A 53,662-nucleotide genomic window follows, 5' to 3' on the forward strand; every position below is an offset into this window, starting at 1 on the left:
GTAGCCTTCACTTACAAAAATTAAATTAAACCAATCTAGTGTTCAGCGAAATAACACAATGTCAAATACAGGTAACCTAGTCAAATAATTAACATTCAATCACATTAACCGTTACTCTCTCGAGGGAATTCCACTAATGGTCCATATGTAGCCAAACGTAGTTGCTGCTCATGTTGGTATCTGTACTGATGGCGCAAAAGCCATGACAGGGAGACATAGTGGAGTGGTAACGTGCGTGCAAGCAGTTGCTCCCAACGCCACTTGGGTACACTGCAGCATCAACCGAGAGGCTCTTGCTACCAAGGGAATGCCTGACAGCTTGAAAGACGTTTTGGACACTACAGTGAAAATGGGTAACTTTGTTAAAGCAAAGCCCCTGAACTCTCGTGTATTTTCTGCACTATGCAATTATATGGGCAGCAACCATGTAACGCCTTTCCCCACATACAGAAGTGCACTGGTTATCAAGGGGCAACGTATTGACACGTTTTTTTTTTAAATTGAGAGACGGAGCTTAAAGTTTTCTTTACTGACCATAATTTTTACTTGTCTGACCGCTTGCATGATGACGAGTTTCTCACACGACTGGCCTATCTTGGTGATGCTTTTTCTCGCCTGAATGATCTGAATCTAGGATTACAGGGACTCTCCGCAACTAGAGTGGGGCAAAAAAGTATTTAGTCAGCCACCAATTGTGCAAGTTCTCTCACTTAAAAAGATGAGAGAGGCCTGTTATTTTCATCATAGGTACACTTCAACTATGACAGACAAAATGAGGAAAAAAAATCCAGAAAATCTCATTTGATTTATTTGCAAATTATGGTGGAAAATAAGTATTTGGTCAATAACAAAAGTTTATCTCAATACTTTGTTATATCCCCTTTGTTGGCAATGACAGAGGTCAAACGTTTTCTGTAAGTCTTCACAAGGTTTTCACACACTGTTGCTGGTATTTAGGCCCATTCCTCCATGCAGATCTCCTCTAGAGCAGTGATGTTTTGGGGCTGTTGCTGGGCAACATGGACTTTCAACTCCCTCCAAAGATTTTCTATGGGGTTGAGATTTGGAGACTGGCTAGGCCACTCCAGGACCTTGAAATGCTTCTTACGAAGCCACTCCTTTGTTGCCCGGGCGGTGTGTTTGGGATCATTGTCATGCTGAAAGACCCAGCCACATTTCATCTTCAATGCCCTTGCTGATGGAAGGAGGTTTTCACTCAAAATGTCACAATACATGGCCCCATTCATTCTTTCCTTTACACGGATCAGTTGTCCTGGTCCCTTTGCAGAAAAACGGCCCCAAAGCATGATGTTTCCACCCCCATGCTTCACAGTAGGTATGGTGTTCTTTGGATGCAACTCAGCATTCTTTGTCCTCCAAACACGACGAGTTGAGTTTTACTAAAAAGTTATATTTTGGTTTCATCTGACCATATGACATTCTCCCAATCTTCTTCTGGATCATCCAAATGCTCTCTAGCAAACTTCAGACGGGCCTGGACATGTACTGGCTTAAGCAGGGGGACACGTCTGGCACTGCAGGATTTGAGTCCCTGGAGGCGTAGTGTGTTACTGATGGTAGGCTTTGTTACTTTGGTCCCAGCTCTCTGCAGTTCATTCACTAGGTCCCCCCGTGTGGTCTGGGATTTTTGCTCACCGTTCTTGTGATCATTTTGACCCCACGGGGTGAGATCTTGCGTGGAGCCCCAGATCGAGGGAGATTATCAGTGGTCTTGCAGATTCAGTCTTCCCAGCCTGGTGCATGTCTACAATTTTGTTTCTGGTGTCCTTTGACAGCTCTTTGGTCTTGGCCATAGCGGAGTTTGGAGTGTGACTTATTGAGGTTGTGGACAGGTGTCTTTATACTGATAACTAGTTCAAACAGGTGCCATTAATACAGGTAATGAGTATTTTTTTTATTTTTTTTATTTTACCTTTACTTAACCAGGTAGGCAAGTTGAGAACAAGTTCTCATTTACAATTGCGACCTGGCCAAGATAAAGCAAAGCAGTTCGACAGATACAACGACACAGAGTTACACATGGAGTAAAACAAACATACAGTCAATAATACAGTATAAACAAGTCTATATACAATGTGAGCAAATGAGGTGAGAAGGGAGGTAAAGGCAAAAAAGGCCATGGTGGCAAAGTAAATACAATATAGCAAGTAAAACACTGGAATGGTAGTTTTGCAATGGAAGAATGTGCAAAGTAGAAATAAAAATAATGGGGTGCAAAGGAGCAAAATAAATAAATAAATAAAAATTAAATACAGTTGGGAAAGAGGTAGTTGTTTGGGCTAAATTATAGTGGAGTGGAGGATAGAGGAGCCTCTTAAAGAAGAAGTTACAGGTCTGTGAGAGCCGGAAATCTTGCTTGTTTGTAGGTGACCAAATACTTATTTTCCACCATCATTTGCAAATAAATTCATAAAAAATCCTACAATGTGATTTTCTGGAATATTTTTTGTCATAGTTGAAGTGTACCTATGATAAAAATGTACATGCCTCTCATCTTTTTAAGTGGGAGAACTTGCACAATTGGTGGCTGACTAAATACCTTTTTGCCCCACTGTATATTCAATGTGCGGGACAAAATTGAAGCTGTGATTAAGAAGTTGGAGCTCTTCTCTGTCTGCATTAACAAGGACAACACACAGGTCTTTCCATCATTTATTAGATTTTTTGTGTGCAAATGAACTCAAGTTTGCAGACAATGCCAAATGTGATATAGTGAAGCACCTGAGTGAGTTGGGTGCGCAATTACGCAGCTACTTTACCCGAAAAAGGATGACCCAAACAACTGGATTCAGTTATCCCTTTCATGCCCTGCCTCCAGTCCACTTACTGATATCTGAACACGAGAGCCTCATCATTATTAATAGTCTGGGTAGCTATTTGATTAGATATTCAGGAGTCTTTTGGCTTAGGGGTAAAAGCTGTTAAGAAGTCTTTTGGAACTAGGCTTGGCGCTCCGGTAACGCTTACCTTGTGGTCATAAGAGATGGTGGCAGAAACATTTATGTACAAAATAAGTTACAAATAACACAAAAAAGACACACACAATAGCACAATTTGTTAGGGGACTGTAAAATGGCAGCCATCTCTTCTGCCACCATTAAGTATTCCAGCGAGTTGGGACACTAAAAACTGTAATATTTTATGTTTCACCTAGTCGTGGCTGAACGACGACATGAATAACGAACAGCAGACAGGTTGACGCTTTTGTGGCAGGACAGAACAGCCGCCTCTGGTAAGATGAGATATGTGTATTTGTAAACAACAGCTGGTGTACAAAATCTAAGGAAGTCTCTAGGTTTTGCAAATACTCAAAAGCTAACTTTAGGTTACAACCGTAACCCCGGTTCTCTGATAGTATGAGTGAGGTGTTTCACCAGACCACCCTCCTTGCATGAGTGAGGAAGAGCTGTTGCTAATTTTGAATTACTCAGACACTGTGTGGGACCAGTGACACACATCCCGATGTCCAGCCAATCATGGCTGGTGTAGTGTAATAAAGGCTTCTGACAAATACGCTGGGGGCATAGCCCACAAGTAAAATACCTCACTCATACTATAGAGAACCGGGGTTACGGTCGTAACCTAAAGTTTTTTTACTTTGAATATAACCACCAGAGGGCATCAGGGGTCACAGGTTCACGTCGATGATGCCGTCTCTTTGACAACCTTTCCAAAAAATGTGTTAATACCTAACAAATGATTTAAATGAACACCCAGTCAAGTTAGAAGTATAAATTAAGTTACTACTGATGCATGGGTTAAAATATTTATTGTATTATGAAAATTGAGATGAAGTTGAAAAGACTTAGACACGTCGCGCCTGCGCAGAACGAGGCGACAAAATGTCAAAACCGTCCGAACGAGATTGGTCGCAATCTAAATTTGAAGACGTGTTGCTCACATCAACGGGAGGAAGGATTTTATCCAGATGCTAGCTAGGCACTAAACTCGCTTATTAATGAACACAGTCAATAGGGAAAGTTTAAGTTGTTTGTCAATCAACCCGATAAGTGACAATTCGTGATGTATAGTTAGCTGTCTATTAAAGAAAAGTAAAAGGGAGCTAGTACGGTTGTTTAGATGGATAGCTATAGCTAGCGAACGGTAGCCGTTGGTCTTCGTGACCTGTCTTTCAAGTAACTAACCAGCTGTTCTACTACTAACTAGTTATTATCTACAGCTAAAGCACCTCAAACTAGCTAGCTATTAGCTAGTAACTTAGTTAACGTTACTATGTAGCTATCCAACTAATAGTTACAACATTGGCTAACTAAATCACTTTCAGCTAACTGGTTTCGCACTGGCTAAACACATTAGCTACTAGCTGGCTAGATAGTCTACGGCCTTGATTCGGCTTGACAGGTGCTAATTTATTGCCACAGTGAAGTCCGGCTAACAACTACGATGTCTCGCAGGCGGATTGACGGCCGCAATGGACCGACTGGGCTATTTGGAGAAATTCAAACCCATATCAATACGGAACCGATGGACAGTGTTTATGACATCACTGGCGAGTTGGGCAGGTGAGCCAATGTTATAATGTCCCCTTTTCAAACTTTCTCATTCCATCAACCCATTCTCTCAGTTCTTGTTATGACTCCAATGCATTCCATTGGCCTTTTGCATCCTAGAGAGCTAACGTTAGTGAGCTAATACTTACTGGCATCCTATCAAGGCTGGATACCATATTTAGCTATAACAACTATAAATCTAACTGTATTTGTTACATGCTTCGTAAACAACAGGTGTAGTATACTAACAGTGAACTGCTTACTTCCGGGCCCTTCCCAACAATGCATAGAGAGAGGGGTGTGTGTGTTATACTAAATTAATAAAATAAGGAATAAATACACAAGGGGTAGCAGTACCATGTGCAGGGGTACGAGGTAATTGAGGTATGTATATATATATATATATATATATATAGGTGTATATCTGTATGTGTGTATATTTTGCTTGCATCTCAGGGCTTGAGGCTACAGACACCCTGGTTCATATTCAGGCTGTATCACAACTGGCCGTGATTGGGAGTCCCATAGGGCGGCGCAAAATGGCCCAGCGTCGTCCGGGTTTGGCTGGTGTAGGTCGTCATTGTAAATAAGAATTTGTTCTTAACTCACTTGCCTAGTTAAATGTAAAAATATACAGTAAGTAGGTATAAAGTGACTAGGCAACAGGATAGATAATGAACAGTAACATCAACATATGTGATGAGTCAAAAGAATTAGTGCAAAAAGGGGCAATGCAGATAGTCTGGGTAACCATTGGTTAGCTATTTAGCAGTCTTATGGCTTGAGGGTAGAAGCTGTTCAGGGTCCTGTTGGTTCCAGACTTGGCGCATCGCTACTGCTTGCCGTGTGGTAGCAGATAGAACAGTCTATGACTTGGGTGGCTGGAGTCTTTTGACAATTTTTTGGGCCTTCCTCTGACACCGCCTGGTATAGAGGTCATGGATGGCAGGGAGCTCGGCCCCAGTGATGCCAAGAAGTTTCTGTACCAAGCAGTGATGCAGCCAGTCAAGATGCTCTCAATGGTGCAGCTGTGTACTTTTTTAAATGTGGAACCTTGATGCTTATCACACTGTAAATGCAATTGTAGTAGGCCTATCTACAAACAGATGTGTGTTAAGGATTTTCTCCCAATATAATTTCTGTTATCAAATTTCAGGAAAATCCGAACTTTACATTTTTTTGTTCCATATTCAAACAGGATGACCTCAGTCCTTTTGTAAGTAGATAGGTCACAAAGATTAGGCTATCCTCACAAAGAGATGTTACTATAAGTGCTGTATGTGTGCCTGTCCCAAACCTAACATGTGTTGCCTACCATAAAGGACCCATTACTAGGTACACCCTAGCCCAAGAATGTACTCTTAAGGAGTGAAGGCAGTCCGACCGTTACTCCTTATGTTCCAAAGACCTTAAGGTATTTTCAGAGGTAGACTGGCTCTGGAAGACAAAACAGCCAAATACTCCATCAAAACATGAATGGATTATTAGTTGCGATACAGTTCTAGAAGCATAAAGCCCTTTACTTTCATATCACATCAAAATATTTCACAAATGCAAAATATACACTTACTGTACACTATTTTAGCCGACTTCATCACAGTTGCAGCCAACAGTATTTTTCAGTTACAACACATTTCTGGCAGCTTTCTTCTGTTACACACGGGTGTTTGAAGCATGCTAGATAGGTAATTAGTACAGGTGGCCTCCTTTGTCTTCCAGTGAACACCTGCCAAATACAGTTACATTTTGTCATTGGTGGGTAAGAATGCCTACTTCACCCAGCCACGTTGGCGGGTGGTCACACTGAGCATTTGGATATGCAAACATTCAATCCAAAGCCCACATGAAGATGGTCGAATTGACAAGAAAGCCTACTAAAGTATGACTACTGTTGTGTTTCTTGGCCAGTTATATCGTTTTGTTCACAAGCTAGGTAGTTTGAGTTTGCTGCAACTGTCTGCTGCTAAGAAGCTATCAGATGTTTTTCTTCACAGACAAGACAGTGCCCAGTTACCGTGGTAACGGACGTCCCTTAAATGGGCAGGTGACATTTTTAAGGGTACATTGTGCTTGATTGACCATGGATCACTCCAAAAACATTTTTATTCATGAACTTTGAGCTGTTCTTATCAGTAAAACTGAATTACTTTAATTGTTCTCTTTGATTTATTTGTATGCTTCTACAATTCTATTTAGGAATACATCATGTACTCCTTGTAAACAAATATCAGCATAGAGACCTGAACTTCTCTACTCCTTCCATGACAGATTGACCAGGTGAATTCAGGTAAAAGCTATGATCCCTTATTGATGTCACTTGTTAAATCCACTTCAATCAGTGTAGAGATGAAGGGGAGGAGACATGTTAAAATAAGGATTTTCAACCCTTGAGACGCTTAAAACATGGATTGTGTATGTGTGCCATTCAATGGGTGAATGGGAAAGACAAACTATTTCAGTGCCTTTAAACGGGGTATGGTAGTAGGTGCCAGGCACACCGGTCTGTGTCAAGAACTGCAACGCTGCTAAGTTTTTCAGGCTCAACAGTTTCCTGTGTATCAATAATGGTCCACCACCTAAAGGACAACTCTGGGCTGCTTTGGAGTCAACATGGGCCAGCATCCTTGTTGAACGCTTACGAGAACTTGCAGAGTCCATGCCCAACCAATTGAGGCTGTTCTTAGGGAAAAAGGGGGAGGGGGCTGCAACTTTATATTAGTAAGGTGTTCCTAATGTTTGGTATACTCAATGCATTATAATAAAAAGTTTTTTGTGGCAGTTCAGGCACTTTGTTGAACTGTTTATTTGTTTTTACTTTTCCATCTAAATTAGTGTTGTCACGATACCAACATTTAATAATGATATACCAGGCGAAGTATCACTTTACTGAGTAGCCTAGCGCCCTGTTCGCCCACCCGCTTGTTCCCATTTTCTAAACGTTATGCTACACAAACTGATTCACGCTTCTATTCAATACAACAAATATTTAATTGAACCTCACTCTGTTCACTGTATAATAGAATGCTACATAGGAAAAATAGCATAATTAAATTGTTGCCAGCAGTAGAGTTAGTCACCAACCCCCTGGAAAACATGAACACAGCATATCTAGCTTTGCTATAGGGTGAGTCAAATGGTCAGAGTGGGGTGTTCTCTCATTATGTGTCTGGAAGTAGCTAGCCAATATGGGCCAGTTAGCTTGGGTGCTTGACTGCAGTTGAGGTCAGAACGTTCGGATCAACCCGACCAGAGCGTCCAGTGTGCTCTCTGAATGTGAAACATTCTGAATTTACAAATGGACAATCTGACAGCACAGTTGCAGTCACCAACGCTCTGAATAACATAATAGCCTAACCAGCTCTGCTAGGGCGAGTAATGTTCAGTGAGCTGTTGTCTCTCACTTAGATGTCTGGAAGTAGCTAGCAAGTTAGCTTGGGTGCTCGACTGCTGCTGTTAGTACATTTGGATGAACCCTTAAAGAGATGGGTGGGGCTAAAGCTTAAGAGGGTGTGAACAATGTTGAATGGGTGTAGACAAAGAAGGGCTCTCCAATAGCAGTTTCAAAACATTCAAAGACCATTTTCTCAAACGTGAGTTTACAAGTTTCACTATCAATGCATAATTACTTTCCACTTTGTTCCTCAACTGTAGTGTATGATGTACAATTTTGTAGCTCTGAGTCTACTTTTATCCCATGTAAAAAACGCAATATCAAAGTTTGCTATGTAAGACTGATTAAATTTTTTTATTTTTTATAATAATAATTGAAGCCGGTCGTTCACATATAAGGTCCCACAGTTGACCGTGCATGTTAGATTGAAAACCAAGCCATGAGGTCGAAGGAATTCACCGTAGAGCTCCAAGACAGGATTGTGTTGGCACAGATGTGGGGAAGGGTACCAAAAAAATGTCTGCAGCATTGAAGGTCCCCAAGAACAGAATGGCCTCCATTCTTAAATGGAAGAAATTTCGGAACAACTAAGACTTCCTAGAGCTTGGCCGCCTGGCCAAACTGAGCAATCGGGGGAGAAGGGCCTTGGTCAGGGAGGTGACCAAGAACCCGATGGTCACTCTGACAGAGTTCCTATGTGGAGATGGGAGAACCTTCCAGTACTCCACCAGTCGGGCCTTTATGGTAGAGAGGCCAGACTGAAGCCACTCCTCAGTAAAAGGCACATGGCCGCCCTCTTGGAGTTTGCCAAATGGCACCTAAAGGACTCTCTGACCATGAGAAACAATATTCTCTGGTCTGATGAAACCAAGATTGAACTCTTTGGCCTGAATGCCAAGCTTCACGTCTGGAGGAAACCTAGCACCATCCCTACGGTGAAGCATGTTGGTTGCAGCATCATGCTGTGGGAGACAAGTCCAGATCAAGAGGAAAGATGAACGGGGCAAAGTACAGAGAGATCCTTGATGAAAACCTTCTCCAGAGCGCTCAGGACCTCAGACTGGGGTGAAGGTTCACCTTCCAACAGGACAACGACCCTAAGCACACAGCCAAGACAACGCAGGAGTGGCTTCAAGACAAGTCTCTGAATGTCCTTGAGTGGCCCAGCCAGAGCCCGGACTTGAACCTGATCGAAAATCTCTGAAAATAGCTGTGCTGTGACGCTCCACATCCAACCTGACAGCGCTTGAGAGCATCTGCAGAGTAGAATGGGAGATACTCCCCAAATACAGGTGTGCCAAGCTTGTAGTGTCATACTCAAGAAGACTCTTGGCTATAATTGCTGCCAAAGGTGCTTCAACAAGATATTGAGTAAAGAGTCTGAATGTTTATGTAAACATGATATTTCAGTTTTGATTTTTAATACATTTGCTAAAATGATAACTGTTTATGCTTTGTCATTATGGGGTATTGTCAATTAATCAATTAGGCTAACGTAACAAAGTGGAAAAGGTCAAGGGGTTTGAATACTTTTCGAATACATTGTACATGCACGTAAGGAGCCACATAAAGATTTGTATTTTTTATACAGTTGAATATTTGAATCCTACATTTGAAGCACATCTCATGAGTAGCAGACCCTTTTCCTTTATTCCTGTGCCAATCAAATTTGCTTAGACCTACTGTCAAGTCACCAGGTTGTTTGTTACTAGGCCTATTTTTTTTAACCTTTATTTATCTAGGCAAGTCAGTTAAGAAATTCTTATTTTCAATGCACGTGAGAATCTCCAGAAAATCGTGGCTGAACAAAAATACGTTATGTGGCTTACTGAAAGATTCAATGGAATGGAGGACTTCAGTCGCTGTTCAAATCTTCATTTTCTTAGGTTTCCCTGAATGCTGTGGAATAACGGGAATGGAAGAATTCCTGGAAAAGGTAATACCACAACTACTGGGCCAGGAGAATTTTACACAGGCTCCCATAACGAACGAGCACATCCAACAGGTGACCCGAGAGGGGACACGATCAGTAAACCAAGGGGCATCATTGCCAAGTTCCTTAACTATAGGAACAAATATAAAGTTCTGACTGGCCATCAAAGCCAAAAAGTCAGGAGTCAGACCTTTTGATGTATGGGGCCATCAGATCTATATCAACGCCGACATGAGCAGAGCCCTCTACATGAAAAAGCTATAAAGAAAAAGCTATGGGGAAAAATAAGTCCTGTTTTCTCTGGTGTACCCCACACAACTATGGGTCAAATGGCAGGGAAGAGACATCAATGAAATCAGCTAAATAAATCGGGTTCCTGGATATAGAATGGTAGAAATAGCAATGAATGAACTGTATAGATTAGGACAGCTTTTTAACAGACGATGTATGACAGATGGGATACTCGACTAAGCCTACTGAAATGAGGTGAAAGATGGACTTTAATGACTATTGGCTATGCAGCTTAATGACAACTCATTAATTGGTAGGCTATAGCCATAATCCATTTGTTTAAGTAATGAACTGACAAGGGAATAGGACATGATTGCTATGATCTGGACAAAAAAATAATGCTCCCCAGCCTATAGGCTACACTACATGGCCAAAAGTATGTGGATTCGGCTATTGCTGCCACACCCGTTGCTGACAGGTGTATAAAATCGAGCACACCATCATGCAATCTCCATAGACAAACATAAGTAGTAGAAGGGCCCATACTGAAGAGCTCTGACTTTCAACGTGACACCATAGGATGCCACCTTTCCAACAAGTCAGTTTGTACAATCTCTGCCCTGCTAGAGCTGCCATACAAGGAACTATTTCTGGGAACTTTGAATTGTCAAGAGGTGTAAAACAAGGTTGGCTATGTCACCATACCTATTATGGCCATTCAATTGTTTGCTTTAAAAATCAGATCTAATGATAACATCAAGGGGCAAAAAATTAAGAGTTTAGAGGCAAGTATCAATGTACGCCGATGCTTAAACTTTTCTCTTGAGTTAAACCTTGAAGGGCCTCATTGAGGACTTGGATAATTTCTCGAGTTTCTCTGGACTAAAACCTGACTATGTTAAGTGTATATTGCAGATTGGCCTCTAAAAGATCAACTTTAAATTCTCATGTGGTCTCCCGATTTTAAATGGGCAGATGGTGAAGTCAATATGCTTGGTGTTCATATCCCTTGAATAGTTCAGCGATCTTGCAACTTTGATCGAATATACTAAACAAAAATATAAACGCAACATGCAACAATTTCAACAATTTTACTGAGGTTATAAGAAAAAGCGGTCAATTGAATTAAATTAGGCCCTAATCTATGGATTTCACATGACTGGGCAGGGGCGCAGCCAGGCCCAGCCAATTAGAATACATTTTTTTCTCACAAAAGGGTTTTATTACAGAGACAAGTACTATTCAGTTTCATCAGCTGTCTGGGTGGCTTGTCTCGGATGATCCCTCGGGTGAAGAAGCTGGATGTGGAGGTCCTGGGCTGGTGTGGTTACACGTGGTCTGCGGTTGTGAGGCCGGTTGGACGTACTGCCAAATTCTCTAAATCGACATTGGAGGCGCCTTATGATAGATAAATTAACATTCAATTCTCTGGGAACAGCTCCGGTGGACATTCCTGCAGTCAGCATGCCAATTGCACGATCCCTCAACTTGAGACATTGGTGGCGTTGTGTGACAAAACTGCACACCTATGTTAACTCATCACGGCTTTGCCACAAAATAAATAAAAAAATTAGTCTAAACGCCTATTCCAATTTTATCTGCCACCCATTGAAAAATCGAATGGCTCAATGATTAGTATAAATCCAAAAATGTATCCATGTCTTACAGTAAAAATATTTGACAGCAATACCGTATAAGGTTTTTGATGTTCCAATACCTTGGCATCGGGTCTGAACTGACATATGAAACAATTCACACAATCAAGCTGTTCTTTTCCATTTAAACTATTATATAAAATACTTAATACAAAGGAGTGCTCATTATATGGGACATTGAACAGTCAGCCTTGTTCAGACTGCCACGAGGAAACAGAATCAATAGAACATTTTATGGTACTGTCCATCGGTGGCTCGCTTTTGAAGTCAAGTCTAGGAATGGTTGTTATATCAGGATTCAGATGGACCTGCAAACTGTATTGTTTTTTAGGGTATATTTGTAGAAATAGTACAAATGGGTAGGTTCAGGACTCTTCTATGAGTTCTATAGTAACATGTAGGAATGTATTGCAAAAGAAAATAGCAAAATTGCATTATACTGGGAAAAATGGGTTAATCTGTGGACATCGGTGGGTTGGAGTTAAGATCAGAATGACTGGTGGATTGGCTGCTGTGGGTTAAAATCCAGCATTTGGAGAAAGAGGAATTTATGTATCATTATTTAATTACAGGTAACGTAGATGTGAGTGACATAATAGCTGTAAGTAAAAGTATTGTAGTCCGAAGTGAGCGTCAATGAATGGCCTAGGGTACATCCCATCCCTGGTGTCTCATCTTACTAGTGTAATGCAGGACGAAGGAAGCAAGGACGTGTGGAAACTAGACTTGAGCTCGGCCACAGAGAAAGAGGAAATAGACTAAAACGGTCTTCTTCCTGTTTGTGTGTGTGTGTACAGGGTGGCAATTTGAGTTTTCCCTAGATTGTGAAATTGTCAATTGTCAATTCAATGTTAATTTACAGTACAAACTAGGTTTGGGCAGTATGCAGATTTTCATATTGTTGTACCGTCCTTCTCTCATCCCGGGATTTACGGTATTACCATTTTAGTACACAAGGGGGTGCCCAAAAACCACAAAGCCCATTGGGCATCTATTACCAGAATGCTAACAAAATGAATAGAGAATTTCCATAAAGGCTGCTAGCTAAATATGCTAGTGAGCACAAATGAAAATAAACTAATTGCAATGACAGGCAGTTATACATATCAGTATTAGCTACCGGATATAATTTTTGGTTAGTTTGGACATATACAAGCAAATGTGAACGAGAGACATTGTGCGAATGAACAAAATTTTGACATGCTTGTGTGAAGGAAGAATAGTACTGGCTCTGGAACAGCATGTGTACCTGTTTTGCTCAGAGAAGAGTGGAGAGGAGCAGACAGGCCGAGAACAGAGAGGATAAAAACGCAAGGAAATCAAGCAGTGGCAGCTGTACAGAACTCATTTTCAAACACTGCAGAAAGCGAACACTATATGATTCCCTGTCACCTTATTAATTCAGCCACTTGCTTAGATAATGCAAGCAGTCATTTTTACTTGCTAATTAATGCAGAATTCTGTGTTTTTTGACGCAGGAGAAAACAGATCTAAAATGCCCCTTGTAATTTCTGCTCGGTATCAACCTTAATTTTGTGCTTTAGTTGCACTTCACGTGGATGAGAATTCACAAACAGTCATTCTATCAGTAGACAGTGCTTTTCATTTAAAATGAAAGATTAACTTAAAGAAACCTTATATAAGTAGGTGTGTCCAAACGTTGGACTGGTACTGTACCTACTGTTGCTGCTAATGACCAAAAAGAGCTTCTGGGTATCAGAACAGCTATTACTCACCTCGAACTGGATGAAGATTTTTTTTTCTATAATGAGTCCGACGTGAAGTATATACTCTTTCTCCAAGACCAAGCCAAAATCCCTATCATTCGATGGAAGAAAAGACAGAGGTACACGTGGAGGCGATCGGAGTGCCTTGTGAGAATTTTTCAGCAAGTGGATAACCCTGCCTCAACCATTTTGTTCTATTGGCCAATGTGCCAATAGATGAGCTCCGTTCGAGACTGTCCTACCAACGGGACATTAATTAATATATTATGTTTCACCGAGTCGTGGCTGAATGACGACATGGATAATATACAGTCGCGGGACAGAAATTCTGCGTCTGGTAAGATGGGTGAAGGGATGTGTGTTTTATTTGTCAATAACAGCTGCTGCACGATATTTAATATTAAGGAAGTCTCTAGGTATTGCTCACCTCATGATAAGCTGTAGACCACCCTATCTACCAGGCTAGTTTTCATCTATATTTTTCGTAGCTGTCTATCACTACATACCGATGCTCGTACTAAGATCTCACTCAATGAGTTGTTTAATGCCATAAGCAAACAAGAAAATGCTCATCCATAAGCGGCGCTCCTAGTGGTCGGGGACTTTAATGCAGTCAAACCTAAATCTGTTTGACCAGAATGTCACATGTGCAACCAGAGTGAAAAAAAAAACTCTAGACCACCTTTACTCCACACACAGAGACTCATACAAATCTCTCCCTCGCCCTCCATTTGGCAAATCTGACCATAAGTCTATCTTCCTGATTCCTACTTCGCTCAATACAGAATATGTCAGATGCGGATGCTATGCTACAGGTCTGTTTTGCTAGCACAGACTGGAATATGTTCTGGAATTCATCCAATGGCATTGAGGAGTATACCACATCAGTCACTGGCTTCATCAATAAGTGCGTTGATGACAACGTCCCGAGCTACAGGCTAGAGCTATGCCCTCAGACGAACCATCAAACAGGCAAAGCGTCAATACAGGACTAAGATTGAATCCTACTAGAACTGCTCTGACGCTCGTCGGATGTGGCAGGGCTTAAAATCGATTACGGAATGCAAAGGGAAACCCAGCCACTAGCTGCTCAGTGACACGAGCCTTCCAAACCTAGTCCTGAACCAAAAAAAAAAACTTAAATGGAAAATCTCCATCTGACATAGCAAAAAATAAATGTAAAAAACAGTACAAGTCTTCTTAAGGAATGTTTTTTTATGCTGGTTTCGAGGCAAGCAACCCTGAAGCATGCATGAGAGCACCAGTTGTCCCAGACGACTGATCACGCTCGCCGTAGCCAATGTGAGTAAGATCTTCAAACAGGTCAACATTCACTAGGCTGCGGGGCCAGACGATTACCAGGATGTGTACTTAAAGCATGCGCGGACCATCTGGCAAGTGACTTCACTGACATTTTCAACCTCTCCCTGACCGAGTCTGCAATACCTACATGTTTCAAGGAGACCACCATAGTCCCTGTGCCCAAGAAAGCGAACGTAACCTGCCTAAATGACTACAGCCCCGTAGCACTCATGTTGGTAGCCATGACTTGCTTTGAAAGGCTGGTCATGTCTCACCAATACCATCATCCCGGAAACCCTAGACCCACTCCAATTCACGTACTGCCCCAACAGATCCACAGGTGATGCAATCTTTATTGCACTCCACACTGCCCTTTCCCACCTGGACAAAAGGAACACCTATATGAGAATGCTATTCATTGACTACAGCTCAGCGTTCAATACCATAGTGCCCACAAAGCTCATCCCTAAGCTAAGCACCCTTGGACTAAACACTTCCCTCCACAACTGGATCCTGGACTTCATGACGGGCCGCCCCCAGGTGGTAAGGGTAAGCAACAATACATTTACCGTGCTGATTCTCAATACGAGGGCCCCTCGGGTGCGTGCTTAGTCCCCTCCTGTACTCCCTGTTCACCCACGACTGCATTGCCAGGCACGACTCCAACACCATCATGTCGTTTGCTGGTGACACAACAGTAGTAGGCCTGATCACCGACAACGATGAGACAGCCTATAGCAGGCCTGGGCATCTCCAGTCCTCGGGGCCTGATTGGGGTCACTCTTTTGCCCCAGCTAACACACCTGCCTCCAATAATCACCTAATCATGATCTTCAGTTAACAATGCATTTAGTTTAAATTAGGTGTGTTTGCTAGGGATGGGGGAAAAGTGTGATGCCAATCAGGCCCCGAGGACTGGAATTTCCCAGGCCTGGCCTATTGGGAGGTCAGCAGCGACGACAACAACCTCTACATCAATGTGAGCAAGACAAAGTAGCTAAAAAAATCTACCAGCCACTCAGATTTTTTTACCAGCTCAAATTTATTTTTTCAGCAGGATTATAGCAAAACACCAAAAAGGCAGATGAGCATGCTTTCTAATGTTTCTTAAGCAATACATGTATTACTAGTAATAAGTAATGTGGTATATTGTTTAATTTCATTTTTTGTGACCATAGTCTTTTAACCAAACTGAGACCATATTCACCTGCCCCTTTACGCACAGGAGATTAAGTAGTAATGCAACTCGAGTTATGTTTGTGCCTTTGAGATTGAGTCTGGCTAGTACTGTAGCATTGTCTTTTCCCTAGCAGTTGAAACGCAAACATTGAAAAACAACCTAACTTGTGAACAAAACAATGTAAAGAGCCAAGAAACACAAGGGCAATGTCTCACTTCAGTAAACTTTCGTTTCAAGTAAATTAGACTAACTTTTATGCCTGTGCTCAGCACTTCTAAAAATGAATCTTTCACTTAGCTCTTCATGTGCGCACATCCCCCAGCTAGGCAGTGTTGCAACGCAAGGTGCGATGGTCTATATAGGATTCGACTATTTGAGCAATTAATTTAACAACTATGAAGCAAATACTTTGAAAACAGCTATTACAGTAGTTATTTCACTGCAAATGCTAAGGTGGCAGGTGAAATTGATTTTGGCATTGGTGGGTAAGATGTCTATCTGCATGTGGCAGGTGTTCATTTCAGTCCCTGATTACCACAACTTGTTATAGTAGGGTGTGGGTATGGAGTGGCCTCATTTGAACCCTTTTCACACTACTAAGCCAAGCTATAGGCTTACTGAGCTGGCCGGGTTATGCATCCACCTAGTTGCTGTAACGGTGCTTGACAAGACTATGTGAGGAAAAAAATATCAAAGCCGGCACTGTACGGTTTGGTTGGCAGTGCACTGTGGTTGTTAACTATAAGTCACTCTGGATAAATAATAATATATGCAGACACATAAACCAAAGCGAAATGTAATGTTTGTCTAAATGTAAATATTAACTGATGTCATATTGTAACAAAGTTGTCTCCTTCAGCGTAGACTAAAATGACCCAGATAGTGTGTGATGAATGACTCAGCCCTCCCTTCGTCCTCTGTGCCAGGGGGAAATTTGCGGTGGTGAAGCGGTGCGTGGAGAGGTCCACAGGGAAGGTGTTTGCCGCCAAGTTCCTTCGGAAGCGGCGGCGGGGCCGAGACTGCCGGGCCGAGGTGGTGCACGAGATGGGTGTGCTGGAGGCGGCCCGCAACAACCCTCGCGTGGTTAACCTGTGCGCTGCCTATGAGACAGACCACGACATCATCCTGCTGTTGGAATAGTGAGTTATGGCCAACTTTTAGATTGCACTCAATGCTATCAGTTCAATCAGTAGCAATTTTAAAGATTTGTTGTTCACACATCCATCCCATACTGCCATCAGCTTCCTCCATTACATCTGTCAAGTCCTTAACCCATCTTTCAAATCCACTACTTATGTATGTTTCAATTTTTTTTTTTTTTATGTAAACTTATCTTTGTACTGTACAGAGGCTATTTAAGAAAGTTTCTCATATCTGAGACAGTATGTGATTATGCCTTGAACTTCATTGGAATCGGTACTCCTTTACACTGAATCCAACAAAACAGAAAGTAGAATGAAGAATGCAGATGGGCTGCAATCCACATTCTGTGCTTAAAGGGACACTTATGGATTTTGCCAATGAGGCCTGTTATCTACTTCCCTAGAGTCCGATGAACTCGTTGATACTATTATTTCTCTGCGTGCAGTTTGAAGAAAGTTACTAATTAGCGCGATACCCATAGACTTCCAGTCATGTGCTAATGTTAGTTAGCATTGGCTCGCAAATCTACCTCTATATTTCTTAATACTGGAGACAGACATAAAAATGATATCTACAAGTTCATCTGACACTGGGGAAGTAGATAAAGGGAAACCCCACCCTTAGCACTCTTGTGTATTCTGAGAGTCAATAGATATGTTTCCACCCTCCCTGTTAGTTTCATTGAGTTTTGAGAAAAGCCTTTCTAATCCTGCCCTGAAAGCAAAGTGCCTTTAGAACTGAAAGGGGAAGGCTATTCCATTGGAAATACCCAATTATCTGTTGCCTGACCTGAAATTATATGAAATAAGCTTATACACTCAGCTGAGTCTCAACCACCTAGGTTTTATGGATGCAATCATGCAACAAAGTTTTATGATAGTTTGTGTTAGACACTGTGACACTCTCTCTCTCTGTGTGACAGTGCGGCGGGGGGTGAGATCTTTGACCACTGTGACTGTGATGAGCTGCTCCCAGAGGGCCAAATCACACGGCTGATCAGACAGACGCTGGAGGGCGTCCACCTCCTCCACCAGACCAGCGTGGTGCACCTGGACCTCAAGGTCTATCCCTCCACACCTCTTAATATATATAAGCAGAAGTGCACTGCGCACATACAAACATATGTACATACACCTAAAATACACCTCTCAACCCTATTTGCTCTCTTATTCATCTTTACATCACCACTTGCATATATTTGCTGCAATTACAATCTCATGCAGGAAGGATTGTGAATGACTGGACCTGCTGTATACAGCTGTATTATGACAGCTGTATTATGACTCTGCACAACTTTGTTACCCTTTTGGACTACTCACCCAATCCCTCCCTCTTTCTTTCAGCCCCAGAACATCCTTCTAACCAGCCTGGCACCGCTGGGGGACATAAAGATTGTGGACTTTGGCCTGGCACGCAAACTGGGCATGGTCGGAGAGCTCCGAGAGATCTTGGGCACGCCCGAGTACGTGGGTAAGGCAACGTCCATGTAACATCCCTCCAACGTTCCTTCAACCAGCTGCAATTAAGTCTGACATTCTACAATAACAATGTTGTGATGTAATCATATGGCCTCTCTCGTTCTCTCTTTTCTCACCTTAGCTCCAGAGATCCTGAACTATGAGCCTATTACAACGGCAACTGACTTGTGGTGAGTCATCAATATTAACACAATGACTGTGGATTTATGTCCGTGCCTGCCTAAGGCACTTGTGTGAAGTATGTATGTTTGCAGGTCAACACGTGTGCACCCTCTGACACATTTGTACTAACTGTATTCTGGGTGTGTTGTGTTCTTCAGGAGTGTGGGAGTGATTGCCTACATGCTGGTGACGGGTGAGTCTCCATTTGCAGGGGATGACAAGCAGGAGACGTACCTGAACGTGTCCCAGGTCAACGTGGACTATAGCCAAGAGGCCTTCTCCAGGGTGTCGGAGCTCGCTGTCGACTTCATCCGCAAGCTGCTGGTCAAAACTCCAGAGTAAGTGGGACTATCACCAGCCAGTAAAGGTTCAGGGAATTCTAATGGTTAAATCACTGCTACTGACAGGAAGCAATGCAAATGCTTTTGTGCTTTTCATTTCTAATAATTGGTTTTGACCTTGGTCCGTCTTCACCCTCTCCACACAGGGACCGGCCCAGTGCAGCCGACTGCATGACCCACCCCTGGCTGTGGCAGCAGCATCAATACCCAAGTACCGAGCCTGTCCTGCCACGAACCCCCCGTGAGAGGAGCAGCGGTACCAAGTGGGCTGCCCCAGCCGAGGACCCAGAGGACAAGGAGAACTTCACCTTGGACTCACCCCACACCCAGGCCAAGAGGTTTCGCTTTGAGGAGGAGACACCTGTCACCACCAACGGTGGAGACGGGGACTTCTGAGGTTGAAAGAGTGACTCAAGCGCACCCCTCCCACAAGCTCCTATTTTGCTTTTATTGGTTTTATGCAGCAAGGAACCTGCCGGCAAGTGTCACCTACCCAAGAGCACTTCTGTTCTGTTCTACTGCTCGCCAGTATCCAAGAGCGCCCAGCCAAACCAAAGATAGCCAGCTTCCTTTGTGATCTAACGTCAATTCGTCACTGTTTCTGTGTAGTTTGTGTTTCTAAATAATGCATTGATTTAAGATTTAGTATTCTATTTTATTGTGAGCTGATTTGGTCATTTCTAGTGTCTTTGTTTTGTCAGGTATATTTTGTCCCTGAATTTAAAGAATGAGGCCAGATATAGCTCAAGGGAAATCTATGCAATACTGTTTCGCCACAAGTAACTTTTAAAGGAGACATTTAAATAGTAAACAAATTATTACTTGACCATTTTTGCCAGGCCAGTAAGTGGTCGTCAGTGTTCTTAGTATTTTGTGCTAAAATCATTCGACAGAACACTGAACTGTGCAGATATGGGCTAAATCAGACTATTTGAGGAAGTGAAAGTAAAGTATGTCCTCACACTATGTCCTTGTTTGCCTGACCCAAGCTGTACATTACCTCCCTACTGTCAAACAAGCTTCAGGCCATGGCTTGCGCACATTATATTCTGTGACATTGTGACATTCCCTTATCTTGCTCTCCAGCACGCCACATCTCAAAGCACAGTATGATGTCATCTTAGACAGGTTGTCTATGCACAGTATCAAGCCCTGGCCTGCATAATTAGTAAGCCAACAAGTCACACTGGTGTCTGTCTATAACATTTACAGTTTACTGTTAACCCCAACTCTTCCTCTGATTTACAATTCCACAGTAATAGAGATTTAAGAGGGTTCTGTAAAAAGGTGACTCATGGACAGTAAACACCACACCCATGCTTACTCAAATGTCTTTCTTCAAATGTTTTCAGTTCCTCTTGAGTCATTTGCTTAGGGGAACTGTGGCTGAAGCATTTAACTATTTATCATCTGGGTATTTAATTTGCATTACATGTTATTTTTGTGTAACTTAAACACAATGTATTTCCTGATATTTACTGAAGTAATTTAATCTGCATTCCTTTAATTGGTATTAAAAAGCTACTGTGGGTTTTTTTTATGGCTAGGAAGCCTTAAGTTTAATGGGAGTCGGGTAGATTTGGGAATCATAACAGATTGTCTGTGAATGAAGGTGAGTTTATTCAGTCTTACTCTGTTCATTCCATTTCCTCATCTCAGGGCAAATTACCATTCACTTTGGTCGTAACTACCGTGTGCCTCTTTATATTTGCTCTTTAAATACGTTTTATATTCTAATCTGATTCTCAATATATTTATATAATGGGATGGTGTTTTGTTTATATTTAGATGTACATGTGTGTGCTTTATTTAACTGGATTCAGATTGGTTTATTAAGAAGATATGGGTTGTATGGGATAGCATTGATGGCACCGCTTAACAAAAAGCTGTTTTGGTAAGGTGACATGAAATTGAAATATGCTTTGGTGGTGAATGTGGGATTTGCATGAAAGGTTTGGAAAAGTGATTAGAGATGGATTTAAGAGAAAAGATGGTTATGAGGATAGGGTATGACATTGAGATGGTTACAGAGGATGAGAAAACATTGATTACGGAAGTGATGTAAAGGTTTCGACTGAGATATGTGTACAGTTTTACCAGCAGAGCACTTCCATGTAGAAAATGAAAGTGCTCTTTTGTTGAGCATGCGTTCCCCATCCATTTGTGAATTTATGAAAGAATAACCCACCCTGAAGAATTTTTGTGAACCCTAACTGCCAGCAGACCTCAGCTGAACATGTCACTTTGTTCAAGGAGGTGCAAAGACTACATATCATTGTTTGTTGTGGTCCTCAAGGTTTCCCAGAGATGTCACTGCCCTGGCACACACAATAGCCTTTGTCTTCGAGAGGGCTGTCTCCAGTCACGGCCATGCTCTCATTGTATGCTGTCATCCTAAAGGAGAACTGGAACACCAATACGTCATTAGTGAGTGGTTCAGTAGTCAGTACTGTCCTCCGTTCAAAGACAGACACTTAAATGAAAACCAGACGTTCGAGGCACTGCTGACACCAATCGGCACAAAGTGGACTTGTACAACTTGATTATATTTGTAAGATCTCCACTGCTGATTTAATTTTGTATGGCTGTCTGAATTTACTTTTACATACAGATACTAGTCAAGTGACCTGTGTGTTCTCTGGGGACAAAGGTGACCAGTTTGCACTCTTCACATTCCTGTGGTGAGATCTTCTCCCACTTTACCAGGGTAATACTGAAGGAAACATCTGAGTCAAACTCATACCAGTTAGAAGCACAAGCAATAACCTTCAGACCGATGTTTATTTCACATTTGATAGATTTGTAGGTATATTCCATTTGTTTTTAGAATGGATCATTTCAAATCCCCATTTGTATCTTCTGATCAACATCAATCTAATATTTAGGTGTCATCAGCAAACAAGAATGCTCATTAAAGATGATAGAAAACCTACATGGTGGATGGAGTCTACCTTTTTTTTCCTACATTTTGTCTTATCTCACTGGGTTCCCTCTCAGATGCGAAGACCACAAGAAACATTTGTGGACAACATCTGCAGAGAATGGTCTTTAAACAGAGAACTACCGGCGGCCATGAACAACAGAACTAAGATATGCCATCATCTGGGGCATTGTGCTGCCAAAAGCAAGTAAGCAATTATCTCCATTGTTCTGCCATCTACTGATGGGGGAAACATTGCCTCCTAGTGCTGATGGCCATGTGTCCCATTTTTTTTATATAGAAGATTAAGATTTAAGATTAAAGTAATATCAAAACAAATAAGGAGTTGATTGCAGTTAATTGGCAATGACATTGACACACATGCACCTATCACTCCCATTGACTTTCAGGATGAGGAACCATCTAACATCAAGTTGTAAAGTCCTGAACTTCCCCTCTTAAGCTCCACTTAAAACTTATCCATTTTCACTTATCCATTGTGGATGCACAAGTTGTAAGGACTTAGCTAGTACAGGTGTTTAATGACCGTATGTTAACTTATCAATTACAACATTGATTATAAAGTATGTGGACACCTTCAAATTAGTGGATTCGGTTATTTCAGCCACACGTTGCTGACAGGTGTGTAACATCGGCAAACATTGGCAGTATAATGGCCTTGAAGAGCTCAATGACGTTCAACGTGACATAGGATGCCACCTTTTTAACAAGTTAGTTTGTCAAATTTCTGCCCTGGTCAACTAAGTGCTGGTATTGTGAAGTGGAAACATCTAGAAGCAACAGCGGCTCAGCCACGAAGTGGTAGGCCACACATGCTCACAGAACGGGACCGCCGAATGCTGAAGTGTGTAAAAAAAAAAAAAGAAGTATGTCCTCGTATGCAACACTCACTCTTGAGATCCAACTGCCACTAGAAGCAACGTCAGCACAATAACTGTTTGTAGGGAGCTTCCGGAAATGTGTTTCCATGGCCGAGCAGCCGAACACAAGCCTAAAATCACCATGTGCAATGCCAAACTTCGGCTGGAGTGGTGTAAAGCTCAAAGCTCTTGATTTGACTCTGGAGCAGTGGAAACGCATTCTGGCGGGATGAATCACGCTTAACCATCTGGCAATACAAAGGACAAATCTGGGTTTCGCGGATGCCAGGAGAACGCTATCTGCCGCAATGCAGAGCCAGCTGTAATGTTTGGTGGAGGAGGAATAATGTTTCAGGCTAGGCCCCTTAGTTCCAGTGAAGGGAAATCTTAATGCTACATACAATGGCATTCTAGACAATTTTGTGGCAACATTTTGAGGAAGGCCCTTTACTGTTTCAGCATGACAATTCCCCCCCCCCCATGCACAAAGATGTCCATGCAGAAGTGGTTTGTCGAGATCGGTGTGGAAGAACTTGACTGGCCTGAATTGGAACGCCGACTGCGAGCCCAACATCAGTGCCCGACCTCACTAATGCTCTTGTGGCTGAATGGAAGCAAGTCCCGGCAGCACTGTTCCAACATCTAGTAGAAAGCCTTACCAGAAGAGTGGAGGCTGCTATGGCAGCAAAGGGGGACCAACTCCATATTAATGCCCATGATTTTGGAATGAGATGTTCTAGCAGGTGTCAACATACTTTTGGTCATGTAGTGTACCTTAAAATGCATTTTGCATCATGATTGCTGTGCCAGACATGCATGCAGCTAGGTATAATCAACCATTTACAAATATAAAAAGTGTTTATGACTGAAATAACCACTATACACACACACATTCCAACAGTATTGTATCTTTTAAGAGTTGTTCATTTGTTTCTAAATAGGCAAATCATACAACAGCAGCTATGGAATAGCATGTCTTGAACAAAAACAGCACTTGAAAAATGGAATGGCTATTAAGTAGAAAAGTACATTAATTGCATTTCAGTAGCCATTGAAACAATCACCAGAAATCCAGCATGGTAGGTAATGCAAAAGCAGCTCTATAAGCTTACCAAGAGATATCACTCTAGTCTATTAGAATACAGTATGAATGCTGAACATCAGCCTGCAAGATTAATTTAAGCTAACCTCCAACTCAAAGTCCATCACCGAACATAAATCAATTTACAAGACGGGACATTCTGACCCAAGCAACATCAGGAAATGTAGTTGTTCCACACAAACACCACCAAGTGTTCCTTGGTGAAACAGAGGCCCACTCCAAGTCACCACAGTATGTCACTTGACATCAAGACAATGTTCAATGGAAGGAGCTGCTGCACTTGAGGAATAGTCAACTGTTGCCCCCGAAATATTGCAAGAAAATAAACTTTACTCAACCACATTGGATCAAAGCTACTTTTTAGATTACAATCAATGTGTTGTATTTCACAAAAAGGCAAAGGTTACAATCAAGGTTAGATAATCTGACAATTGACAGGTCTGGCCCTTGATCTTAAGACATGCTCCGGAACTTTGGCGACTAGTAATTACAGCATTTTTTAAACCTTCCGCTATGGGCTGGATGTTAAAGTGTAGTTCATACATGCATAATCTATGAGCAGAATTACTGTACTACCTAAATTAAACATGAAATCCCTAGTTAGAAAGTGACTTTACTGGAGGTTGTGCGGTGCCATTTCCCTAATTTTTTTCATTAAAGGTTTGATTTTGTGCTACATACTTTTTAAAAGGTGCATTCTGTCAAATGTTCACATGCAAATAGCCCTTATTCAGTACAATATGCAAACTTTGTCTATGGTAAAGGCCAATCTAGTAGAAGTAAGGAAATACATTCCTAGGAGAAATGACTGAGGGGTGTCTAGATAAGGGCAATGCATTCTAATTGGAATCTGCATGCTTGGATTTTAAAGTAAATTATATTTGAGCCCTTAGATCATGAAATATGAGGTCTAGGAAGATAGGGATAGCGATAGATTGACTTCTGCTTGAAAGGAAGAACCAAGAGGGATGAATGAGACCCAACTAGCTTTAGCCCCTTGCATTAAACCAGAAATTTGCAAATCAAATCAAGTTTTGCCAGTATTTTTTTTTTACTTTGCATGCCAATAGACAATCAGGAATGAACAAACGCCTCAGAAATCCTGGATGATCCGGAAGTGGTTCTCGATGGATGCAGGCTCATCCTCAAAGTGCATCTTCTGGCTGAGTCGGGCCCCTAGATCCTCAAGTTTCTTGACAAAGCGCCCATGCTCTCGGCCCACCCAGGCTCGCATGGGGTCACGCACTTCGTACGGTGTCACGTGGGCGTGGACCGCAACCCCGCTGGCCGCCAGTTCCCCCAGCGCCCGCTTGTCAGTCACCCAGGTCTCGCTGCCTCCCGGGTGGCCACCGTCAAGCCAGTACATGTCTGAAAGGCGCTCCACAAATGGCCCCAGCTCCGGGTCAGCCCGTGCCCTCGCCAGCTCGTACACCATCTGGTTGAGCACCACGCAGCCTTTGCTGAAGCCCACCACGGCCAAGGAGAAACCCGGGGCGACTGTGTCGCCACCCCTTTGAAGTGGGAGGGGGTTGGGCAAGCCAGCGCGCTCCATGCCGTTGCTCAGCAGTGCCCTACAAATCAGTTATAATTGAGTCATTTGGCAGATTATCTAAAGCAATTTACAGTAAGTTGATACAACTGCATCAAAAATAAGTGCATTCAGACCCCTTGACCTTTACCCACATTTTTTTTAACGTTACACTTAAAATCCATTTTAGATTTTTTTTAAACAATCCTCAATCTACACACAATACCCCATAATGACAAAGTAAAAACAGGTTTAGAAATGTTTGTTAATTTTTAAAAATCACATTTACATAAGTATTCAGACTCAGTACTTTGTTGAAGCACCTTTGGCAGCAATTACAGCCTCAAGTCTTCTTGGGTATTAAGCTACAAGCATGGCACACCTGTATTTGGGGAGTTTTTCCCATTCTTCTCTGTAGATCCTCAAGCACTGTCTGGTTGGTTGGGGAGCGTCACTGCACAGCTATTTTCAGGTCTCTCCAGAGATGTTCGATGAGGTTCTCGTCCAGGTTCTGGCTGGACCACTCAAGGACATTCATCGACTTGTGCCGAAGCCACTCCTGCGTTGCCTTGGCTGTGTGCTTAGGGTTGTTGTCCTGTTAGAAGGTGAATCTTCGCTCCAGTTTGAGGTCCTGAGTGCTCTGGAGCAGGTTTTCATCAAGGATCTCTGTACTTTATTCCATACATCTTTCCCTCGATCCTGACTAGTCTCCCAGTCCCTGCTGCTGAAAAACATTCCCACAGTATGCTGCTGCCACCATGCTTCACCGTAGGGATGGTACCAGGTTTCCTCCAGATGTGACGCTTGGCATTCAGGCCAAAGAGTTGAATCTAGGTTTCATCAGACTAGAGAATCCTGTTTCTCATGGTCTGAGAGTCTTTATGTGCCTTTTGGCAAACTCCAAGCGGGCTGTCACGTGCATTTTTACTGAGGAATGCATTTTTACAGAGGAGTGCTGCAGAGATGGTTGTCCTTCTGGAAGGTTCTCCCATCCTCACAGTGGATCTCTGTCAGAGTGACCATCGGGTTCTTGGTCACCTTCCTGATCAAGGCCCTTCTCCCCCGATTGCTCAGTTTGGTCGGGTGGCCAGCTCTAGGAAGAGTCTTGGTGGTTCAACATTTCTTCCATTTAAAACTATCCTCCTCCCAATTGAGGACCTTCAATGCTGCAGCAATTTTTTGCTATCTTTCCCCAGACCTGTGCCTCGACACAATCCAGTCTCGGAGCTCTACGGACAATTCCTTTTGACGTCATGGCTTGGTTTTTGCTTTGATGTCAACTTGGGGACCTTATAGACAGGTGTGTGCCTCTCCAAATCATGTCCAATCAATTGAATTTAGCACAGGTGGACTACAATCAAGTTGATGAAACATCTCAAGAATGATCAATAGAAACAGGATGCACCTGAGGCCAATTTTGAGTCTCATAGTAAAGGGTCTGAATACTTAGGTAAATAAGGTATTTAAAAAATCATACAAGTTTGCAAAAATGTCTGAACCTGTTTCCGGCTTTGTCATTATGGGGTACAGTGTGTAGATTGAGGAAAAATAAATCAATTTTAGAATAAGGCTGCAATGTAACAAAATGTGGAAAAAGTCAAGGGGTCTGAACATTTAACAAATGGACTCTAGGTAGGTAGTGAGTGTTAGTGACAAACACAGTGCTAGAATAAAACATTATGAGATGGGATACCTCAGGTGGCGAAATGCTCCGTAGTCAGGTGAGTGCTCGGGCGCTCCAAACAGGTTGCTCTCCACAAAGTTGTGATAGCAGCTGAACTTGTGCAGGTACATGCGGGAGGCTCGAATCACCCACACGTGGCGGTCAGGGAAGCGGCGACCCAGGGTGAGGGCGACGTTCTCCAGGCTCCAGGATAGCCACTGCGCCCCCTCTGGCTGGAGCGACATCTCCTGCTGGAAATTCTAGGGATGAGAGATGGACAGAGGAACAGTGGTGTACAAGATAGACGGGGAGGAGTGAGTTGGGTGGAGGCGGAGAGAAGTGGGGAAAAGGAGAGGGGGTCAGTGAAAATAGACAGATGGGGGTGAGGGTGGGGGAGATGGACAGAAGGGAAGGGGTCGAAGAGGGAGAAAGAAAGATGGGGTGAGTCACCTGGCTCAAAGCAGCTTAAGAAGGGTTAATGTTTTTGTGCATCATGGCAACGAAATAACAACCACATCAATTGGGAGATAAGACCCGTTCTGCAGTGTCCTGCAGTTCGCCTAACAATGACCATGAACTAATTCTGAGAAAAAAAAGGCTACCCTTTCCGTCAAGTCTCAAGTCTAACCTCATGTCTTTGGTCCTTGGGTGAAAGACCAAACTTACTAAACTAGTTTTTAAACTATCCTCCTCCCAATTGAGTTTAACACATCAGGTGAAAGAGTGGTCCCTAATGTGATCATGGTGTGGGGTTGCATACAATGAACACATTCATTAACAATTGCTGAGCATCCCACTCGCAACAACCCGAGAATACTAACATTCCCTCGGAAATACTAAGACACCCTTGGAATCATAACATTTTAGTAGGCTAGCCTGTTGGAACTCTTGGAATGGATGTTATTATTTGTGGGCAGGAGTATGTGAATTCGACACTCCACTTGAAATGTAAACAACCATAGCTCTAACCAATTTAGCTAACAGGATTATAGGCTGGCTATGCAGCGGCCTTTCACCTTTATGCTTGGCATCAATTGGCATACGTGTATAATGTTACCAACCTGCATAATGTCATGACAAATGGCTGAGATGTTCATTTGATGGCGAAATAAGTGATATTAAAATGTACCTGCCTGACAAAACCCACACCTCTCACCTGTATGTCTCCAGGGAAAAACACAACATGTGCACTGCGATCTTCGGCGTCTGAACCGCACCGTCCCTGTGAATCCGAAGTAACGTTACAGAGTAGAAGCAAGTCGTTGACTCGGTCCGGTTGGCATCCCGGAATGTCGACCAGTCTCTGCAGTCGCGGCGGGCTCCCAGGGCGTGTTTCCTGGACTCCAGGCAGACAATGCTCTGGAGGCTCGAATGGCGATGAACCTGCTGCAGCGCTCATTGCTTTGGCTGCACAATGAAAGCCCGTTGCAACTCCACGAGCGGTTATCATGGGGGCTAAAACCGGATTAATGTAGTTTAGACGCAAATGCATGGCCAGTTAATGTACAGCATCCGAGGCAGACATACGACAATGAACGTGCAAAACGATGCAACATCGACAACATAGTCATAAACAACTTTCTACCTTATGTCGTTGTAGTTCCTCCTCAACATCGTTGTTTATCCTGGACGTTGATAATTTTGTCAACATGGGTGACGCTAAAGCGAGTACTGTTGTTGTCTTTGCATGTTGGTCCTCCACGTGTCGCTGTTTGCCAAGGACGTCAGCACGGGAACCAGCCCTCATCCGGTTCCTGTTAGCAAAATACGAATAGCGCATGATCACAGCAAAGACCGTACAATATAAAGATGGGCAGAAACTGCTTCTCCAATAGAAAACCCCGATCACGCTTGTTGTAGGCGAAGGTCACGGTGTCTTTTGCTTGCTAAACTCATGCGTTGAAAAACGTCATCGGGTCTAACGGTCGTCTCGCGCCAAACAGCGCATGTGCAGACCGTGAAATCAAAGGCAGACCTTCAAAAAGTTGTTTTGGATGAAAACGTGTCAGTTGGTCACTTGTATGAGGTTGGCGGCCCGACTCAAGGTTGTGCTTTTAGATTTTGAGAAAATTGACAACTAAGGAAGAATTTGTCACTTCTCTAAATGACCCTGGCCTGTTTTGCATGCCTTCCCGGAAGTCTCGCGATGTTGTCTCTCGATTTATAAACTCAATGGTTGAAGTTTGAATTTACCACTGAGTTACTAAACCCAGAGGTGCAACATCGCGAGAGGCTTCCGGGAACGCTTGAGAAGCAGACCAGGCCGGGGAAGTCAATTACAGAAGTGACTAATTATTCCTTAGTTGTTAATTTTCACAAAATCTAAAGGCACAACCTAGATTCGAGCCAATGTTTTAAGGAAGGAGCTAACCTCGTGAAAGTAACAAACTGCCACGTTTTCAGTTATATAAAACATAACTTTTGTATCGAAGTTGTGCCTTTGATTTGACAGCCTGCACCAGCGCAATATGGCGCGACAGTTAGCCCAGATGATGTGTTTCTGCGCATGCTTTTAGTTTAGCCGACGTTGCCATTACAGCGTTTACAAGTGTGATCAGGTTTTTCTATGGTTTCCACATCTCTCGTGCGGGCCTGATAAATAGCCATAATGTAATACTTGCGTTCTAATAACCTAGTGACGACCGATTTCTATTGGAGAGGCAGTTTCTGAATCACAGATTATGCAACGTGTATACATTTTTCGCTTTACAGTAGACACTTGATTGACTGTGTTGGCATTTTTCGTGGTTATTAGAACGCAAGTATTACATTATAGCTTCATATCAGGCCCGCACGAGAGATGTTTAGCATGTCATGTTTTATATGTTAATGAATGCATTTAGGAACTGCGCTTGCTTTCTAGTCTTGTGTAACTGTATTGGCCATGTTTGGATTTGTATAATTTTAGTTGATGACAACATTCAAAATTACAAGTGGGATATTCCTTTGACATAGATGCATTTGTAATTTTTCTATAAAAAAATGTACTCCATGTTTATGTTTGATATGTTGTTTATGTTATGATGGCGAGATATCACATACTTTTCGATCAACCAAGCTGCAGTTTGCCACATAATGTTGTAGACATATTGACATTTTTGGGATGAAAATGTTACCATTCTCCATGAAGTTTGTATTTAAATGGAGTAAAACAGATAATCCCAAAATGATAACTTTTCAAGCATCAGAATATAGTAGAGAGACCCAAGGAAATACAGTACAGTTGTCAAATAACTGGTGTTTAGCTACAATTTGTATCTGATGAAATAGACCACTGCAAAATCAGCCTACCTAAAGTTCAGTGACATGGGTTCCTTCAGGGGGATGGCTCATAGTGCCATAGGCCAGCGTCTGGTCGCCTGCCTCCTCAATGTCTCAGAAGCCCGCAGGAAGGAATTGGTGGAAACAGTGGCCATGGCAGCTGTATTTGACAGTAATGGTGAGTTACCCCTGTAAAAATGTTTCATTGTTCACTGCATATACAGTAGTAACATAGTGATAGGAGTGAAAAATAGTTATGATTTAACAAAATATGATGGTTTCTTCATGGATTTATGCATCTTTCCGATTGTATGCATCTTTTCAGGCGGACGGCGAGAAGGGACAACAGTGCTCAACATCTTTAATGATCAAGACTACAACCGGTCTGTCATCACCATCGTGGCCAGTATTGACTGCATTAGTGAGTATCTTTCCTTTTATTGGGGAAAAACAACAACTACACTAAGGGACATTTCCTACAGGCTTTGTTCAGGATCACAATGTTACAATAAATATGACAAGTACTTAGCAAAGGTCTTCATTATCCTCTGACAATCTTTTACTCTTATGAGGGGCAGTGGTATAGTAACCCCTGAACACGGCTGCCTAAACATTTTTCAAGCAGACCAGGAATTAAGCACCCTAATTTAACCAATAACTGAACCGTGATTTCACTTGTGTCATTCCAATAATAGAAGGCGTTGTCAATGTGTTTCTGTTGCAGAGGAGGCAGTGCTGTCTGCATGTGAGCAGGCCTGTCGACTGATTGACATGAGTGTCTATGCAGGCGGCCACCCAACGATGGGCGCTGTGGACCTGGTGCCCCTCTACCCTCTGGGAGAGGAGGTGGGACTGGGGGACTGTGCCAAGGAAGCTAGAGGTGTGTGTGTGTGGTGTGCGTGTGCCTGCATGTATGTGTCTACACTTTAAAGCTTTGACCCCCTTTTTCTCTCTTCTCAGTTGTATGCTGTATACGTGTCAATTGTGAGGCGACTCATGCAGTGGTGTATGTACAGTGTCTTCAGAAAGTATTCATACCCCTTGACCTATTCCACATTTTGTTGTTACAGCCTGAATTCAAAATGGATTACTTTTTTTTTCTCAGCCATTTACACACAATACCCGATTCACTAATTTGTTTGTAAACAGTTAACAATCTAATTGGCTACCACATGTTCTTGTCAAACTTTCAACAGAGTAGCTAGCAAGCAACAAGATATGCCAAATAACTCAGATTTGACCATTCAGACACAAATCACATTGCCGGGAATCAGATTTGTGTCTGACCTCAAACCACTTACGACAGTAGTTTGAAATGTGGCTTGAAATATCCGATTCATTTGCATTTTTGGCTGTTCGGCTTTCAGGAAAAGGAACCGATTCGAATCGGATATGCACACATTTCACTTCAAACTGCCAATGTGAACAAGGCTTATGAGTTTTCCACATCTGGATTGTGCAATATTTGCCCATTATTCTTTTCAAAATTCTTGCTACCATTTTCAGGTCTTGCCATAGATTTTCAAGTTAATTTATTTTGTATTATTTTTTTGTTTGTTTTTTAACCCTTTTTTTCTCCCATTTTCATGGTAACCAATTGGTACAGTATACAGTCGGAAGTACTGGTACAGTACAATTGGTACAGTCGGAAGTTTACACACACCTTAGCCAAATACATTTAAACTCACTTTTTCACAATTCCTGACATTTAATCCTAGTAAAAATTCCCTGTCTTAGGTCAGTTAGGATCACCACTTTATTTTAAGAATGTGAAATGTCAGAATAATTAGTAGAGAGAATTATTCTTTTCAGCTTTTATTTCTTTCATCCCATTCCCAGTGGGTCAGAAGTTTTACATAAACTCAATTAGTATTTTGTAGCATTGCCTTTCAATTCTTTAACTTGGGTCAAACGTTTCGGGTAGCCTTCCACAAGCTTCCCACAATAAGTTGGGTGAATTTTGTCCCATTCCTTGTCACAGAGCTGGTGTAACTGAGTCAGGTTTGTAGGCCTCCTTGTTGCTCACGCTTTTTCAGTTCTGCCCACAAATTTTCTATAGGATTGAGGTCAGGGCTTTGTGATGGCCACTCCAATACCTTGACTTTGTTGTCCTTAAGCCATTTTGTCACAACTTTGGAAGTATGCTTGGGGTCATTGTCTATTTGGAAGACCCATTTGCGACCAAGCTTTAACTTCCTGACTGATGTCTTGAAATGTTGCTTCAATATATACACATAATTTTTCTCCCTCATGATGCCATCTATTTTGTGAAATGCCCCAGTCCCTCCTGCAGCAAAGCACCCACACAACATGATGCTGCCACCCCCGTGCTTCAAGGTTGAGATGGTGTTCTTCAGCTTGCAAGCCTCCCCTTTTTCCTCCGAACATAACGATGGTCATTATGGCCAAACAGTTCTATTTTTGTTTTATCAGCCCAAAAAGTACGATCTTTGTCCCCATGTGCAGTTGCAAACCGATATAGGACTCGTTTCACTGTGGATATAGATACTTTTGTACCTGTTTCCTCCAGCATCTTCACAAGGTCCTTTACTGTTGTTGTGGGATTGATTTGCACTTTTTGCACCAAAGTACGTTAATCTCTAGGAGACTGAACACGTCTCCTTCCTGAGCGGTATGATGGCTGCGTGGTCCCATGGTGTTTATACTTGCGTACTATTGTTTGTACAGATGAACGTGGTACCTTCAGGCATTTAGAAATTGCTCCCAAGGATGAACCAGACTTGTGGAGGTCTACAATTTTTTTTCTGAGGTCTTGGCTGATTTCTTTTGATTTTGCCATGATGTCAAGGAAAGAGGCCCTGAGTTTGTAGGTAGGCCTTGAAATACATCCACAGGTACACCTCCAATTGGGTCAAATGTTGTCAATTAGAAGCTTCTAAAGCTATGACACCATTTTCTAGAATTTCCCAAGCTGTTTAAAGGCACAGTCAACTAGTGTATGTAAACTTCTGATCAACTGAAATTGTGATATAGTGAATTATAAGTAAAATAATCTGTTTGTAAACAATTTTTGGGAAAAATGACTTGTGTCGTCATGCACAAAGTAGATGTCCTAACCGACTTGCCAAAACTAGTTTGTTAACAAGAAATTTGTGAAGTGGTTGAAAAATGAGTTTTAATGACTCCAACCTAAGTGTATGTAAATTTCCGACTTCAACTGTATGTGTTAACCCATCCTCTCACCCTGTCCAGCGGTGGCTGCTGGGCTGACTGAACGGGTCAGTGGCACCAGTGCTTTCTTCTTTGGTTGGGCAGACTCACCCCAGCACCGAGGCCTGGCGCAGAGACGCAAGGAGATGGGCTGGTTCAGGAAGAATCCAGACACAGGAGCCAGCCGACCAGACGTGGGGCCCCTGCCACAGAAACGATATGGCCTCACAGGTTAGCATTCACTTAGGGCTTGGCGGTTGGTGGATGTCCTGTTTACGCAAATACTGAGAGGTGATTTTTAAAACATAGGGTTAGGCTAGATTTGCATGTTTCATTCTGAGGACAGGCCCTCAGTGCCCCCACATTACTCTCATGAAGTATAGCACAGAGAGAGCGTACCCAGTAACCACTAATTGGGCACATTTGAAAATAACCGTATCTCTGTACCTTTTTGTTCGCACCGTCTTGTGACTTTTTGTCTGATCTTCTGACCTTTGACCCCACCTTTGCCATGCAGGTGTCGGAGCTAGTCCCTACGTCATGAACTGCAACGTCACCATCGACACCCAGGACCTGGCTCTGGGGCGCAGCATCGCCATGTCGATTAGGGAGTCTACTCCTGGGGGAATACCGGGGGTGCAAGTGCTGGCCCTGCCACACGAGGGTGCCGTGGAGATAGCCTGCAATGTGGAGAGCATGAAGGGGAACCCTCCTAGCCAGGTTGGGGAGAGGGGCGAGCTGTGGCCCACCTTCAGTATTGGTGGGCAGCCATACTGCCACGCCCCAGCATCTCTTATCACAGCCAGGGTGGCAGAGCTGGCAGGACGGCAGGGGGTGGCCACTAAGGGCACGGCGCTGGTGGGGTTCACGCCCTATGAGTGCAGAGGCCTGGCAGAGAAAGCTTTGTCATTGGGCATCGCTGAGTTCTGGAAAGAACTGCGCAGGTTACACATGTAACCTTCCAAACTTTACTACAAAACCTCAACGTTTTGTATTATTCAGGTTGATTGAACGAAGAATGTAAAAGGACATGCAAGCTGTTATCAGCAAGGTTTAAAGCATATGAATTGCACAAATGCACAACTATTACACAACAGTTTTGAATCTGTGGGCTCTGGATTTGATGTAGCACATTTGAACAAGGATATTGTACAGAGCATCTCATTTAGTGTGGTGATCATGGTTGAAAACTTCAACGCCATAGACCTTAACTGTGATCATCTTAATATAAGTACTCATCAAGACACAAAGTGACAAATTACCAATTTAGAGTTGAGGTAATACTTTTTTGTAAATCATTTAACGATGTCAGTGGGATACTTACACAATTAATTTTGTTAAGCGTGCATATCTCAAGTCAGAGTAACACTGAAAGTGCAGCAAAATGTTGCAATTTATTGTTCTATTAACAGGTTAATCCTTCTTTATTTGACTTTAAAGAATAAACATGACTTTACTATAACTTTACTATTTTCATATTATTGTTTATAATTCTACCAAAAAATATATATTATCATGAAATATATTAAGGGTGTGTTCTGTAACATTCTCATGTTCAAAACTCTAAAACTACCATTAAGATTAGACTCAATGAGAGTAAAAAAAAAAAAGCAACTGTGTATCCAGACCAAAGTGTGTACACACCTCGTGTTGTAAGACGTGGTCTAGCGTCAGCCAGGAAAGTTCTGGCCACCTTCAGACAAACAAACGTGCACACTGTTTGGCATGGTAGAGTTCTTCGCCGGGACGTGTCAAAACGCATAGACATTTCTTTGCTCTGTCTTCAGGACAATACAGTGCCACTGACACGGCCCGCTACCAAAACCTGCGGGTTCTCCTTCACTGCAGCTGACGTGAGTAAAACATTTAAACATGTTAACCCTCTCAAGGCTGCAGGCCCAGACGGCATCCCCAGCCACGTCCTCAGAGCATGCGCAGACCAGCTGGCTGGTGTGTTTACGGACATATTCAATCAATCCTTATCCCAGTCTGCTGTTCCCACATGCGTCAAGAGGGCCACCATTGTTCCTGTTCCCAAGAAAGCTACGGTAACTGAGCTAAACAACTACCGCCCCGTAGCACTCACTTCCGTCATCATCAAGTGCTTTGAGAGACTAGTCAAGGACCATATCACCTCCACCCTACCTGACACCCTAGACCCACTCCAATTTGCTTACCGCCCCAATAGGTCCACAGACGACGCAATCGCAACCACACTGCACACTGCCCTAACCCATCTGGACAAGAGGAATACCTATGTGAGAATGCTGTTCATCGACTACAGCTCAGCATTTAACACCATAGTACCCTCCAAACTCGTCATCAAGCTCGAGACCTTGGGTCTCGACCCCGCCCTGTGCAACTGGGTACTAGACTTCTTGACGGGCCGCCCCCAGGTGGTGAGGGTAGGTAACAACATCTCCACCCCGCTGATCCTCAACACTGGGGCCCCATAAGGGTGCGTTCTGAGCCCTCTCCTGTACTCCCTGTTCACCCACGACTGCATGGCCATGCACGCCTCCAACTCAATCATCAAGTTTGCGGACGACACTACAGTGGTATGTTTGATTACCAACAACAACAACGAGACGGCCTACAGGGATGATGTGAGGGCCCTCGGAGTGTGGTGTCAGGAAAATAACCTCACACTCCGTCAACAAAACAAAGGAGATGATTGTGGACTTCAGGAAACAGCAGAGGGAGTACCCCACTATCCACATCGACGGGACAGTAGTGGAGAGGGTAGTAAGTTTTAAGTTCCTCGGCATACACATCACGGACAAACTGAATTGGTCCACCCACACAGACAGCGTTGTGAAGAAGGCGCAGCAGCGCCTCTTCAACCTCAGGAGGCTGAAGAAATTTGGCTTGTCACCAAAGCACTCACAAACTTCTACTGATGCACAATCGAGAGCATCCTGTCGGGCTGTATCACCGCCTGGTACGGCAACTGCTCCGCCCACAACCGTAAGGCTCTCCAGAGGGTAGTGAGGTCTGCACAACGCATCACCGGGGGCAAACTACCTGCCCTCCAGGACACCTACACCACCCGATGTCACAGGAAGGCCATGAAGATCATCAAGGACAACAACCACCCGAGCCACTGCCTGTTCACCCCGCTATCATCCAGAAGGCGAGGTCAGTACAGGTGCATCAACGCAGGGGCCAAGAGACTGAAAAACAGCTTCTATCTCAAGGCCATCAGACTGTTAAACAGCCACCACTAACATTGAGTGGCTGCTGCCAACATACTGACTCAATCCAGCCACTTTAATATTGGAAATTGATGTAAAAAATGTATCACTAGCCACTTTAAACAATGCCACTTAATATAATGTTTACATACTCTACATTACTCATCTCATATGTATATACTGTACTCTATACCATATACTGCATATTGCATGTACATGTATCACTAGCCACTTTAAACCATGCCACTTTATGTTTATATATATACCCTATATTACTCATCTCATATGTATATACTGTACTCTATACCATCTACTGCATCTTGCCTATGCCATTCTGTACCATCACTCATTCATATATCTTTATGGACATATTCTTTATCCCTTTACACTTGTGTGTATAAGGTAGTAGTTGTGGAATTGTTAGGTTAGATTACTCGTTGGTTATTACTGCATTGTTGGAACTAGAAGTTACAAGCATTTCTCTACACTCGCATTAACATCTGCTAACCATGTGTATGTGACAAATAACATTTGATTTGATTTGAGTTACGTCGTTATTGCCTTTTGTGATTGGATTTAAAGTTACAATTTTAATCGAAATGGCTCACTCCAAAAGTGGTCAATGACAGGGTTAAGTTTAGGGGTGGTGCTTAAACTATTCAAGATAGAACATATTAATGTCCACCACTTTGGAATTTGGGCGATGGTCAGGTCACTTCCTGTTTGGTATAAATAAGAAACTGTGTTTACAGATAGGTCCTTGGTAATTTCCTGTAATTAAGCATACATCGCTTTTAGTCAGTCAGTCTTCTGAAGGCAATTTTTGCCATCCAAGATACAGATGCATAATACTCTAGAGAATCGATGTTATGTATTCATATGGGGAATAGTTTTTGCATGCGCTTTCACTATACGTTCAACTAATTGCATAAAGTATGCCAATTAAATGAATCTATACTGAACACAAATATAAACGCAACATGTAAAGTGTTGGTCCCATGTTTCATGAGCTGAAATTAAAGATCCCGGAAATGTTCCATACGCACAAAGCTTATTTCTCTCAAATTTTGGGCACAAATGTGTTTTTAATCCCTGTTTAGTGAGCATTTCTCCTTTGCCAAAATAATTCATCCACCTGGCCGGTGTGGCATATAAAGAAGCTGATTAAACAGCATGATAATTACACAGTTGCACCTTGTGCTGGTGTCAATTAAAGGCCATTAAAACATTTGCAGTTTTGTCACACAACACAATGCCACAGATGTCTCAAGTTTTGAGGGAGCATGCAATTGGAATCCTGACTGCAGGAATGTCCACACGAGCTGTTGCCAGTTCATTTATCTACCATAAGCCGCCTCAGATGTTGTTTTGGAGAGAGAGTGTGGGCGAGTGGTTTGCAGATGTCAAAGTTGTGAACAGAGTGCCCCATGGTGGCAGTGGGGTTATGGTATGGACAGGCATAAAGCTACGGACAACGAACACAGTTGCATTTTATCGATAGCAATTTAAATGCACAAAAATACTGTGATGAAATCCTGAAGTCCACTGTGAGGACCATTTTTTAAAGGAATCTGTGACCATCAGATGCATATCTGTATTCCCAATCATGTAAAATCCATAGATTAGGGCCTAATAAATGTAGTTAAAATCTATGAAATTGTTGCATGTTTTGTTTATATTTTTGTTCAGTGTAGATTGGCTACAAGAGGGATATGTACTGTATGCATGTCCACTATGCATTGTGATAATTCTACTTATTTAATTCACGATATTACTCATTTATAATTTCATCTTCACATTTTCATGTTTTTAATTGTCTTTGTGTTTCTGTGCACTGTGAAATTTGAGTGTTACATTAGAGAGTACTGTAGTGTGTATTGCGAGGCTATTTGCCTCCCTTCTGACTCACAGTATTAACCATTTGATGACATGCTGGGGAATTTGGCTAGATGACAAGATAGTGCTGGGACGAGATGATTACACTCATTGGTTACATGAGGGCAGTTCAATCGAGTACAGGCTTAACTGAATGAACAACAAAGGTGGAATTTTATTAAATAGTTTCGGGATTGGCTTCGTCTCTGAGGGAAGATTCTCAAAGCTAGATGATGTGATGCCATCAGCCCCACATACCCCCCCCCCCACACACACACACACCTCCTGAAAACCCTGCACAGCTAAATCAAGTGCACCTAAAGTAACTGAAAGGAAACATCATATTATTTTGACCCAGGTCTGTGTTTCACATACATTTGAAAGCCCACAAGCGATCTGATGGTGTGAGCTATCAATAATGCATTCCAGAGATAGAATTTGATGTTGCACCCTTGTATGCATGCACCATCGTTATGAATTTATGTACTTGCATGGTTTGTGTACTTTAGGTATGAATTTTCCTACAGTAGGCTATATTTGTTTGCATTAGCGTTTAAATGCATTTGTACTTTCCCTCTTAATGTGTGCACATTAATCTCTTTGAGCCTCCAGCTGAGGCTCTTAGTCATACAGTTAATGCAGCCATGCAGCTTCATCTCATCAGTACAGTACATACTGCACAACACACACAAATACACACTCCCTGCCAGCCTTGGGAGCATCAGGCCCCAATGTAGGTCACAGCATAAGCCCAGGGGTGTCCTGGTCCTCCCAACACTCTCACACACACGTATGGACTTGTACATGGAACCCTATTCACATTTTTGCTCATTTAACTTCCAAACAGTATCTACCTCAAACTCATATATTAGCACTCACTCTCCACTTTGTTTTGAAAAGCTACCTAATGTAATCTAAGCAGCTGTCACTCATGTCCCCATGTATTAGCTTACTTTTATGGGATAAAAATGGTCCAGGTAATGCGTGGCATCTGGTGGCTTAGAACATGTTTGTCAGCCACAAGTCTGAAGTCTCATGTATTTCCCTCATGTAAAGGAAAAACAACTGATTGAGCATTAGATAGATAGGTACTTTATTTATTCCCAGGGAAATGTCATTTAAGCTTCTCTCGGTCTCGAGCTCACTCGGGCTCTCTCTCTGCTTTCCCTCTCTCACTGTCTTTTTTTTGCTCTTTTCCTCACTCTCTTTTGCTCCCTCTCTATCAATCTACACCCCACCCTTCCTCCCTATTAACCTCATTAGGCCTAGTGAGTCACTTCTGATAGCCCTAACGACTGTAAATGCAACCATGCTAGATTCTAGGTTGACACTTCCTTCTAAGGACTTTCAAGGAGGGCCCTTTTAGATACTCACTAGAAAGTGCAGATTAGGTAGTCACTAGGCAAACAGACATTATGATAGAGTGGCATTGGTTGTCTGTTACTGTATATTTCATAGCAATAATATACTGTAGATATTATATCATATTAGTTGTTAATGTTACAGCCCTTATTTTCACTATAAATATTCATATCTAATAAAATGTTCACTGTAAACATTTCATTGTAATAATCCAGTGTTTTTAGAGTTTTGTGCCTTTTTAGTTCTTCAATAGAATAGGATTCTTTCGACATGAGTTAGCCTGACAGTGTTTCAACTGAGTGTCATGTGACATGATACAGACATAAAGGATCTGATTTATTTACAACAGTTTACAACGTACTATTAATAATATTCCAGAGCAGTTATTTTTTTCTATCTCTCTGCCCTGTCAAATGCATAGATAACTCCGTCATCAGTGCATCTTCTGTTAAATCATACGACTCCGCTGAAGATGGACTAATAAATGATGTGTGCAAATGGGCAACCATTCATAAGCAAGTTATTAAGCTGATATGTGAAACATAACATTTTTTTCTTAAGTAAGGTGTTTTCGCTGTGATTTTATCATTTTATTTCGGATAATTTGAGACCTGAGGCCAATTCAGTCGTGACAGCATAACATTATCTTCCTCGGCAGTACCCAAAAGTCAAACGCATTCCTTTTAAACCTAATTTATTCTGCCAATTCAAAGAAAGTAATGTATACCGTTGGTCAAATATCTTGGAACTACCTTTTGACGCAGTGTTAGAATAATTGCCCTTCTCATGTAAAGTATTATGCATGTATTGTGATTTTGAAGTAGCTTTGGAGGAAACTTAAGTCTATCATGGTCACTCTCATTAAAATAGTCCAAAATGCAACGGCTATCCTCACCCGCCTTGCAGAAGCAGAACGTGTCACCTATGAAGTCAGCAGTCCCCAACCCCCACCCTGAACACATGTTATACATCCGCTGGGCACAGGCTGAGCATAACGCTGAGACACAGCTGAGAATAGGGAGAGAAAGAGAGGGGGCACTGAAGTGGAAGTATGAGTGAGCATCAGAGAGAAGGACAGAAATAGAGCGATAAAGGAATGAGTTGCAGAGGGAGGCTCAGAGAGAGAGAGAGCAATGGTGGTGCACATGGGTTTATGGTATTGTTGCAAGAGCCTTTTCTGTCATTTTCTGTGGACATGAACCTCACGTGGATTTTGTTTTCTCAGACTCCCAGTGGATTTCCCTGCAATTCCTCCCTGGATCTAAACAGCTGTTGAAGACTTGAAGACCAAACTATGCCTTCTCTTCATTGTAGCTTCAACATGGGCCCTTGACTGGGTTCCCTGGCTGGATTCTTACTACCACGGATACCCTTCACAATTTTTTATTTAACTCTATCTTAGTCCAAATGAGATCAAAATACCAATTTTTCAAGGGAGACCTGACGACGAAGGATGGCGCTATGTGGCACCTCCACTAAGCACCACCCCTCAGTGCATGCTCTGCAGTGAAGATTCCTCCATGTGCTATCTATACTGACATCCCTAATCGTGGATAGCCACTGACAGGGTAAGATGCTGCCATGATGGCTGCTTTGAATGAATGGCTGTCATGTAGAAATGTAAGACTGTTCAGTGTGGCATTGAATTACCACATCGTAGGTGTGTTATTATACATGGCCTGAGAATTGGCATGGAGGCAGACAGATGGAATTTGAAAAGTATGGTTTGTGTGGCAGTGGCAAGGTTCATGGCGTGTTATAGGACTTCACTTATGTAGAAAGGAGAATAAACTGGATGGTATGGTATTTCTCTATTACTCTCGTGCCATACCTATGGCACTTCTCCCCTCAGATCTACTCCCCCACTATAGTCTCACACTATCCGTTCTTTATCCCCTCCCCAAGGGATATATTCATACCAAGGAGTATATTCACATTTCAATGTGCCAGGTAATTCTGAATTATGCTTGAAAATTGAGTGTGGAACTCCAATGTGGAATTGAATGTGCTTCTGTGCCAGCTGTGCACTTTGGGTGGAGCAGATTTGTGTACATACATAATATTGCTCTGGTAGCACCTATCTAAGCAAGTCTGCACACACATCCAAAAAGGCGATTACAGAATTTTGAGAAGTACGTAGTCATCTGTTGAAAGTGCGTAGCAGCCGATATGTGATATATTGCTTCCTGATGAATAGGTAGTCTCATACAATAGAAATGGAAGACTATGGCAACAACACCACAGCAGCCCTGAATAGGACAGAGCACTTACTCAACAGTGGATGTGATGTGGCTCAGGGCAAGGGGATGGTCAATGTCCACAGCTAGATTTTCATGCTTGGCCCGTCAAGGCACACAATCGACTATGTGGACAAGGGAGACTGAGAAATGCATTTAGAAAGAGGTAATTAGTCTACATTTTTTGGATACAGTACAGTAATTAGTCTACATTTTTTCTGGATACAGTACAACAAGAAGATGATAGCCAGTGAAACATAGATATGTATGCATATGGTAGTGTGCATACATTTTTATTTAATTAAATCAAATAGTTTATGTAATCAAGGTGTTGTTTATGTAATCAAGACATATGTGCGTGCTGCAGCAAGCAATAGCTTGGGAACTATGATGGCTAGCCCCGCTTATACAGACGTAGCGGTGTTGTAACCAAGCTAAATGTAATGCTGTCTACACACCCACACAACAATTATTAGATGTCGAGGTTAAGTTCATTTTCAGCTGACTTCGGAGGTTTAAAACAACAGTTTTTTATACTTTATTTTAGAACATTACTGGAGTTGTTTCCAGAACAGTTGGTCCAGCAGAGGACACTGCAGTAATGTCTGTTAGCACTACTGCTGAATCTGAGAAGTGGGGGGGGGGACATAGTTGGTTCTGGGTTCTGGAATAAAACAGCACAGTACACTGTATTAAGACAATTTAAGTCAAATGATTAAGTTGTCTAGGTTGCAGCAGGATGTGATTTACTGAAGATGTATGTATTTAAATGTTCTGGGGGAAGGTCCCAAGGCCAATGTGAGAGGAAGAGGAAAGCTTCCTCAATTATACCAATTTACCCCCTACCCAGAGGAAGACATTTAATGACACTTTTCTGGCCCAAGTCTTTCCATATAAGCACACATACAGAAAACTGCTGCTGCTGACAAGCTAGTAATGGAATGACTGTAGGCCCATCCTCAGTTGTTCCCACACCATGGGCTCAATTTAGGACTGTGGCTTACATGTTTGCACACATTTAAGTATTGCTCACATAAGGTTCAACATAATCTTACTCTTATATTTTCACTTGTCATGGGAACAATTTGTGAGGATAATGTGGAACTACACAGCAAATTCTCTAGTAAAAAATATATGAAAAAAGAACACTGTTAAATCAACACAGTGGACCCATATATAGTTGAGGCCAAAAGTTTTGAGAATGACACAAATATTAATTTTCACAAAGTCTGCTGCCTCAGTTTGTATGATGGCAATTTGCATATACTCCAGAATGTTATGAAGAGTGATCAAATGAATTGCAATTAATTGCAAAGTCCCTCTTTGCTATGCAAATGAACTGAATCCCACCAAAACATTTCCACTGCATTTCAACCCTGCCACAAAAGGACCAGCTGACATCATGTCAGTGATTCTCTCGTTAACACAGGTGTGAGTGTTGACGAGGACAAGGCTGGAGATCACTCTGTCATGCTGATTGAGTTCGAATAACAGACTGGAAGCTTCAAACGGAGGGTGGTGCTTGGAATCATTGTTCTTCCTCTGTCAAACATGGTTACCTGCAAGGAAACACATGCCGTCATTATTGCACAAAAAGGGCTTCACAGGCAAGGATATTGCTGCCAGTAAGATTGCATCTAAATCAACCATTTATTAGATCATCAAGAACTTCAAGGAGAGTGGTTCAATTGTTGAAGGCTTCAGGGCGCCCAAGAAAGTCCAGCAAGCACCAGGACCGTCTCCTAAAGTTGATTCAGCTGTGGGATCGGGGCACCACCAGTACAGAGCTTGCTCAGGAATGGCAGTAGGCATCTGCACGCACAGTGAGGCGAAGACTTTTGGATGATGGCCTGGTGTCACGACTTCCTCCAAAGTCGGTTCCTCCCCTTGTTCGGGAGAGTTTGTCGATCGACGTCACCGGCTTTCTAGCCATTGACGCTCCATTTTTCATATGTCCATTTGTTTTCATTTGTCTTGTTCCATACACACCTGATTTTCATTCCCCAATCAATCTGGGACAGACTGATATTCTGGAAAAGGTACAGGGATTGAACTGCTGAGGACTGGGGTAAAGTCATTTTCTCTGATGAATCCCCTTTCCGATTGTTTGGGGCATCCGGAAATGTCCGGAGAAGACAAGGTGAGCGCTGTGTCATGCCAACAGTAAAGCATCCTGAGACCATTCATGTGTGGGGTTGCTTCTCAGCCAAGGGAGTGGGCTCACTCACAATTTTGCCTGAGAACACAGCCATGAATAAAGAATGGTACCAACACATCCTCCGAGAGCAACTTCTCCCAACCATCCAGGAACAGTTTGGTGACAAACAATGCCTTTTCCAGCATGATTGAGCACCTTGCCATAAGGCAAAAGTGATAACTAAGTGGCTCTGGGAACAAAACATCGATATTTTGGGTCCATGGCCAGGAAACTCCACAGACATTAATCCCATTGCAAACTTGTGGTCAATCCTCAAGAGGCGGGTGGACAAACAAAAACCCACAAATTCTGACAAACTCCAAGCATTGATTATGCAAGAATGGGCTGCCATCAGTCAGGATGTGGCCAGAAGTTATAATTGACAGCATGGCCACGACTGTACAAATGGCAACAGTGTTAAATTAGCGTGCTGCTAAAGCCTTATTCAAATATTTCCCAGTGTCTTGCCTTACCCAGAGTTACCACCCATGACTGTATTTTTTATTGACAGACATGGTTGTTGCATTCATCCATTTTCAGCCCTATGGACTACACCAATTGAGATTCTATGGGAATATGTTATAATAAATACAGTGCCGTCGGAAAGTATTCAGACCCCTTGACTTTTTCCTCATTTCGTTACATTACAGCCGATTGTAAAATGTATTAAATAATTTCCTCGCAATCTACACACAATACACCATAATGACAAAGTTAAAACAGGTTTTTAGAAATTGTAGCAAATTTATTAAAAACAAAAAATTGACATAAGTAAAAATGTTAACACATTAGCATATGTATTTCAATATCTATGTTTGTGTATGCACATTGCTTAATTAAAACTCCCAGGGCCACTTGATTTCTGAAACGTAGGACCTCTTTAGGTATCAATTTTATATAATATAAATATAATATATTATAAATATAAATATATAAAAATAAAAATATATATATATATATATATAATTTGATGAAACATTGAATTTGGTCATTGTTTTATTTCCCCAAAGAAACGCATTGTATAACAGATTCATTCAGAACTGAGTGCTCGGGTTGGGGTGTAGGTTTTTTAGCATAGCCTGAAGGTAGGTAGGGGCAGTTCCGCTTTCTGTTCTGTAGGTAAGCACCATGGTCTTGTAGCCAGTGGAGTGTGTTGAGGAGCTGGGTGGCATGAGAACATTGGAAGGATGAAAACCAGGCAGCCTGTAGCGTTCTGGATAAGTTGCAGGGGTTTGATGACAAAGCGAGGAGCCCAGCCAACAGCGAGTTGGGGTTGTCCAGATGGGAGAGGACAAGTGCCTGAATTAGGACTTGCGCCACTTCTTGTGTGAGGTAAGGTCGTACTCTACGGATGTTGTAGAGCGTGATCCTGCAGGAGTGAGTTACTGCTTTGATGTTTGCAGAGAACAACAGGGTGTTTTCCAGGGTCACGCCAAGGTTCTTTGCACTTTGGGAGGATGACACTGTGGAGTTGTCAACCGTGATGGAGAAGTCTTTAAGCGGGCAGGCCTTCCCCGGGAGAAAGCAGTTCAGTTTTGTTGAGCTTGAGATGGTGGGCGGATATCCAAGTTGAGATATCTACGAGGCATGCAGAGATGCGTGTTGCCACCTGGGTGTCAGAAAGGGGGAAGGAGAAAAGTAGTTGAGTGTCATCCGTATAGCAATGTTAGGTGAGACCATGTGAGGATTTGACGGAGCCGAGTGACTTGGTGTATAGAGAGAAGAGGAGAGGGCCTAGAACTGAGTGCGGGGGAACACCAGTAGGGAAAGTCGTGGTGCAGACACAGATCCTCTCCACGACACCTGGTAGGATCGTCCTGACAGTTAGGATGCAATCCAAGAGTGTGCATAGCCTGAGACGCCCAGCCCTGAGAGGGTGGCAAGGATGATCTGATGGTTCACGGTGTCAAAGGCAGCAGATAGATCTAGGGGGATGAGAACAGAGGAGAGAGCTTTGGCAGTGCAGAAAGCCTCCGTGACACAGAAGAACAGTCTCGGTTGAGTGTCCTGTCTTGTAGCCTGAGTGGTCAAGAAAATCGTTCTGAGAGAGATGACGAGAAAGTTGATCAGACAGCACGCTCAAGTGTTTTGAGTCAAGTGTTTATTTCTTGAGGAGGGGAGCAACTCGGGCCATATTGAAGTCAGAGGGGATGCAACCAGTGGTCAGGGATACGTTGTTGAGTGAAGTGAGGAATGAGAGAAGGTCTCCAGAGATGATCTGGTGAAGGGAGGAGGGGATGAAGTTGAGCTGGCTGGTTGTCGGGCGGTCAGACCTCACTAGTCGCAGGATGTCATCTAGAGAAAGAGGTCAAGGCATAGGGTAGTTCTTTGTGAGTGAGACCAGTGGACTCAATAGGCTGAGTGAATGAGTAGAGGATGTAGCCAACCTTTTTTTTCAAAGTGGTTGACCACGTCGTCCATGAGCGGGAGAAGGATTAATAAAACATCTTAAGGATCGTTGTTCCGTCAACGGGACAGTTGTAAGTCACGCAGCGCATTATATCAAGATTCCAGATCTTAGAGTAACAACAAATGTCGGTACATAGAAGTGTCTTATATTGGCTGAAAGCTTAAATTCTTGTTAATATAACTACACTGTCCAATTTACAGTAGCTACTACTTCAAAAAAAATGCCATGTTATTGTTTGAGAAGAGCTCCTAACAACAAAATACTTTTTTCAATGCTATAGGTTTGATAGCATGCACGATTGATTTTGTATTTCCACTTGTTCAATTTTCAAAGAAAGAAATCTGTGAAAATCTCACCCTAAATGTAGTTTCAACAAGTAAAATCACATTCGTATCTATTCCTCAGAGATCCTAGAAGGTAACAAGACTTCACTATTTCATTAGGGGTGTACTATATCCTATAGGACACCATATTTGGTCAGAGAGCGACGCATTCATAGCACGCCGATGACACGGGTGGCCATCTCTTGTATCTTTGTCAAATAAGCACCATTTGGGGTCAAACAAAGCTAGGAAACCCGGAAACCCTGTATATGTTGTAAAATGTAGCTTCTAACCTTGTATGACAGAATGCATTTTCATTTTGGACAAAAATTATAAGGATATTCAGAGTTATGAAGTTATGAAAACTGGCTGTTTTGCAAATGTTGAACTTATAATATGGCTAGTAATACTTGGAAAGCCTACAACAAGTCCAAGTATAGAGATTTGATGATATTCTTGCAGAAAAATGGAATATGAATGCAAATGTCTCCTTCACAATTTGCCCAAATGTACATGGGGACTTCACACTAAAAGTCTCAGTCATACTCCAAGTAATCCATCTGAAACATTGCACATACACTGCTGCCATCTTGTGGACACTATCGGCATTACAACCAGAGTGATGGCTATAACAGAGACCTATCTCTTGCATTTCAAAGATGGTGGTAAAAAAACACTGGTTGTTTTTTTCTTTGTATTTTATTCTATTAGATCTATTGGGTTATATTCTCCTACGTTCACTTCAAATTTCAAAGTGTGTCCTTTCAAATGGTACCAAGAATATCCTTGCTTCAGGGTCTGAGCTACAGGCAGTTAGATTTGGGTATGTCATTTAGGTGAAAATTGATAAAAGGGGGCTATCCCTAAGAAGTTTTAAGTGGCACAGAGTTAACTAGGGTTAGAGGTAGATGCTTGAAATATAGAGAGGTAGAAAGTGGCTTTACCATCAGATACAGAGGAAGAGAAAGTAGAGTGGAGGGAGTGACAGGTTGATAGGTTTTCCGGAAGTTTAGTTTCACTCAGCTGCCCGCAGTCCTGTACTGTAAGCTCGCAATAATTCAACTAGCCACGGAGCAGGAGGGGAGGGCCGAGCCTGCCGGCAGGAAAGGGGTCAATGCGAGTCATAGGATGTGGAAAGGGAGGAGTGTAGAGTCGAAGAGGCAGAATCAGGAGACCGGAGGGAGAAGGATTTAACAGAAGGGAGAAATGATAGGATAGAAGAGGAGAGAGTAGTGGGAGAGAGAGAGCAAAGATTGCGACGTCGCATTCATCTGGGTAGGAGCTGAGTGGTTAGGGTTGGAGGAAAGGGAGACCGAAAAGGAAACAAAGTAGTGATCAGAGACCTGGTTGGGGGGTACAGTGAGTTTAGTATGCGAGCAGCCTCTAGTAAAGATGAGGTCAAGCATATGGCCTGCTTTGAGTTGGAGGGGATTGGGAAAGGGTAAGGTCAAAAGAGGCAAGGAGGGGAAAGAGAGAGTTGGAAAGAAATTAAACGAAGGCAGACGTCGGGAGGTTGAAGTCGTCAAGTATGAAGAGCGGTGAGCCATCGTCAGGAAATGTGCTTATCAAGGTGTCAAGCTCATTGACGAACTCTCCAAGTGCACCTGGTGGATAATAGATGACAATAATGTTAAGCTTGAGTGGACAAGTGACAGTGACAGCATGGAATTTAAATGAGGAGATGGACAGATGGATAGAGAAAATCTCCACTAATGAGAAATGAATAGACCCATGCCACCAGCACGACAACCAGATGCTTTCGGACTATGAGAAAAAACATAGTCAGATGAAGAAAGAGCAGCTGGAGTAGCAGTGTTCTCTGAGGTGATCCATGTCTCCATCAGGGACAAAAAGTAAAGGGGCTGAAGGGCAGCATAGGCTTAGCTGAACTTTGTGTTCTTGACTGCAGATTGCCGGTTCCAACTGCTGCCAGAAACCCAGAATTTTACATGGGTTGTGGGTACATTAGAGGGAAGACTGATTTTCAGGATGTCTCCTGGTCTGACAAACCTACCACAGCAGATGCGGAAGGCCGACATCAGTGTATGCGGCCGATATGAAAAATAAAATAAAATAAAAACCATCTCTAGCTTAATAAGATAGATTTTGATGGGGATTTTTGTATTATGCTAATTAGACTGACACACTACTGCGTCAATTGACTCTATAGGTTTTTCTTATGCTACACAAAGATGAATAACATACATTTTTCTAAACTAATCCAATCATTTAGTTTTTTTTTTCACCCATTACTGAAATGTTTGCTCCAGTTTAAATGCCTTCGGTAGTCTTCTCACAATGTTCCTAACCCTGGCACTCATTCTGAATGCACGTTGCAGGTGACTAAAAATTCCAGCTGTTGAATATCCTGACTCTGGATGGATTCCAATAGGAATTACACATCAGTTAGGAAAATAAGCATTTCACTGTAAGGTCTACACCTGTTGAATTTGATGCATGTGACAAATAAAAGTTGGTTTGATTTCCCAAAATTCCCAGGTTTTCCACAAATCCTGCTTGGAATTTTCCTGGAAACTGAAGCAGGAAATCTGAAATCCTTCAAACAGCATTTTTAGAAAATCTGGGCATTTTGGGAAAGTCACTGGATTTTGCAACCCTACTTGCAGGCCTGATGTGTTTGAGATATGAACTGGGGTACAATTATGCACTAATAGCTAAAGGTAGCAAATAGCAAAATGCCCAGATTTTCTATAAATGCTTGTTGAAGGAAGTGAAATCCTTACTTTACAAGCCCTTAACCAACAATGTTTTAAGAAGTTACAAGGTACCACTAAAGTGAAATGTGTTTGTACCCCTTTTATCTAAACCTTTTATTCTGAGTGTAATATAATGGACTGAAACTCATGGTTTACAGACCACATCAGGCCTGCAAGTCACTTTATGCAGGATTGAACGGTGATTCCAATTGGAATCTAGCCAGTGTGGGTATTTCCCCCCAAAATGTCACCCACAACCTTTCTTTAGAATGACTGGCAGGGTTGGGAAGACTATGCTATGAGACTAAAGCGTCTAAACTGGAACAAGCATTTCAGTAATGGGTGTAATAAGTCCAAGTAACATATTGGATTAGTTTAGACATTTTTTGTAATTTATATTTGAGTAGTATAAGAATAACGACTAAATAAATCAATCAATGTACATGCACAAACAATTCAAAAAATCAACCTGCAATAGAGCATGTAGGGAAATATGAAAATCATGGGTGTGGTTTTGGTTCAAAGTGTGAGATTCAGGCCCCTTTATTAGGGTAAAACTAGGCCCTCAAATTATGAATGATAGGCTGTGTTTACACAGGCAGCCAAATTCGGATCTTTTTTCACTAAGTTGTCTTTTGACCAATCAGATCAGCGCAGAAAAAGATCCATGTGAAAAGATCTGTTGTGATTGGTCAAAATACCAATTACTGAAAAAAATATCAGAATTGGGCTGCCTGTCTCAACATTGCAGTACTGTGTTAAATTCGTTTTTTTATGATTACATATTCAGTTAGCATCTCACTTGGTGAAGTCCATAGGACCCAAAAATGGATGAATGCAACAATGATGTCTCTGTTACTAACAAATACAGTCATGGGTGGTAAAGTCTACAATTTACTCGAAAGGCACTCTGGGAAATATTTTAATAAGGCTTACACTAAGCAGTGTGTTAATTTAACACTGTTCCGGTGTGTATATGGGTCCACAGACTCCACACATTCGGTGTTGATTTAACACACAGTGTTAATTCTTATTTTTTATATTGGATCATTTGGTCTGTCTTAATCCACTATGACCATTGGCTACAATGTTATACTCTACCCGGGTCACCATACAGTAGATGTTTATTTATCTGAGCATATGAGGGCCTATCATGGTTGTCCTCACAGTAAATCCCAACAGTGGGTGAATCATTTGACTTGGTAATGTAATTATACAACAAACAAACCACAGTACAGCAGCACTCGTACAGCCCTTTTGTAACAATTCTCCTCCGTCTGAGGAAGAGTAGTCAAGATCGGACCAATACGCAGCGTGGTAAGTGTCCATGAGAATATTTTAATATAACAGAACACAAAACTAACACCGAGAATGTAAGAAACGAAACAGAAAACAACTACCCACAAACACAGGTGGGAACCATACCATACCTAAGTATGGTTCTCAATCAGAGACAACGATTAACAGCTGCCCCTGATTGGGAACCATACCAGGCCAAACACATAGAAGTACAAAACCTAGAACAAAACATAGAATGCCCACCCCAACTCACACCCTGACCAAACAAAATAGAGACATAAACAAGGAACTTTAGGTCAGGACGTGTGACGACCCTCCCACTCTGTCTGCCGTATTCTCTCTTTGTTCTTGTTTCCTTATTAGGATGCCGGTGGGCGGAGTTGGGAGGGTCATCAGCTACATGGGAAACACCTGGGCCAGGTGTGTGCCAGGATAAATAGACCTCTTCCACATTCATGGAGGAGACTCTCTCCATGCAGACATCTTTCTTGATTTTGGCTGTTTGCTTTGGCTGTTTGCTTTGGCTGTTTGCTTTGGCTGTTTGCTTTGGCTGTTTGCTTTGGCTGTTTGCTTTGGCACATTTCAACACCCTGCATTATCACATTCATGCATGCAAAACACTCACTTACACTACTGATTACACACACCATTGTATATTATACTTAGTTACTTTTTAAATAAATATATATTTTGTTACTCCTTGTCTCCCTTTTGTTACGGTCTTTGAGCCGGTTCGTGACAAGTGGGAGCTCATCTGGGATATTTGAATATTGGTTTGGGAGACCGTGGAGGTATGTGTTTGGTTTGCATATTTTTGTTGTTTGGTTTGTGTGCTGCATTGGAGAGAGTATAATGGTTAGTTTCCAGGCCCTGCCTAGCCTGGAAATTCTTGTTCTACTTTCTGTTGGGACATCAGTCTGAGGTGAGTAATCGGCTGTGTACCTCTTGTGGGAGATTTGGGTAGTGTAGTGGAACTTGCTACATGGCGCTATAGCCTTTTTCCCCTGATAGGCTTAGCGACGTTTCACTTTTTGGAATATGTTGGGCATGGTTAATGTTTTTTTTGTGTGGTGTCTGTGGACTGAGCAGTTGTCTCGGGGGCACATCCGTGGCTTGGTGGAAATTGCCAGCATGCTGGGGAGTTTTTCCTTGCCAGCGGGCTACAGTGCATAAATTCCCACTGCATGAAGACTAGGGTTGAGTTATTGTAGGTTTTGGGGAAGCTCTATTTTATATCTCCTGTGGTGCTCAGGGTGATTCTCAATTCTCGGGTTGTGGTCTGGTGTGCTCAGCAGAGGGGAAGAGTGCGATTTAAAAAAAAAAAAAAAATTTGTTTTTTGTTTTTTTGTGACTATGGCGTTTTATGTAGATGAGTTCATTCGGAATTGTTTGATTTAGGTACTAAAAAACAGCTGTTGAAGGTTGCTGAACACTACAAGGTTGAAATTAGTGATAAATGTTTAAAGAATTTTTAAAGAATTATATTAGGTGTATATTGAAGGCCAATCTGATGGAGTGGTATTCTTGAAGTTACCACTGGGCCAGCCTCTGCTGAGGACTTGTCTTCTCCCCATAATGTTACAATGGCCATTCTATCATTTAGTCCTAGTAGCCTTTTTTGAACAGCAGAAAGAACTGCTTCTGTTACAGCTAGAGCATGATCGGCAGCATGAACGTGAGAGAGCATGATTGGCAGCACTAGTTCGTGAGAAGCTATAGCATGATCGTGTAAAGTTCGAAAAGGAATTGGCATTTAAACAAGATATGGAGCGTAATAAAATCAAGTTGCAACAAGAACGTGTAGAGTTGGTTAGGGAAGGAAAGATCTCAGGGGAGAGTTTGTTCTGGGAAGGTGACCCAGATTTACCTAGGGGTAGTTCCTCCTTTGGTTGTGCCCCAGAGACATTTGATATTGTTGAACTTTTTAATGAAAAGGACCCTGAGACATTCTTTTCATTGTTTGAGCGTGTTGCTGACGCTAGGAGTTGGCCTGATTCTGACCGCACTTTAATGTTGCAGTGTGTGCTGACTGGTAAAGCGCAGGAAGCATATTCAGCTCTTAGTGTACATGAGAGTGCCAGTTATGATAAAGTTAAAACGGCTGTGTTACAGATTTATGAATTGGTCCCTGAGGCTTACCGCCAATTATTTAGAACTTTAAAAAGGGATGATAAGCAGACTCATGTTGAGTTTGCTGGTGAAGTTGTTGTGGGGGTGCGTCCTTCGTTGCCTATTGAGGGTATCGATGTTATCCTTGGGAATAACTTGGCTGGTGAGTGTGTATGGCCTGTCATGTTTCCATCTCTAGTGGTTTCCACTAAGTCATTTGTTGGGATTCCTGATGAGTGTACAGAGTTTCCCAGAGGTGTTCTCTGCCTGTGCAGTGACACGTTCTATGAGCCGTGGCGAACTGGTCACTGCGCCGACTAATGATAATAATACAAAGA

The 53,662-nt window shown here is 42.4% G+C and overlaps 3 protein-coding genes across 9 annotated transcripts; 2 read left to right on the forward strand and 1 right to left on the reverse strand.

Annotated features, from left to right (window-relative positions):
• The first annotated feature begins 3,863 nt into the window (after positions 1-3,863).
• stk17b (serine/threonine kinase 17b (apoptosis-inducing)) lies at positions 3,864-22,007 on the forward strand. 2 transcript variants are annotated; one of them, XM_024388739.2, is made up of 8 exons: positions 3,864-4,157; positions 4,437-4,544; positions 16,878-17,090; positions 18,017-18,155; positions 18,438-18,564; positions 18,694-18,742; positions 18,893-19,072; positions 19,222-22,007. In XM_024388739.2, exons 2-8 carry the CDS (start codon positions 4,507-4,509, stop codon positions 19,469-19,471), a joined length of 996 nt encoding a protein of 331 aa, XP_024244507.1. In that variant the 5' UTR covers positions 3,864-4,157; positions 4,437-4,506; the 3' UTR covers positions 19,472-22,007. The 2 variants fall into 2 exon arrangements, with proteins under 2 accessions (XP_024244507.1, XP_024244506.1); XM_024388738.2 differs by having other exon boundaries at positions 3,864-4,544.
• ftcdnl1 (formiminotransferase cyclodeaminase N-terminal like 1) lies at positions 21,980-35,063 on the forward strand. Of its 5 annotated transcripts, none has more exons than XM_024388732.2 (6): positions 21,980-22,203; positions 30,490-30,608; positions 30,756-30,851; positions 31,155-31,310; positions 33,644-33,832; positions 34,119-35,063. In XM_024388732.2, the coding sequence occupies exons 1-6, from the start codon at positions 21,980-21,982 to the stop codon at positions 34,556-34,558; spliced, it is 1,224 nt and encodes a 407-aa protein (XP_024244500.1). In that variant the 3' UTR covers positions 34,559-35,063. The 5 variants fall into 5 exon arrangements, with proteins under 5 accessions (XP_024244500.1, XP_024244503.1, XP_024244504.1 ...); XM_024388735.2 differs by lacking the exon at positions 21,980-22,203 and adding an exon at positions 29,342-29,453; XM_024388736.2 differs by lacking the exon at positions 21,980-22,203 and adding an exon at positions 29,531-29,549.
• lg26h2orf69 (linkage group 26 C2orf69 homolog) lies at positions 24,991-29,164 on the reverse strand. 2 transcript variants are annotated; one of them, XM_024388741.2, is made up of 4 exons: positions 28,755-29,163; positions 28,326-28,624; positions 27,200-27,429; positions 24,991-25,549 (listed from the first exon to the last, which is right to left on the reverse strand). In XM_024388741.2, exons 2-4 carry the CDS (start codon positions 28,617-28,619, stop codon positions 25,072-25,074), a joined length of 1,002 nt encoding a protein of 333 aa, XP_024244509.1. In that variant the 5' UTR covers positions 28,620-28,624; positions 28,755-29,163; the 3' UTR covers positions 24,991-25,071. The 2 variants fall into 2 exon arrangements, with proteins under 2 accessions (XP_024244509.1, XP_024244508.1); XM_024388740.2 differs by having other exon boundaries at positions 28,326-29,164.
• Positions 35,064-53,662: the final 18,599 nt, after the last annotated feature.

This window comes from Oncorhynchus tshawytscha, linkage group LG26 (genome assembly GCF_018296145.1).
Source record: "Oncorhynchus tshawytscha isolate Ot180627B linkage group LG26, Otsh_v2.0, whole genome shotgun sequence".
Taxonomy (NCBI): domain Eukaryota; kingdom Metazoa; phylum Chordata; class Actinopteri; order Salmoniformes; family Salmonidae; genus Oncorhynchus; species Oncorhynchus tshawytscha.

What these genes read in the sequence shown, in the direction of transcription:
- stk17b (XM_024388738.2), top strand. Translation starts at nt 4,426, where the DNA reads ATGTCTCGCAGGCGGATTGACGGCCGCAATGGACCGACTGGGCTATTT. An exon ending in ATCATCCTGCTGTTGGAATA is followed by an intron (nt 17,091 to 18,016) that starts GTGAGTTATGGC and finishes TCTGTGTGACAG; the next exon opens with TGCGGCGGGGGGTGAGATCT. An exon ending in CTGCTGGTCAAAACTCCAGA is followed by an intron (nt 19,073 to 19,221) that starts GTAAGTGGGACT and finishes CTCTCCACACAG; the next exon opens with GGACCGGCCCAGTGCAGCCG.
- ftcdnl1 (XM_024388732.2), top strand. Translation starts at nt 21,980, where the DNA reads ATGCTCATTAAAGATGATAGAAAACCTACATGGTGGATGGAGTCTACC. An exon ending in AGCTGTATTTGACAGTAATG is followed by an intron (nt 30,609 to 30,755) that starts GTGAGTTACCCC and finishes GCATCTTTTCAG; the next exon opens with GCGGACGGCGAGAAGGGACA. An exon ending in GGCCAGTATTGACTGCATTA is followed by an intron (nt 30,852 to 31,154) that starts GTGAGTATCTTT and finishes TTTCTGTTGCAG; the next exon opens with AGGAGGCAGTGCTGTCTGCA.
- lg26h2orf69 (XM_024388740.2), bottom strand. Translation starts at nt 28,661, where the DNA reads ATGCATTTGCGTCTAAACTACATTAATCCGGTTTTAGCCCCCATGATA. An exon ending in TTTTCCCTGGAGACATACAG is followed by an intron (nt 27,430 to 28,325) that starts GTGAGAGGTGTG and finishes TCTCATCCCTAG; the next exon opens with AATTTCCAGCAGGAGATGTC. An exon ending in GGAGCATTTCGCCACCTGAG is followed by an intron (nt 25,550 to 27,199) that starts GTATCCCATCTC and finishes ACTGATTTGTAG; the next exon opens with GGCACTGCTGAGCAACGGCA.